At 33.9% G+C, this 72089-nt stretch overlaps 2 protein-coding genes and 1 non-coding gene across 10 annotated transcripts in view; 1 reads left to right on the top strand and 2 right to left on the bottom strand.

Moving 5' to 3' along the window:
• The first annotated feature begins 16008 nt into the window (after nucleotides 1–16008).
• LOC128039464 (small nucleolar RNA R71) lies at nucleotides 16009–16115 on the top strand. The gene has a single exon (XR_008193968.1). It is a non-coding gene; the product is annotated as a small nucleolar RNA R71 (small nucleolar RNA).
• A 15997-nt stretch (nucleotides 16116–32112) lies between these two features.
• Nucleotides 32113–37126, bottom strand: LOC105777743 (DNA-repair protein XRCC1). Of its 8 annotated transcripts, none has more exons than XM_052626065.1 (8): nucleotides 37001–37126; nucleotides 36293–36542; nucleotides 36016–36204; nucleotides 35301–35412; nucleotides 34341–34432; nucleotides 33851–33961; nucleotides 33643–33729; nucleotides 32113–32746 (listed from the first exon to the last, which is right to left on the bottom strand). In XM_052626065.1, exons 2-8 carry the CDS (start codon nucleotides 36473–36475, stop codon nucleotides 32417–32419), a joined length of 1104 nt encoding a protein of 367 aa, XP_052482025.1. In that variant the 5' UTR covers nucleotides 36476–36542; nucleotides 37001–37126; the 3' UTR covers nucleotides 32113–32416. The 8 variants fall into 8 exon arrangements, with proteins under 8 accessions (XP_052482025.1, XP_052482023.1, XP_012456623.1 ...); XM_052626063.1 differs by having other exon boundaries at nucleotides 36293–36497; nucleotides 37001–37120; XM_012601169.2 differs by lacking the exon at nucleotides 37001–37126 and adding an exon at nucleotides 36838–36994.
• A 33493-nt stretch (nucleotides 37127–70619) lies between these two features.
• LOC105786695 (uncharacterized) overlaps nucleotides 70620–72089 on the bottom strand; it is a 2023-nt gene continuing 553 nt past the window's right edge. Inside the window, exon 2 of the mRNA XM_012613195.1 lies at nucleotides 70620–71265. Coding sequence (XP_012468649.1) covers nucleotides 70620–71265 — 646 coding nt within the window. The remainder of the gene's footprint in view (nucleotides 71266–72089) is intronic.

Genomic DNA, 72089 nt, shown 5'->3' with positions numbered 1-72089 from the left:
CTCGATCCTTAAAATACCATCCAAAAAAATCCCTAAATCTTTAATAATCATAAAATATAGTTAAAATCAATTAAACAATAATTAATAGTTAAAATTTTTGTATAAATTGGTGTTTTATATTCTTATAAAAATTTATTCTATTTTTTATTCTTTACAACACAAATACAATTTAAGTTTTATGATATTTTATTTTACTCATAATTTAATATATATTTTTCTAGTAAAGTAGTTTAAATAAACTGTGATTGAAAAATAATAAAAATAGTTAGGAGTTAGGAAATTTCTTTAATAAAAACATTTTGTATTAAAAATATTATTTGTTATCATTTAAATGTAAATTTGACCACTATATAATAAATGCAACGAAATATTAATTTTTTCAACATATAATAAAAAAATATAATTGAAACATTACTTGAGAATATATCAAAGAATGACATAATTGAAATGGTTAGTAGATTTTTTTATTATTAGCGGCGCTTTCTCAAAAACACCGCTAAAGGCCTGAGCATTAGCGGCGCTATTTCAACAACGCCACTAAAGGCCCGAGCATTAGCGGCGCTTTTTCAAAAACGCCGCTAAAGGAACGAGCATTAGCGGCGCATTTTCAAAAACGCCGCTAAAGGCTTGAGCATTAGGGGCGCTTCTTCAAAAACGCCGCTAAAGGCCCGATCATTAGTGGTGCTTCTTCAAAAACGTCGCTAAAAGCCCCCAAAACTCAGAAAAAGGCGTCGTCGAACTTACATTTTTTGCGGCGCTTTTCAAAAATCGCCGCTAATGCTTGATTTTTAGTGGCGTTTTTTATCCAAATGCCACTAAAAATGCCGCTAAAAGCCTATTTTGGTGTAGTGAAATCATTATGTTGGTAAGGCGTTATGTGGTTTAGGAGTGAGTATAAATCTAGTGCCTATGTCTATTTTCAAAAAGCTAGGAATTGGGAATGCAAGACCGACTACGGTGACTTTGTAACTAACTGATCGATCCTATGCCCATTCGTAAGGTAAAATTGTGGACGTGCTGGTAAGAATAGATAAATTTATCTTCCTTACTGATTTCCTTATTTTAGAATTTGAAGCTGGTCAAAATGTCCCAATTATTTTTGGAAGACCTTTTCTTGCTACAAGCATAACTCTAATTGACTATAGAAAGGTGAACTGACCATGAGGGTAAAAGATCAATATGTTACTTTTAATGTTTTTTATGCTTTGAAATGTGTAGACAAAAATGAAGAATATCATGCCATTGGTTTGATTGAAACAATAGTAGAAGAATTCACTAGAATTTGCCACAACAATTCTAATAGTAACGAAGACTCATTAGAAAGGATTAACAAATACTCATTTGTCTATTAGCCCTGTATGGACTAACTAGTGTCACCTTGTTCTAGTCAACATTACTCTTCACTGTAGATTCTTGATAGACTACCAATTAGACCATTTGAGAAATCATTACTTCTGGGTGAACCTCAATGGACTTACCCACCTCAGGCTTCCTTTTTACCCATGGACCCTTTAAATTAGATTTCGTTCAATCATTTATTATAACCCCCGATTCAGGTTTATTTGCCAAATCCTACGGACTCATGGCCGTGGATTCTTCATAACTCACATAGTTAATCTTTGTTACGAGACTTACCTATAACTTAAGACTTTTCTACTCATTTTTCTTATCCTTATATTTTGGTGGATTCCTGAGCTACCCCTTTTATGCGCATTCTCAGACATGCCATATTCGTCCGATCATGCTACCTTCTGTGCGAGTTGTACCTTGACCTCTCTTGTCTTGCCTTGTGTTAGCTTTCAAGATCAATCATTTTGGCGGACTTTACCTGACGCCACAGCCAAACTATGGTCTTACTCAGTATGAACCCATGTTTATTGTCCAAGCAAACTCTTATTGGTTGCCATAGTTGACTTATGGTTTTACACCTTGTAATCCTTGTGTTTACTGTCCCAGTGGACTCTATTGATCGCCATAGCCAAACTATAGTCTTACACATTGTAATTCATGTGTTTACTGTCCCAACAAACTCTATTGGTCACCATAGTCGAACTATGGTCTTACACCTCTTAATTCTTGTGCTTTATGTCATGACGGACTCTATTGATCACCATAGCCAAGCTATGGTCTCACACTCTAAACCTCTTTGAGGTGTCGCCTTGAAAGACCTTACTGTAGTCGCGATGTCGCCTCGTAGAACCTACTGACCGCCATCATTGTGTTGTTCTATGGAACCTAATAACAGTCATCATGGTGTCAATCTAGCGAGCTAGTCGATATCATTCCGTCTCATATTTATCCTTGATGCTTGAACATCATAGTGTCTCCTCCACAAGGCACGGAGTTTTGCACACCATGATTTCACTCACCAACAGGTGGAATATTAACGAAAATTTCATTTCCCTATCCATCCGCCCATTCTTCCATACCACCTTACTTAAAACCTTGATGCTCGAACACCGTAGTGTCCCCATCACAAGGCCTGGAGCTTCGCACACCATAGTTTGCACTTAGCAACACCAGATGGTGGTATACGAAAACACCATTTCCTAAATCCTAACTTCATCTATCCCATAAAAAAATCCCTTCCGTATTCCATCGTTATAATAATATAATACATGCATTTCATGTAAAGTAGATACTTAGTACATGAAATAAAGTATGCCACATATTCCACACCATGCATTATTATCATTTTTACAAGTACTCACAAACTTGAACAAAATTATGCATTCACAGCATGCTCAGTCACAGCTTTGCACATAGTGACAGACTCAACAACCCAGAATAGTCACAACACAAAATCATTCAACTACTTAATCTCATCAAACATCTATAACTAAGTGCAAAACTCACATTGCTTCGTTATTGTTGACGGCTTAGCTTGTACAAACGCCATAACCTCCTTTGTCCTTACAGCAGTTTCTCAATTTCCTGTTCCCAAACTTAAATTCTCACAACAACTACAACATGCAAGTCTTTCTTCAGCTACCTCATCTTCTACTTCGAAGCGATAAAAGAATATGGTGTTACAACAAGGAAAATTGGTAAACAGAATTGAGAAAAATTCTATCTTTCACACACTTACATTTACATATATATAGCCAAAGTTGGCATAGTTTCCTCAGTCCTTTATAGCTAATCACCACTAATCATTTTGTCTACCACTATGGAACCAACCGGTTCCATCCCAACTAAACCAGAATTGAGATCCAACAAATCACAGTTCAACCACTAAAATTTTTGAATTTCCCTATGGAGTCCGACTTTGTTAATCCTTTCTATCTAATCCTAAATTTCTTTAAATTTTGGGTTAGTAAAGATAACTAGGTGTTACATAGGAAGGTACAGTTCAGTATCAAGGGTTATCCTGGTACTGTACCTGTGTTAATTACACCCTACCACATGGCACCGAAGGAACTCAGTGAGTTGAAAGTTCAATTGCAAGAACTATTAGATCGGGTGTTTATCCGACAGAGTGTGTCACCTTGGGGAGCATCAAATTTATTTGTAAAGAAGAAGGATGGCACCTTGAGGTTGTGTATTGATTATCGATAGCTAAACAAGTTGACCATCACGAATAAACACCCTTTGCCTAGGATAGATGATTTGTTTGATCAGTTTCGAGGAGCGACTATTTTTTCGAAGATAGATCTAAGATCTAGATATTAATTATTATCTTGAGGTGAAAGAGTCAGATATTTTGAAGACAACTTTCAGGACCCGATATTGTCATTACGAGTTTTTGGTTATGCCGTTCGGGTTGACTAATGTACCTGCAGCGTTTATGGATATGATGAATCGAGTCTTCCAGTTGTATTTGGACCAGTTTGTAGTTTTTTTATAGATGAAATTCTTGTGTATTTTCATTCTAAGCATGATCATGATGTACACCTACGGATTTTTCTTCAAATTTTGTGAGAGAAACAGTTATTTGCTAAGCTGAATAAGTGTGAGTTTTGACTGAAGGAGTTGATTTTTTTAGGTCATATTGTGACTCTTGATGGAATGCAGGTTCTCCATCATAGCTGTACCCTCAACGAAGCTACTTCAGAAAAATGTGGTTTTTGATTGGATGGATAGCAACAAAAGAGTTTCGAGAAGTTTAAGGCAGTTTTGACTAAAGCTTCGGTGTTGATTTAAACAGATTTTAGAAAAGAGTATATGGTATATAGTGATGCTTTGTATATGGGTCTTGGGTGTGTTTTGAAGTAAGACGGTAAGGTTGTGGCCTATTTCTTGAGACAATTGAAGCCGTATGAACGTAATTACCTAGATCATGATTTGGAGTTTGCAATAGTGGTCTTTGCCTCAAGATTTGGCTCCACCATCTGTATGTTGAGAGGTGTGTCTTCTACAACGATCATAAGTGTCTTAAGTATCTCGTTACCCAGAAGGAGTTGAACTTGAGATAGAGGCATTATGTTGAGTTGCTTAAGGATTATGATTGTGTGATTGAGTATCACCCCGAAAAAGCAAATGTTATTGTTGATGCTTTGAGCCAGAAATCAATGACTGAGCTGTGAACTATGTTTTTACATCTTAGTGTGATCGATGATGTGGTCTGTTGGCTGAAATTCAGGTAAAGCCGACTTTGTTACAGCAGATTAAGGAAAGGCAGATGGTTGATGATAGTTTGGTGAGGAAATCCGAAATGTTGAGGAAGGTGGTGGCGGAGATTTCGAGTTGAATTTAGATGGTATTCTGAGTTTTCGAAGGAAACTATGTGTGCTTGTTGATATAGAGCTTAGGCATACGATTCTGACTGAGGTACATAGTAGTACATATGCTATGCATCTTGGTAGTAATAAGATGTATAGAGATCTTCTAGAGATGTATTGGTGGCCTAGATCAAAGTGAGATGTGATGAAATTTGTATCGAGGTGATTAGTTTGTCAGCGAGTGAGGGTGGAGCATCAACACCCTTTAGGTTTGTTTCAATCAATTAAGATTCCGGACTGGAAATGAGAGAGGATTACTATGGAATTTGTCTTAGGTTTGCCTCTGACCCCGACAAAGAAGGATTCAATTTGGGTTATAGTTGACTGATTTTCAAGAGAGCACATTTCCTAGCAGTGCATACAGTCTTCAGGAAGAACTGTATATAGCAGAGATAATGTGACTTATTGGTGGGCTGATTTTTATGATTTCTGACAAGGATCCGCGATTTACTTCAAGGTTTTGGAGGAGTATTCAAGAAGCTTAGGGTTCGAAGCTTAATTTTAGTACGACTTATTATCCTTAGACAGATGGTCAGCCGGAAATGGTGATTCAGGTCTTGGAGGATATGTTGTGTAGCTGTGTCATCAAGTTAAATGGTAGTTGGGAGCAATATCTACCTTTAGCAGATTTCGCTTACAACAACATTTTTTAGATGAGTATTTAAATGACACCGTTTGAGGCGTTGCATGGGAGGGAGTGTAGGACTCCTTTGTGTTTAGCTAAGATATATGACAAACGAATTGTGGGTCCGGATATGAGTTGAGAGATTGAGGAGAAGGTGAAATTGATTTGTGAGAGACTGAAGGCTGGTTCAAATAGGTAGAAATCTTATGCAGATTTGAAATGTCGTGATATCGAGTTTCAAGTCAGAGATCGAGTGTAACAACTTGTTTTTCACTGGTGTCAGAAATAATGGTTTCGGGGCCACCAAATCCAACGAGTAAGTTCATAAATATTATTATTTAATATTTACGAGTCAAACATAGTTTTAAAAAGGTTTTTAAATTGATATTTTATGTTATTTAAGTGATTCATTAAGTCCGAGTGGTATGACCCTAAGGTCAAGTGGTTTTAGAAAATAAGGTATCGGGACCCCGTCTCTATAAACTGAGACATAAATATTTTTATAAATATTTATAGAGTGTCATTAAGGTGGTATTAAGGTTTTGTTAAAAACTTTAGCGTTTCGATAATTAATTAAGCAAAAGGAATAAATTGTAAAAGTTGAAAAAGTCAATTGATATTAGTTTAAAAGTGTTAATTGCTTAAAGAATTATAGTTGGATGACCTTAATGGATAATTTATCCATACCTAAAATAGTCGGATGGTTGGATGCTTTAAAATATTTTAATTTTATATGTTTTATAAGTTAATTTATTATTAATAAAGTAAAAAGGTTAATAAAGCAAGAATAATTCAAAAGTAGCCATCTTCAACATTAAGCTTTCTTTGTTTCAACCAAAAGCCATGGCTATGGTGAAGTGAGGTTCGGCCATGTTTCGTTTTGTGCATGTAAGTCCATTTTGCACCCGTTTTAAATGATTTTTATGTTTTTGAGATCGTTGTAACTAGGTCCAACTAGCCTATACCTTCGATTTTGAAACTATTAAAGATTTTGAATGTTGCCATTGATGAATCTAGTGTTTTTTATGTTAAATGATGAATTTGAAATATTAGTTGGAATTTAAAAGTATTTCGTTAAGTGATTTTTGATGAATTTATCTATTAGGGACTAAATTGTTAAAAGTATTAAAAATACAAGGATTTGTTGTGAAATTGTTGCATAAATTGGTTTTATTGGATGCCATAAGTATTTGAATAGGCTCAATCTTGGGTAAAAATGGTTAATTTGCATGTTTTAGGCTTAGGGACTAAATTCATTAAAAGTAAAACTTTAGGGGAAATTTTGTAAAAATGTTAAATGTGACTAAATTTTATAAAATAAATTTTATTACTGTCTAAATTAATAGATTGAATGAAATTATTAATTTAGATCAAGATCAGGTGGAAAATCGAGGAGAATGGAAAATTACCAAAATGCCCATGTACTTTGACATTTCTACAATTTAGCCAGGTAAGTTCGTACGTTTAAATAGCATTGTAAATTATGCTATCATTTTAAAATATAAAATTATGTCTCGGCAGAAAAATCCAATGGCGATCTTCGAATATGATAAGGGATAGCTTCGGCTATTGATTATGAAAAGGGATAGCTTCGACTATCGAATATGAAAAGGGATAGATTTGGCTATTGATTATGAAAAGGGATGGCGACAACCATCAACTATGGAAAGGGATGGTGATGACCATCGAATATGAAAATGGATAGCTTCGACTATCAAATATAAAAAGGGATAGCTTCGGCTATCGAATATGAAAAGGAATAGCTTCAGCTATCGATTATGAAAAGGGATGGTGACGACCATCAACTATGAAAAGGGATGGTGACAACCATCGATTAATGAAAAGGGATGGTTTCAACCATCAAGTATGAAAAGGGCCGGTTACAACCATCGTTTAGCACACTTTATGTGAGCTCTGGTAAGGATTCTGATTGACTTCACTACGACAAATATGGAAAGGTATGATGTACCAATGATCAAAGTATGAATATTCAAGTTTATGAAACGTATGATATAAGTGATGTTATGTTACATACCATATCTTACCATGTGATGATATTGCTAAGTTAGATGTTTAATCATTAGCTTGTGGCTATGGTTTTATGTCTTATGTGTATGCAAATGAAATGGTAAGTCTTCAATAAGAACTAAGACATGTTTATATGAAACTCAATAGAATGGCGATACATGGAAAAACATGATATGTTGTGATGGATGATAAATCCAATTAAATCATACTCAAGTATAATGTTTATACATGTCAAATTCATATGAATCATGTTTAAATGAACTAACATGTGTGGTTGATGTGTTAGGGCTTATGTCAAGCTTGTGGATATGATTGATGTTTATGATTATGCTTGTACTATGCATAGGGAACGGGTAAGAAAAGGGGATGGAACGGTAAGTATGTAATTGGGATGTATTATATGTGAGCAAATTGCTTATGCTTTGAATGAATACACTTATGTCATGGATAAATACATTGAATTGAGAGTTAATAATGTTGTTTAGGCTTGTGGTAAGCATTGGGGACGGAATGGAAATTAAGTAAATAGAAAGATATATAATCTTATAAAAGGTTGATCATTATATATTATGTCTCATGAAATCCTATCATGTTATGAATGGTCAATAAATATGCGACATTAATAAACTTACTCATTTGTGAGTTGATGATCATATCTATTTATGAATCTTATAGTATTGGTATAGATTTATGTTTATTCTATAAAGTTTATTATTGGAATGGAATATTATGCTTAAAATTTATACTAGCTTACTCAGCATTCATTGCTTACGTAGTTTCTCTTTTACTTTACAGATTATCAAAAGCTTGAATCGAGTTGGAAGCTAGTCAGAGATCCATCACACTATTCATTAGCTATATCGGTAGATTTTGATGATTTTGAGTCATGGTTATAATGACATGTATAGGTTTTTTGTGTTTGATAAAATGGTCATTATATATATTACTTGTAAATTTGGAACTTTGATTAATGAATAGGTTGTTATGTTGGCATGTAAATGTGATGTTATAATTGTTGACATTTAACATTTTGGTGCTTAAATGGTTAATGTTGGAATGATAAGTTAAATGCATGCTATAAAATGTTTTTTTATATGCTTAAAGGTTGTCATTGAGGTATGGTTTGATATGGAATTAAGTAGTGAGTATTTAGTAGATAAATGACTAATTTGCTAAGTTTGGATGTGGTTGGCATATGGCCAAGTTTACTAAGGTTTAGTTATGATAGTTGTTGAATGGTCAAATTGGTATATTTGAGTATGATTGGTATGTGAACATTGTGGTAAATGTTGGCATAGAATTAGTTCCAATGGTTGGTTAATTTATGGCTAAACTTATCAAATGTATAATCAAGTTTGATTGTTGTGATTGAGGTGCCTTTTAGGCATATTGATTGTATGATAAAATACTATGATGATCTAGCTTGAATATGCACGTGTTAGGTATAATTTGGATGCATGAAAATAGATACATTTGGCTTGTATAAGTGACCAAGTTTTGGGTGAGGAAAATGGCTTGAAAATGACCTATTTTTCATCCACACGGCCTAAGACATAAGCGTGTGTCTTAGCCATGTGCGACATGGCCGTATGTCCCCTGTAGGTTTTTATAGGTTACATTTCAAGAGTTACACGGCCTAGTACACAGGCATGTGGCTTGGCCGTGTGAACCAAGTTAGAGAGTTGCATAGGCACGGACATGGGCTGGGACACGATTGTGTGTCCCTACTTTGAATGCCCATACACCCTGAGACATGGGCGTGTGTCTCAGCCGTGTGAGTCACACGGCCTAGCCACATGGTTGTGTGACCCCTGTAGTATGATTTTTCTATCTTTTACCATGAAGTTCTAAATGTTTTCAATTTAGTCTTGAATTGTTTCTAAAGTGTTTTTAAGGCCTTGAGGACTCGAAAAAGGGATATTATGCATGTATTTGAATGGAATATGATGTGTTTTATAAATGATTGTAATAGAATATTTTTAGTTAAATGTTTTTGGTAATGCTCCGTAACCCTATTCTGGTGACAGATACGGGTTATGGGTGTTACATCGAGTATTTTTGAAAGTTTTACCTTGGAAGAAGGTTTTGAGATTCGGATGAAAGGGTAAGCTGAGTCTGAGGTTCATTGGACCTTGTGGGGTTACCGAGAGGATTGGGGCGGTAGCGTACCGACACAAATTTTTGGCAAAGCTTGAGTGGATACATGATGTGTTTCATGTGTCTATGTTACAAAATAATGATCTGATCCATCGCATATTGTTTCGATCAAGGAGGCCGAGGTTCGATCTAATCTTACATTACGTAAGAGTCAGTTATATGGCAAGTTTAGTAAGTGTGAGTTCTTGCTGAGAGAAGTTCTTTTTCTGGGCCATGTGATTTCTACTGAAGGTATTAAAGTAGATCCTGATAAGGTGAAAGCTGTACTTGAATGGAATCTGCCCAAAAATGTCACTAAAGTTTGCAACTTTTCAGTTTTAGTAGGTTACTATAGAAGATTTGTGAAAGGCTTTTCAATGTTAGCAACTCCTCTCACTCGTCTGTTGAAAAGGAAAGAAAAGTTTGAATGGATTGATGATTGTCAGCAAAGTTTTGAAAAGTTAAAAGCAGTCTTGACTGAAGCTCCAGTTTTAGCTCAACCAGAATCTGGCATAGAGTATACTATTTATACTGATGCTTATTGAATGAGCTTGGTTATGTGCTTATGCGGATAGGTAAAGTTGTGGCGAATGCATCGTACCAATTCAAGCCACATGAGAGAAATTATCAAACCCATGATTTGGAGATAGTAGTAGTGATTTTGGCATTGAAAATTTGGAGACACTATCTATATGGAGAAAAGTGCCGTGTGTTCTCAGATCATAAGAGATTGAAGTATTTGATGATGAAGAAAGACTTGAATCTAGGCCAAAACAATGGATGGAAATTCTAAAAGATTATGATCTAGCCATATAGTATCACCTTGGAAAAGCTAATGTTGTGGATGATGCTTTGAGCAAAAAAATAGTGGTAGCTCTAACATCTCTACGAGCAAGAGTAAGTATAGTTGATGATGGATCATTTTTGGTAGAGCTAACTGTTAGGCAAACTTTTCTCTTTTAAATTCTAGAGGAGTGGATAAAAGATATGTAGTGTGATATGTATAAGCAACGTATGATGTCTAGTAATGCAACAAACTTCAGTTAGGTAAATATGGTGAATTGTGATTCATAAGAAGAATGTATGTGCCAGGTGGGAGTGGCTTAAGCCAAAAACCGCTAAGAGAGGCTCATCAGAGACCCTTTCACTCCATCTAGGAGGTGTCGAGATGTATAGAGATTTAAAAAGTTCATACTAGTGGCCTGGGATGAAGAGAGAAATCATAGAATATGTTTCAACTTCTTTGACTTGCCAAAGAGTTAAAGTTGAGCAACAAGTTCCTTTGGGTAAGTTGTATCATTTGGATATACCAGAGTAGAAATGAGATAGAATCACCATGAATTTTGTATCAGGGTTACCTCTTATTCCTTAAAAGAAGAATTCAATTTGGGTGATAGTGAATCGGCCCACTAAATCAGCTCATTTTCTGCCAGTTCACACCACTTATGCACTAGAAAAGTTAGCCTAGCTTTATATCTTTCGGATAGTGCACCTTCATAGAATTCCATCTTCCATAGTCTCAGACAGAGATCCAAGGTTTATATTAAGATTTTGGAAATAATTACAAGGATCATTGGGAACCAAGCTGCAATTTTGTATTGTTTTTCACCCTCAGACAGATGGTTAATTTGAAAGAGTCATTCAAGTCCTGGAAGATATGCTAAAAAGTTGCGTGATTGAATTTGGGCTAAACTAGGAAAGGCATCTTTCTTTGGTTTGAATTTGGGCTAAACTAGGAAAGGTATCTTTCTTTGGTTGAATTTGTGTATAATAACATTAATCATGCCAATTTGGGTATGTCTTCGTTTGAAGCTCTGTATGCAAGAAAGTGTAGAACACTCACGTGCTGGATGGATCTTAATGAAAGCAAATTGGTAGGTCATGAGTTAGTTCGAGAAAGAGAAGAAGTTTCTGTCATTTGTAGTCATCTTAAAGCTGCCTAAGACCATCACAAAGCTTATGAGGATCTGAAGAGGAAAGAGGTTTTTTTTGAAGTTGGTGGTAAAGTGTTCTTAAAATTCTCTCATTGGAAGAATATTATTGTAACGCGTGGTTTGTGTAAGTGTAAACAGTCGTTATCAAGTAATAAGTAAGCATAAGAGTTATCGTCGCCATCGGGACTGTATATGTTAATCAATATTTTCTAAAATTAAAGTTAACAATTTGGTGAGAAAAACACAATAGTTTTGATTGGTTGATATTAAGTGAAAATATATGATGATTAATTAAAATGGATGAGGTGGATTTAGTAGCAAAATTCACAAGATTTCAACAACAATAACATGCATAGGCTAGAATAATCACATCAATTAACTTAGTTCATTTTCATCATGTTAATAATATTCCGAAAACATATTCCAGGGCTACTCAATCTTTCATGATTTTGGAACCAAAATTAAGTCCTTTCGAAATATTTTACTTAGAAAAAAATGCATTTTATTGATCATGTTCAACTAAGGGTTTCTTAGAATTCATGTGAAGTAATATGGACGAGTTATGTTTCAAACAATTTAATCACATAAACCTAAAACCTAGGCAAGATAATAGAGCTCTTTTGAGTTATTATGAACCTTCAATTTAGTCGAGTTAGGATCTAATTTAAGCATGCACTTTTCAATTATTGTGTCCATTTGCCGTCGTCTGGTTAGGATCGCTCAACTAATTCTAATGCATTCAATCACGTATGAATGAAATACATACTTGAGTTTAATTGAAAACATGAATGATTAAGGCACAAAACATCATAAACACAACTCAATGAACTTTATTAAATAAATGTAATCATTCTAGCTAAACAAAATTAAACTATCATCATTAATGAAAAAACAACAAAGCAATTTGAAAACATAATGAATAATCAAGGAAAAGCAAAAGGAAGAAATAACTCTTTGATAGTGTGATCACTAATCATGGAGGCTTTCTCCAATTCTTAAGGTTGTTCTTCCACAAACTGCTCTTCAAGGTGGCCGACCAATAGAGTGTTTTTCTTTTCCCTCAAGGAATTGCTAGCTAAATGAAAGGGGATGGCTATGCGTGAAAGGAAGAAATTGTGATAAGAATGATAAATGAAGAATGAATGTTAACTGAGGGATGATTGAATAGTGGAATGAGAGGGTCTATTTATACTAGAGGGATGGCTAGTAGGTTTGCTAAAAATAACATTTTGAATCCCATGATATGCTCTCATGCTTGGCCGGCCATATATTGTGGAAGGGAGTGGTTGTTGAATGCTTGATTCATGCATAAAATTATGCTTGAATCAAACAAAGGGTGGACGGTTTCTTGGGCAAACTTGGTGTGTTTATTTTCAATTGCTTTCTAAATATAGGGACCTCTAAATAATTATCCAAAAACTAATTTTTCGTTGCTCAAAACAACATTTCTAAATTGGGCTTCTCTTCCCTTGTTTGGACGGTTTTGTGACCCATTAAGCTGTCAGACTTGTAAATCATGTGATACTATTTTTAACTGGATCAAGGCAACATCTTCATTACCCAAATTACATGCTTTTGTCATCCACTAGGGTAGAAATAATCTCATGCCCATGTAACAATTAAAATCATATCAACTTCATGGTCCCACTGCATAATTAAATATAGCACATTAATATGTAGCATAAAATAATTAAATTATGTACAAAATTAATATGTAAAAGCATAAAATTACACACTTTATTAAATCAAGCCCATTATCATAATATGAACAAAATTCACCCAATTTACTATCATATTCTCGAGATTTCATAAATTTTCAAGTCAAAAGGTGCCAAAAACAACTATCAAAACTCTACATAAATTAGAATTTACAATTATAAGATTCAGTCAGAAAGGAAAATTAAGCCCACGATTTCTAGGACCATAAGAAATTTTAGAGCAAGTTGGACCAGTAGCATATACATTGGCTTTACCTTCAGAGTTATCAAATATTCTCAATGTGTTTCATGTATCTACGTTGAGAAGATATCGATCAAATCTAGATCATGTTATGAAGATTGAAGAGTTAGAGGTAGAATCAAATATGTTATATAAAGAAGAACCTATCCGTATCTTAGCAAGAGAAATGAAAGAGGATTTGATTGGTGAAAGTATTATGGAGAAATCATAATACTGAAGCAGCTATTTGGGAAAGAGAAAGTTTAATGAAAGATCAGTATCCTCAGCTTTTCATTGGTATAAATTTTGAGGATGAATTTTTCTAAGTGGGGGAGCATTGTAGCAGCCTGCCTGACGGAGTCTTCGTAATTGGTTACTGTTTGGCATATAAATGGTGAATTAATGATATATTTGAGTAAGTAAAGTATTTGTACTGACTGACTACAGAATTCTGTGTAATTTGCCATTCGATGAACTTCTAGTTTTGGCAAGCTCAAGGGTTTGGTGGACTCCTCTATTAAGTATCTACCCACCCTAAATGCTTTAGGCAAACTTGTTAAGTTCGTAATTTTTTAGATTTTATTATTATTATTTTAGTGTGTGATAATTTGGTTAGTCAAGTTGAGATTTAGTTAGAACAGAACTAGACTATTGTAGATGAAAATACTTAAATTTTATTAAGTGCAGTTAATCACGGGAATCAAAAGTGTTAGTGACATTATCTAATTTTTCCACTAATCCTTGTCTCCGTTGCTTATGTATATAAGGATAGCGGTAGTCTTTCTAAAAAACTTTACGTCTTCTTCTTCTTTCTTGATTTCCTCTGAAAGTTTCTAAAAACCTAAGTTTAGAAAACTTCATTAGAAAGAAGGTTGGCAGTATCTAGCTAACTTCTACGATAGTACCAGCTCACTAGTAATTACTAATGAACCCTTAGGTTATTATTGAAGTCACTTATGTGTTTTTATTACTGCATGCATAGATAGCAGAATGGTGTGAGAGGAAGGAAACTTCTTGTTTCTGGATTTTGTGCTATCGATCCTTGGATGCATGTTAAGATTTGATAGATTGATGATTTGATATGTACAATTATCTTTCTTTTAGTTCAAGAAGCTAACGAGGGTCCAAGCGATAAAGGCAAAGGACCTGCTTTGTAAACTTGTGCTAGAATTTCTGGTAAGTTCCTTCATACTCCCATATGTTGTAAAATTATTTTTTATATAATTCATGTAAGGTAAGTAACCCACCTCTATAATGTATGAATGGTTTATGTGTGGTTAATGGTAATTAAGTGTCATCAGTCTGAGTTCAGTCAGTCTATGATATGAAGTGATCATTATCCTTCATGCCTAAGCCACTACAATCTACTTCTGATATGAGAAATATGATCTAATCTGTGGTGATGGAGGAAAGGAGATATGTTTGTGTAGCCTCCGGTAGGACAACTATTTTTCAAATTGGATTGGCAGATCACGATAAAACATGCTAATCTAAATGAAAATGATAAGAGGAGTTAAGGGGGACTATGTATGTGAATGAGACTGTATGATATGCTTTTCATTCTGAATTATGGGTACATTGCTAGCATGAAGATGGGTTGTCTAAGTTGTGTTAAGTTAGCATATAGTATAGGCCCATGTGTTAAGCAAGTTGGCGTACTAAGTCTGTCTGTGTTCTTTATATGCCATTGGGCGTACTATGACTATCATGTGTAAGTCCCTCTGAAAGGTTCAATTGTATTGTAAGTAAAGATATGTATAATGTCTTTTTGGAACTCACTAAGTTCGTATGAACTTACTCTGTATCTTTTCCTTCTCAGGCTTGCTGACTAAAGGAAGATTGTTTGTTAGAAGGACTACGCCAGAGTGTTGCTGCTATTGTGAGCTGACTGTTTTGCTCTGTATCATGCATGACTCTTAGGGGTGGCGTATAATTGTATTTTCGAAATGATATTTATAAAGAACTATCATTTTTATAAGACACTATTTTTATAAGAACCTTATTAAATTTCAATATATGGATTTGACTTATCGTATTTTGTTTAATGAAGTTTACTTATTTAAAGCTTATACGCCAGATGATTTGAACATTATTTTGAACTTCCAATGTTGTCATGTAAATCTTTGTAATGTATTAAACTTGACATGTTTTATATTTAAAACTTTGTAAAATATTATAAAGCTTCTGCCAAATGTTTAAAGTTAGTCTGATTTTAAGTTTGGCACATCATACTCGGATTCAATTATCGAACCAGGTTTGGCATGTTACAGTTGCTCTCATTAGCATTTCCAACATAGCACCTTCACCATCATGCCTTGCATTATAATAGTTTAGAATTGGTTGATTTTGGACTTGTGCTTTGCCCGAATACATCTCCAATTCATTGAACCTTTCGAGGACTTGTAGATACTTGTACTCACTATCGACCACATTAATGGTAAATTGTTTGGCTATATATGTGAACCGCTCAGCTAGCCACATGTAAGAGTTTATTGCCATGTCCTCAGTGAGTTGGCAAGCTTCGGCATATGTCTTCAATGAACTCCCCTGCGGAAGCTCTGCAAAGACTAGAGCACAAATTTCCATCAAGCCCATTATAAAACCTTAAAGTTGCAGCCAATCTTGAAAGCCATGATATGGGCACTTACGTAACATGAGTTTAAACCGCTCCCATGCCTCGTATAATGACTCCCCATCCAAGTGCCAAAAATTTTTAATATCCATACGAAGCTTCATTATCTTACTCAGGGGAAAGTATTTCACCAAGAATTTGCTATCTAGCTCGTCCCATGTGTTGATGGAATCTACCGGATATGAATCTAACCACATAAATGTATCGTTAGTAAGAGAGAAAGGGAATAACTGAAGATGGATAGCGTCACCAGATACCCCATTATATTTAAAGGTATCACAAATAGCTAGAAATCTCTTAAGATGGTTGTTCCGATCCTCATTCATTAACCTTCAAAATTGAAGGTTTGCTTGTATCATTAGGATCATTGCCAATTTGATTTTGAAGTTATTAGGTGATTAATGCTACCTTGAAGAGCATCAAGATTCGGCATTGCGTAGTCGCACAAAGTACGTTGCTCCATGGGTGGGTGTGGTGGTGGTTTAATCTCTACTCGTGAATCTTCAATGGGCTAATCTTTTTACAGGGGTTGGGTGTCTCTCAAATGTGGTGCCCTCCTTGCATGTGTGATGATACGTTTTGGTTCCGATTCAAATGGTAAGACACCATTATCGGTCCCAGTCATACAATGCCTGTAAACACCCCTAACCTGTAACCGTCGCCGGCATAGGTTAAGAGGCATTACCTAACTTTCAACACAGTTCAGATCGGTAATTCATCAGACATTTAACAAATATAATTTCATTTCAATAATTATCAATCATTCATATTCATAACATGCTTAAATCGAGCATACAAAGCTTAATTCATACGTTTGGGACTGAACCGATAACATATAAAAGTTTTGAGAAAACTTATAAAAATTTTCCAATAAGGGTCACACGCCGGTGCGCTCAGGCCGTGTGGCATGAAATAGACTTGGTTTAAGCCACTTTTCACACTCCAAAGCACATGTACCTAAACCATTCATATAGTACCAAACTCACATACAATATGAGCAACTATAAACAACCATTTCAATGCACATATATGCCATTTCAAAACTAATCATTTACATACTCAAATCAATATCATTTGTGCATTTAAACACATATCAAACTAATATGATTCAACCTCATACCTATCCTAATATCAAATAACATTCAAACACTTTCCAATTCACCAACTCATCACATACCAATATTATCATATGCATCAAATCCTTCATAAGCAAACTTGCCAAAACATATCATTTTATACACATTTGACCTTTATAACAACTAAGCCAAATCTCATGGTTTAAGAACATCAAAACACATAAGCATACAATAAGCTAAAGTAACCAAAAACATATTCCCATAAACTAGCCTATACATGTCATATTTACACAATTTCCATGAGCTCAAAAGTACCAAGAAATCGACTGGATAGTGTGATTCTTATCTCCAACGTCGTCCAAATCAAGCTAGCTAACGAACCTCTATAAAACCCGAAGAAATAAACTGAGTAAGCATTAAAGCTTAGTAAGTTGATATGTAAATAATAAGCAATCTGTTAACATGCTTTTACCAATCCTCACAACATGTTCTCAAGATAATACAATCAAAATTTCACATAGTTCCACTATTTACTCATGTTCACATCAAGCTATCTACTCGAGTCATAGCCACTAAATTATTTATATCTTGCACTACAGAACTCCAAATTAAGATCCTCTAGATTTTCCCGAAACTAGACTAACATATCTTCTTACCATAAAATTTTCAGAATTTTTTGTTTAGCCAATAAGTATAGTTAATTCTTCAAAATCGTCCCTGTTCTACTGTCTGACAGTTCCGACCCTTATTCTCTAAAAATAAATTATCTCTTAGTACGGGATTTGGATGGTATTTTCGTTTGTTTTTCTTGAAAATAGACTCATTAAGAATTTTAATCATATAAATTCTAACCCATAATTCTTTTTATACAATTTTTAATAATTTTCTAAAGTCAGAACAAAGGATTCTGAAATCATTTTGATCTTATCTCGCAAAAATTCAAATATCTCATAATTCGAGATTCTTTTGCTTACATCATTTCTTCTATGTGAAACTAGACTCAATAAGATTTAATTTCATGTCTTATTCAACCTCTAATGCGATCCCCACAATTTTTAATGATTTTTCAAATTTATACAACTGCTGCTCTCCAAAACTATTTTATTGCAAATTTTACTCTTTCATGATTTCTTTCATACATTTCATAAAATTTCGTTTCCTGTTCCATACATCCTCATAACACATATCATATTTCATCTATACAATTCACATAGATCATATTCCATTTCATTCTCAATCATATAATTGGTAACAGTATAATGCCCGTTGAACCTAATGAAACATCAAAGGATACCCCGGTGATACAGACTATGTGCATTAATCGGTAATTCGTCAATTTATTATCATTTCTACTCTTTCGAGCCATGATCGGTAAGCTCATTCCAAGCTGAAGAACGGTAAGCTTTACTGAGCTGAAATGGTAAGCTCATAAGAGTTGATATATCGGTAAGCTCATATGAGCTGTGCTAAGTCCGCAACAAATGCAGGAGCTTGACCAAAACGGTAACCCTAGTGACATGTCACTCGTATCCTACGATTTTCTATAGTTCAAACGGGGCTCGGTATTACTCAATATATTTCAAATTAAGCAATTCAATATCGTTTATTTCAACCATTCAATTCACACACATATATATACATATTCATTTCAAACAATTGCAATTAAATGAAAGTTCAATTCTAAATATACGAACTTACCTCGAGTTGTTCGGATGGAAATTATCGACTATTCGTCCACTTTTCCTTTTCCCCGATCTAATCCCAATCTCGACTTATCTTGATCTATATATTATCAAAATCATATTATTTAATCAAATATTTATTCAATTTAGTCCAAAACACACATTAGGGCTATTTTACACATTTGCCCCTAAACTGACACATTTTTACAATTTAGTCCTTATCACATAAAATTGCAAATTCATGCAATTTAGTACAAACCCATGCTTAACCAAATTTAATACATGCTACTAGCAGCCTATATTTTCAATTTATTGACACTTTTAACCACCACATTTCACATTTTATCAATTTAATCCCTTTTTGACATTTTTGTCAAAAATTACTTTACAAAACTTGTATATATAACATTAAACCTTCATAATCTATCATTAAACACTTAAAAAACCAAGCATTCAACAATGGCATCATTTGAAATATATAACAGTTCCAAAAATAAAGGTACAGGCTAGCTAGAACACGAAGCAACGATCTCAAAAACATAGAAATCAATAAAAATTGGACAAAAATACACACCATGCACAAGGATTTAAGTTGGCCAAACCTAGCTTCTTCAATGGCTTATTTTTCTATTTACCATATAAGGACTAATAATTTAAAGTACTATAGCTATTTAATACCTTTAGCTATTAGAACTCAACTTTTACACTTTATGTGATTTAGTCTTTTTTATCAAATTGAGCATGTAAACGGTAAAATTTCTTTACGAAACTTTAACCTAATAATTATATCATGCTATAAAATTTAATATAATAATAAAATTAATATTTTAACTTTAGATTTGTGGTCCTGAAACTACTGTTTCGATTTAGCTAAAATCAGGCTATTACAATGCCTTCTACAAGCATAAGAGAGTGAAGTAAATTAACTAAAAATTACAAATGAAATAAAAAGAAACAAAAACAAAGTCATATCTATAAATCCTACTTTTACTACTTATCTCTATGTAAAGCTGCACAACTAAAAATCGCTCAACCTTGCACCGTCTAGCTAGCAATGGCGCCAACAATTTTGACCACCCATGCACGTGCGCGTTAAAACAAACGATTTTGGAAAAAATATTTTTGAAGAGTGCTTTTAACTAAAAACGTACAATATCAGTTGTAATATTAATAGTTTCGATGGAACACGAAGTATTCCAAGGGGTCGAACCTAAAGGAGATGGTGACTGAGTAATAAATAACATGCACTATAGAATCTAAGCGGCTACTGGTACAATTTTATAGTCCGATAGATCATAACAAGAAAATGTTGCAAGGAAATTAAATATGACTCTAGGAGCTAAACTGTAATAAGTATAAGACTATGAAATTAACCAATAAATGACTAACGGTGGTTAGTTAACTTCAATGTGGTTCGCCAATCTTTGGATGAGGGACTTAAATCGCTTAAATTATTAAAGTGGCTCAATTTTATCTCTCGATCTCAAATTTACCAAATTAGACAAATTAGTTCGGTTTATCTCTCAATCTCACCAGGTAATTTGGGACTAATGAATTGGTGCACAACAAGATTACCTCTCAGTCTCACTTGTCTAGATGTTCCCTTATGGGCGTTAATATTAAGTTTTTAGGTTCATTCTAATTATTTCAATTTATTACGATTTGATCCTTCATATAAAAATCAACTCACCACATCTCCATCAACCAACCCCTTTAAATATAAAAGTTGAGATAATCATTCAATAAAGTTTAAAGAAAATGAAACAAAAATCATTTAATAAGAAAATCTAAAGCAATAAACATAAAAGGAACACATTTTAATAGATTTAAAGTAAAAGAAACTAAAATACATCAAACTAAAGTTAGAAATGTCATTACAACCTAAGTACAGGGACCGAAAGTGTAAATAAACCTAGGTTATAGTAATAACTAACTTAATTAATTATAAGAACACTAAGAACAAGAAGAAAGTGCATTAAAATAAACTTTAAAACTAAGAAAGAAGAAGAGAAAATATAAACCCTAGAAAAAGTTGCAAAAAAGCTAAGAGAAAACCTAGAGAAACTAAGGCTAAAACTAAGCTAATGCGTATATCCCTCTCTCTTCAGCCAAAATTGGTTGTTTTCAGCAATGGCTAATGAATTTTTATTGCCAAAATTTCCCCTACATTAGCCTTGTGTGATTGGTGTGCCAGGTGAACAAAGACTACCCTTTTTGTCCAATCTTGTACCCTCACGATATCGGTATCGCGATACCCCGGTCAGTTTTGAACTTAGGGGGTCTTCTTAGAGGGCAGATTCGCAATGCCCAAAGTGGATATCATAATACCACTGAAAGGTGATCTCTAATTTTCAATTTTGTTGGAGGTATCGTGATTCTAAGGTTTGGATATCGTGATTCAACTTAGGGGGTCTTTTAGTGTCATTTTCACTCATTTTCAACCTCAAACACTTCCCTACACCACTCAGGCAGATGTTAGGACCCCCAATGACACTATTGACCACATCGGGTCTCAAAATGAGTAAAAACGAGGCATTTACACTTATTAACCTAAAATCTAAAAATTATGAAAAACTACAAAAAAATGCTACTTTGCTTGAGAATAAGTTTCTTAGGTAAACTGGGAAAGCCTAATTTACCATATCAAATTACGGTAGATAAGTATACAACTTTAAGAGTATCACATTTCTCCTTACTTCTTGCTTGGGTTGTTGTTTTTCCTCTTACCTTTCTTGTCGATAAGGATGGTGGTATGTCTATTTTTTTTTCACAGTTGGTTTCACTCCTTGATTTACTTCCTCTAAAGCTCCATGTACTTAGCTAATATGGTGTCTCCAATAAAACTCTTTGATGGTTTAAGAAATTGCCTAGTAGGGGTCATTGATACACCAACTTTGTGGCATAAGTTAGTCACTAAATGAGGAAAATAAATCCTTATTTGTCATATACACATTTGCGCATAGAACGATCGATCCACATCCTTAAGTTGTTTTTCTATTTCTGCAAAATGGAATATACTAAGACAACTCAAAAAGTATTGACGTTAGAGACATTTAAAGCATGAGAAATACGAGTATAGATGAATTACATCCATATTTTTGCAAGAGGAAACATAATTGTTTGAGATATATGGATCATGATAAAGAAATCATGTAAGTGAGTCATTTAAAAACGAGCCATGGGGATCAAAACGAGTACAAAAGAGTCAATAGACACCAGAAAGAGATTCGATTGTTAAGTTAAATGGTTAAATGATGTTAATTAAACATGAATTGGATGGCTTAATGTTAAAGGTATATTTGTGACCGCGCGCACTTGTCCGCAAAAAAAAAAACAAATGATTTTATAAAAAAATTCAAAAGTGCGGTTTTAACTGCAAGCGTATAGTGGCAGTTGTAATATTGTAGTGCCAATGGGACACTCGAGTATCCCAAGGTTCGAACCCAAAGGATTGCCAAGTGGGTAAATGTGTTTATCAATTTAATTACAAGTTAAGCAATTACTAATTTAATTGAGTCGGAAATTATTAGTGCAAGTTCAAATAAAAAATTGTTTATAAACTAAATTTAAATTATTAATTAAACTAACTAATCTAATTTTCTTCCTTGTTGTTTTAGTAAATTTAAATGATAAACTAATGGTCGATTGATTTATTAATCGTTAACTAAACTAATAAATCTATACCGATTATATTGATTGTCACACTCATTAGAAATCTTCTCCCAGTCTCATCTTAAAATAAAAGATACCACCTAGGTTCTCTTCTCGGTCTCGCCTAAGCATATAGATCTCCACTTGGTCTCACTACTCGATACAATTATATCAAACTAAGGATAAACTCTCCTCTTAGTCTCGTTTATCTAGATTTTCCACTAGAGGCATCAATTCTAGTGTATTAAACATTTTGATATAATTAAACAATCAATACATCAAACATAAACATTAACTTAACTAAAAATTAACTAATCAACCAATCATCAACAAATTTAGCACATAAGCAAACTTAAATTCGTAACAAGCATTTTATCAAACACATGGTAAGCATAAAATAAGAGTAAAGAGTTTGAGAAATGCTCATTTGATTGATGAAAATCCAATGAAGCCTAAGAGATTGATCATTTCCCTTTTACATAATCTTCAACAATTAGGAAGAAAGGAAACAACAAAAAGAAAATCTAATCTAAAAAGATAATATAAAACCTACTCTAAATATGAAAAGAAAAGAAAACCTAACCCTAAAACTATGGAAAACTAAAGGAAACTATCAGCCAACAAAATCTAAATTCAAAAGCTTATAAAGTAGTATTTATAGCCTACTAAAATTTAACCAAACATTGACCATTTTACCTTTAAGTCAAAAATATACTTAAGCTTGTTGGACATAAAATTGACCCTACAGTTTTTTCACCCGTCAGATAGCGATATCGCGATAGGCTTGGATATTGCAATACCCATAATAGTCTTAAAATAGGTGGTCCTGGGATGTCTCAGTATCACAATACTCATTACTCAGTATCACGATATCATTGTATATGTCCTTGATTATCTTCATTTAGCCACTATTAGGGGTACCATGACATCTATGCTTCGATATCATGATACCCTCCTTGTAGGTGATGTTTTTTTTCATGTTCCGGCCATTGTCGACTCTTTACAATACTGGATCAACTTGTTAGGTTCCCATGGCACGATTGGACAAATTGGGTCTCAAAAAATGACTTAAAACTAATAATAACAAATTATTAATAACAAAACTAAAAATCGACAAAAAAAAACATATGAAAGACACTTAAATTACTTGAGAATAAGCTTCTCAAGTGTATTAGAGAGCCTAATTTGACATATAAAATTAAAGAAGATCAATATGTTTTATTCATAAATGGTATTGAATTTTAAATGGCATAAAGATTGGCACTTGACAGATAGTATGAATTAGTCAATTCTATTGCAATGTTGAATGGATTGATTTGTCATTTACCATATGTATACTCATATACGTATGTAATAATGGAATTGCTTGCCATGATAGGATATAATTTGGATAAAAATTGAAATTGTACTCATTATGATCAATTGCTAATGTTAATGTAGTATTATCTTGAATCATGAAAGTACCACTAAGCTTTATCACTCATCGTACGCTTTGTTTACTCCTTGTGTATGTATAGTTATTACTTGAAGTCTCGATACTTGAATTCAGCATCCAAATTGCAGCTCTCGACTCAAAAAAGTTTGTATAACACTTTTCATTTTGTTAAATGACATGCACCTAGGATTGAGCTAGTTCTAAGATAAAAATGGTCAAATTTGAGTATTTGATTTGTGGATGAATGAAAATGATAATGGTTCTTGCATGAAAAAGTTTTTGTTGATTTGGAGTTGTATATTGAACTTGTTAAATATGTTGAATGGTCATTTTGGGTCTTAAGGCCAACTATTTATTGTTATATGTTAGGTTGAGACCAAAGGGAATTTGATTGTAGCATATTGCTGAGGGAGTTGCAACACCACCCTTTCGATGTCGCGACACCAGCCATCATTGTTGCGACATCCCCTATTTGATGTCGTGAAGCCAACTCGATGAATTTTTAGAAACTTTAATTTTTAGTCCTCAATTTGGGAAGCTAGACTACAATTTTGGAGGTCGCGACACCAACTTGAAAAGTTTTGAAAACTTTGCAGTTTGGCCCAATTTGTCCCCGAGATAGCGAGTGAGATTTCGTAAGTTCGTATGTGACTCGAAAATGATTATATATAATATTATACGTGTGTAATATTCATATATTAATTTCTACGAATTAAACTTGTGTATAATCTATTGTGGTTGCTCCAATAATGAATGTGGTATCCTGTAGCTTAGACTCAGCGATCGGATTGGGTATGGGGTGCTATAAGCGGTCTAATGTAAAGACGTACAAATATGATTTTTTGTTAGTATGTATTTACTAAATGAGGAATTGATGTTAATTCTGTAATCGAATTTGTCGCACATAGCTAACGACAAGGTCGAAACACTAAGGGCCAGGGCGAACGAGGGCAACCGATAGCAACATCGTTTTGTGCTCTCATAATTTTATTTTAAATTCATCATTAGTTATTTAAATATACTCAAATAAAAATGGAATCAAACATGATTACAAGGTATGTTGAAACTTGACTACTCAATTTCGGTTGAGATATGTTGAACATGAATATATTTTGATTGTGGAATTGTTTTGTGATAATATTATGCTATCTTGGTTATAATGTCTTTTAATGATTGATGTGAGGTGAAATATACTTAGTTAAATACAATTGATGAGTTACCAAGTATGTGTTTGTGATTTAGATATGTATATAACTATGTTTGTAATTTCTAAGATCTATGTTTTATATGAATTGATATGGCGATAAATTTGCATGAAATTTATTGTTAGGTTTTGATAATTAGAAAGATGAGATACACCTAAGTTTTGATGATTAAATATAATTCGTATAAATTAGCTATCTATGTATGTAAGTAATTATGCTATTATGATAAGTTATAAAGATTCATATGATATTAAGGTAAAATTGGTAATTTTAGCGAGTTTGTGTGATGAAAATTAGAAATAATACATTTTATGGTGGTCTTCAATCTTGATTTTAAGGTGTATTAATAATTGAATATAATTTATATGATATTAGTAAATGATATGGTTATCAGAAAATGTTATTCTCTTTGTAATTTGATTTAATTATAAACGAAAAAAGAAAATGTCCTATTAATAGTGTCGGATAAAGTTAGGCGTATAGTTGGCATGCCATAGGGTTCATTTTCATAGGTGGGAGATCTAGCGATGGTCGCATATTATATTGTAATGGTTCTCAAATCTAAGTGCATTCTGGTATGGTTGGTGGGATTGGTGCATTTATGCCCGACTAGCACTTCGATGCGTATACTGGTGTGTTGGTAGATTGATCTGTGTATCCATTCTCAAATTCGATTCAATTAATAAGGGCAGTATTGATAATCAAATGCATGTGTAATGTAATGGTTAATGTTAATGGTTAATGTGTAATCGTGAATATCAAGATCGAATTGAATTATGCAAAACGAGACACTAATACCCTGAAGGTGTGCCGATATATCAGACAACCAAATGTATTTAAAGAATACCCTAAGGGTGATTTACAAGTTGGTTAGCATCAAAACTTATGTCATTTATAGTTTTATTAGCTTGCTTATTATTATGTAATAAGATGATTTCTAAATATGTTATTAAACTTGATTTCATAGTTTTATTGTTTTCAAATTATTTTAGCACCACTGAGTATACATTACTCGGCATACGATTTGTTTATTTCCATGCACATGTTCAATAGATTAAAGTTAGAAGGATCCAAGACTTAGCGGCTCAGCTTGGACCAAGTTTGTGCTCAATTTGTATGTATTTATGACATGTACCTAGGTTGGGTCTTGAGTTTTAATGCATAATTGGATGGTTTTTGGCCACAAGAAGGTGAAAAAAATAATCAAGACGAGCCCTAGCAACAAGAGAATGAGAAACACATTCTGGAGGAGCACAAGCATGTCATAAATGCATCGGCGTTGGCTCCACTGCTTTCCCCTTGCACGTTAGCACTTTTTGTTGGATCTCATGCCCTACATCTAGTATTTTTGTCTATATACATTTGTATTTTTTTCGAACAAATTGGTTTAATAAAATTATTCATTAATTACATTAATACCCTTTTGTATATTGTCCTCAATGGTTTTTGCATGCAAAGGAAAATGGAAGCAAATATTAGCTCACTAGTTGTCTAATGTTTAACTAATACTAAGTGTTATTACGTGGTCGGATTGTATTACGAAAATGAGCAAACCAATTGAAAGACTAATATGTCATCTATCAAGTCCAATTGAGGAGATGTTTTGTCTTGAGCATCGGATCGGATGACTCCTAGAAGATAGATATATATATATGATTGACTAGACTGACAGTATATTGGACAGGACCCAAGTAGAATAGATCTTGAATTCGTTTATGAATATATTCACTTGTGACATTCATAGTGTGTCATACCTTAATCTTGAGTGGATGATGAACTATGTATGCATGATTCGTATACTTTGTTGTAAGTAAAAGTCTGAGTTCGAATAAATAATGAACTAAAATTTGGTGCGTTGGGTATACGACTTCTGTAGTGACCGCTGCCAAACGTGTGAATGTTTAGACTGAAAATACTGTGACAAAAAGATATGAAATTAAAGCAGTAGTGTCCGCAAGTATACAGGTCAAATTGTAATATAATTTGTTTACAACGAAACACTTGGTAAGTATTCTGAGGATCATACCCAAGGGATTGTCGATTGGATAAAATCACTATTAAATCAATTACATAAAATAAATAATAATCTAGTCGAGTTAAAAATTAGTAGTGTAAATCCAAAACAATAATAAATTTAATTAATTACTTTAACCTAAACTAAAACTAACCCTAAGTTAATTATTGGTTTCTCTCCTATTCCTAGTTTCTATTACGCGAGCCTCTTGAGCCAAGAATAAATTATAACCCTAATTATTAATTAAGTTAATAATTACCCTCAATTAAATATTTACCACCCTTAGCTAGGAATACTCGCTCGATCTCATCTTTACTAAGGATTACCACCTAAGATACCCTCTTAGTCTCATCTAGGCATACAAATACCCTCTCGGTCTCACTGCTTGGTACGATTTCTACTTAACAAGATATACTTTTGGTCTCACCTGTTTAGATCTTCCACTAGAGGTGTCACTCTCTAGTATACTAAGCACTCTCGAATAAATTCTCAATTTCAAGTTATTATTTACTTAATCAATTAATTAACAAAACAATCAAATCATGCGAGATAAGTATGAAGCACAAAATATATTCAATTATTTATACAAACATTCAATTAATAAAATTAACAAACGAAATATAAATAGAAGAATAAGGGGAAGAGAATGATCATGAATTAATCAACGAAGTACAGTTCTAGAACATCCTCCGCTCGCGATTGTCTAACTTTGGAATAGAAAGATTTTAATTAAGCAAACATAAAAGAAAACTAAGTAAGAAAAATTAAGAACGAAAGAAAATTTGAAAACCTAAATTAAAAGTATGAAAGATTGTACGGCAGCTCCTTAACGCGATTCCCTAGGTCTAGGTTTTCGCAGCGTCGTCGCGACATCAATACACCCTCGTCATGGCGTCAAGTTTGTTTTAGCCTTGGTAGCTTCGATGTTCAATGTTGCGATGTTGCATGCTAGTGTTGCGACACTATAGTCGTCTTTTGTGTTCTTTGGCCTAAAATGACACCCTGCACATTCAAGTAGCCCATTAGTCATTCCTGAGGCTCGACTTGGCCTAATAGGTCGTCGAAGCACTAGAAAATGCATAAAAATGCTTATTTTTCTAATAATTAAGTCTAAGCTACTAAAACAGGAAAAAAAATAACACAAAATGGCTAGAAAATAAACTCATTAAGTGCCGAAAAGCACCTAATTTGTCACAACAAATTGTGGTATGTCATGCAGTATGTAGCATCATTCACAATAGTAGAATTCGTAGCTCAAGAAATGAGTAAATGATATCCTCTCATTGGCATTAAATGATAGATAAAAAGTAAATGTGGTCACGAGTCTTTTGTCTTTGTGCTGAATGACTTAATTACTATATGATAGTAATTTACTTTTCATGAAGGAAGATATAATGGTTACCATGAGACAAATAGGAACATATTGAGAGAATAGATTTATCCCAAAGAGATTAAGGATATACTATGAAGGTAACACACTTATGATAAGGCCATTGGACGAGCATTGACCGAGTAGCTTTAGTAATGGTATGTTGTTAGGGAGAACTCAGTCACGATACTATAGTAGAATGATTTCGTGACTAAATTAGTTTATAATTAATAAGTAAAAAGTTGGAACTTAATTATAAAACATTTGATTCCTAATTACATATATCAAATCGGTCCTCCACTAGCTCGTTCAAACAAAAATGAATTACATGTTGAATCAAATTAACAAAAATAAATAGAAATGATAAAGTTAGAGAAATGAGTTACATTCGAAATGAATGTGTTTTCTCACTAAATATAGAAAGCACTTGAGAATTAATTTAAGTTTTTTAATTATTATTTAATTAAATAATTGAAATTGAAAAAAATTAAATTAATTGGTCATTGTGAATTCATTGAATGTAGAAATTAAATATATTTTCTCATAGATCCTTTTACTATAAAGTTGTCATGATTTTAACGAATTAGAATTGGCTCGAGAAATTTATTTAATTTAAAAATTAATTAATTAAAATTAATTTAATAAATAATATTTATTTTTGGAAATAGAAAAACATATATTGGGTTGGATTAAATTATAAAGTGTCGTCTTAAAAGTTTAGGAATCACATAAAATTGGACCTAATACAAGAGGCACAAAACCTCACCATAATACATATGAGGGGAGACACACCCTATTAACTGCCCCTCTCTTCTAGTTCAACTAGGGGATGTGATTTTTCTATTAAATAAGTATTATTTGTGTTCTACTAATTCAACTAGTGTTTCACTTTTTCTCCATATAAATAGATGGCATTGGTAGGGCCGAAAACACAACTTTTGAAATATTGTTATTTTGTTCGAAAATAGTCAGAATTTATTTCTAAGTATAAATTCTAATTTTCGACAATAACAATTCTATCAGTTTCTATAGGAGAGATTTACTTTCCTACCGAAAGTAAAAAAAAATTATTTTTGGTTCCATGTTTAATTCGTAATTGTTCGAGTCTACACTTGAAGTTATTTGTAGTACGAGAATAGCGGAGAAGGTCGTTTGGTTGAAAGCCAAGAACATCTAGAATCTATCTTGCTCAAAGCACAGGTAATTTTTGGAAAAAAAAGTTTATTTCTATAAATATCACAAACCGGCTCGGTTTTCAAATTTTTATTTTTCAACTGTACAAGAAAACTGTTTTTGTACCGAATTTTTCCAACATTTCTCACCTCTATTCATGGGGTTTCGAATCGAGTTGATTCTCTTGTCGAATGAGACGTTTGATTTGCGCTTCACCGGACTGGAGGATCAAATGACCTCCCTCAGGTCTCGATTTCCTCTTCCGCCTCTACCTCCTTCCGGCTTAGGACTTCGTTATCTTGAATGCTGTTTTGGATGGTTTTAGACTTATTTTTTATGCTTTCGCTTTCTCATTTATGTTTATATTTTAGATGGATTAGACCTTCGTTCTTTATATTTAGCTTTCCATTTGTTTTTACAGTTAATATTTGGTTGCCTTTATCTATGCATATCCTATGCTTCATTTACATATTTTTTGGTTTGACATATATATTTTTCCTTAAGTATTGATTTTCAAATGTTTTTCATTTGGTATTTTGTGCCTAAATATACCTCTAATGTTTTTGATATACTAAAAGAGGAGAAGTACACGGTAAATATTTATAAGCAATGACATTATAAAACAAATTCAAATTTATAACATTGCTAATAAGTATTAGTAATTTAATGTTGAATTTCAAAGCTTCAAAAATTCTCTATCTTTGTGAAATTCAAGAAAATCATTCTTTAAAAGAAAGTCTTCATAAAGTGTTTCAAAAAAAAAAGTATAACTTGAAAATAATATTTTTCAAAAGTTTTATTATATAAAAAGGCTGATTTTCTAATATTTTGATATAATAAAATTAATTTTAAAATTTCCTCAATTAAATATGATCAATTTATTTCTAAGTGTTTAAAACTCAAAAATATTATTTTGAAATGACTCCAACACCCTTCAAAATAGTTTTGAAGTCTTAAAATTCATCTTCTAGCCCAAGTATCGAGACTTACCATCTAAGTTTTGAGACCTATGAAAATATTAAGCTCAAACTAAATGAGAGCAATACAGTCTCGATACGTACTGGACTAAGTATCAAGACTTACCATAAGTCTCGAGACTTGCTTGTCCAGTCAAGTCTCGAGACGTCAAGACTTAAAACAGTTAGTTTTTATCCAAGTCTCGATACATGTTCATAAAGTATCGAAACTTGACCTTGCAGACTGCATTTAATGCTCGAGGTTAATTCTTCCAACGGCTAAAAACTCCTTCCAACGGCTCCAAACGTCCAAAAATCAGTTAGAGGGTACATATTCAAATCAATATCACTTGAAGACATAAGAAAAGAACATTCAAGCAAAGAAATCAAGAGAAAAACTTCAAATTCTTTATTCCTTCTTTTTCTCTTGTGCATAACTCTTAGGTGCTTATTGTTAAATATTATTATTATTCTCATATTCATTCTATACACATCTTTGAGAGGTCTTTATTGTTTGCATCTTTCTTTGTATTGCAAAAACCTTCTTGAAATTTTTGAGGTATAAAACCTTTAGTGAATTGTAAAAGGTTTTAGTTGTGCCTTCTAAAAACTAGAAGGTCAGAGTTAAGCCATAAAAATTAATGAGAAGGTTCTATCGTAGTCTTGTGAAAAAGATAGGGATTGTAAATGTTATACCGTCTCTTTGAAAGGTATTAATTCAAGTATAATGAATTGGAAAAATCCTTAGTTGGGGTATACCAAAGTAGTGGAGGTAAACAATTGGGGTCAAATCACTGTAAATCGAATTGTCCAAACTTTTATTCTCCCTCCTCTTCATTTAGAAAAGTTTGCGGAAATTTTAAAATACCAATTCACACCTTGTTAGTGCTTTCGAGCCTAACAATTTTAAATTACACTAACTTGAAAACATTTTTGCTAGTGATTGGTTAGTGTTACCTTCTTAAATTATTACAGTAAGATATTTATCTAATTATTATAACTAATGAATAAAAATTTTAATTGTTGATTATGTATAATGTATTATTATGGTAATTAAATATGGGATTTGTCATCTGAGTTTTCTATTAAGGTGGAGTTCGGCTAAAGATTATGGGTCTTTTTTTTAATTGAACAAATGATTTTTTTATGTTTATTTTATGAAAACATATTAGTGTAGAATAAAAAATAATTAATTACTTTTTTTTCAAAAATATATTTTACATTTTCTAAGGCGTGAAAAATTATATTTTAAATTTCAATTTAGAACATTTGACTGCTATCACATTAAAGCAGTAGCCATGCACATACTAAACTTCTTTTTGAACCCAAAATTTGGTTTATTGGTCAACGACATTTACTCTATATCAATGTCTTGGGGTTAAACTGCAAGAATCGCATGTTAGTAGCGTATGTGCGCACGTATGGCAATGATTTGCCTCTACCCATAATGTGAGTTGTAAAAAAAAACACATTAAAAAAAAAAAAAAGAAAAGAAAAGGTGTACTCCGTGCATGACATTTGACAATGGTGCTAGAAATAGATAATAATAGAGTGAAAAACATCCTATTAATTTCTGCTAAAAATTTTTCCGTTGAACATTCCATGTCTGTTCACGAACATGTTCAGAATTTCGAGGACAGATGTAAGACTAACACAAAATAAATAAAGCAAAATCATGCTTGCCTGAGTTAGTTGTAAACTTAGAGAACAAGCATCCTATAGTTTCCTAAAAGCTCAGAGGAAATGGCAATGACAACTTTGTACTGTAATGCATAGGCCTAAAGTCAAACTAGCTTATATCATAAAACCAGTGTTTTCAGCCCATCGTCATAAAACTCAAGTTACAAAGTTCCAGAACTGAAATTTTTATAAGCAAGCTCGATTTCTTCCTCCGTCATCTTGATTGTTTCATCACTGTCATAACCTGATGCAAAAATGGCTTTGGTTTCAACCTTGTTGCCTTCTTCACCTCCATCAGTCTTTGGCCTTTTTCTTTTCAAAGAACCACTGTTTATCCGGCTTAGTTCATCCTCGTATATTTGCTTGCATACCTTGGCCTCTCTCAAAAGATCTTCCTTGGTGAGTGAGCCATGGTTACTGCCATCAAAGATGGCAAGCTCCTTGACCACACGAGGGATGAAGCTCCACTGCTCGGTAATTTGCTGCACATCCTGAACAACAAACGAAATGATAATTGTTTGGGGCAAGGTAATGGTACAAATAAATAAATTTTATCCATAATATACTGGATGCATTGTCAGCTATAAACATTCATTTGAATAGTTTTTTGTTTTATTGATGGAGGATATCATCCATTTTAACAGGATGATATTACAAGAAGTTCCAACTTCACGGTTACTATCACCACTGCATAGGTTTTAATGTGCATCGCAAGAGGTGCCAGATGAAGGAGCAAAAAGAGGTTGCACCATTACAGGTAACTAATATGTATAACTTCAACACTGCTAAGCCAACTAAGTCTTAGCTCGGCTGACATTATTGCTGTTGCAACAACCTGGAGGACATAAGTTTGATGTGCTTAAGCATGCATTAACCTCCAGTTTAGGGTTTTTTCTTTTTTTTGGGGGGGGTGATTATGGGTGCTTTGAGCATTATATCAAAAAACTTCAACACTGCTGAAAGTGTAAGAAAATCATGAAGAAACAACTCATCAATAACTGAAAATAAGAGGGAAAATTTTCCAAGACTCCATCTGTAGAATAGCGAGCTGCAAAGAGAAGGTAAATGATATAAGAGAACATAACGACTCTTGTCGTCTCCCCACTTTTGGTACAATGGAGACCACAACCTAGGAAAATATGGGAATAGATTGCAGAAGTCAGGGATTTGAACCCTAAACCTACTAAACACTACCTCTTAAAGGTAGTTACCCGAACCATCTGTGCTAATCTCTGGATGTTCTATAACACTTCTGTAATATGCTTAAATCATCAAAGATAAGAAATGTAGCAAAGTTGAGGCTCATAGCATGCAGTCAAATAAAACAGTAAGGAATTAAGATCCCTTCTTTCAGGAGAATAAATGCAGCTTCCTGAGCACAGCAAACCTGCTTTTGCGCAAGACAATCTATGGCATCTTGCAAACAAGTTAAGATCCCTTCTCCAGCTACTTGCTTTATCTCCTGCGGTTCTGGCTGTCAAAAGACAAGATAGAAATCAGGCTAGCACAATAGATATTGGAAGCCTACACGAACAAGATAGGAGAGGATAGATCAAACATATCAGCTGAAAATGAAATCAATAAATGCCATTTGCCTTTTCCTCTTGACTCTCCAGCCATGAAATAGTTTCATTAAAATCATCCATTACCCACTTCTTCACTTTAGGAGGAGAAAATCTGTCCTGTGCAAGCTGAGATACTTTATTCTGAAAAATATATAATCACTGATAAATGGAGGAAATATATAGTCATATTTTAAACTCAGGGATAATGGAATTTGTAAACAGGCAGAATTGTAGAGAAAAGATTATTGTTGTGTGCTATTCATCTCAGAAGTGAAGAATTTATACATGTTACAGAGGATAGAAAAAGGAACGAAATCAGAAAAACAAGTCCCTACAAATCAATTCTATGATCCCTACAAATCAGCTCTATGAATCAGCAAAAGATCATGTACAAACTGTTACATAGAAGAAAAGGGGATGTCAATCTTAAAGTAGGTAATTAATAGATATGGAAAGACAACTAAAAGAATAAAAACGAAAGTGCAAATCAAATTCTATCTTTATAACAAGAAAATGATACCTTGGAGGGACCAGAAGTTGTCTTTGATTGTGTTTCTTCAACCTTCTTGTAAGATTTTGTTAATGACGATCCTTGTTTTTCTGCAAGCACCCCTAAATTAAGAACATAGGCTTCTTATATATGCTAAAAAATAGAAATACAGATAACATTAAAGGAAAGCATGGTGTGCAGGGAAGACAAATATAATTACATTAGATGAACACATTGCATTAGTCTCCAATGATGCACAAACATTTTTTGGTTAGAAATTGAATGCAATCTGACTTATTCCAGCCACTGGAATGATTAATCACAGTTGGAAAATTTCATAGTTATCAAGAAGTCATGTACGGCTCGTAGAGTCATTCTTCTCGATCTCTCAATTCGCACACAATTAGTGAAATATTGGCTCACTTCTGTAGCCTAACTCCCTGATGGAAGATCTAAAAGAGTAGGGGCCAACGGTTCTATACTTCAATCGGACAACTCAATCAGTTCCAAAAGAGTTCCCTCCTTAAGCAAAGAAAGAAGGCCATGCTTGTTACGATGGATGAAAAGAAGTGAGGATGAATAATTTGTTAATCTAATGGTTAAGCTACAAAGTAGGAAAGTAGTTATGAGCCTTAACCATTGGATTAACGAATTTTCCATTTGTACCAAGCTCAATTTTAACTTGTAAATGTCCTTACATTCTTTTGCAAAGCTCAATTTTCACAAAAGGTATCTTAAAACTCACCTGCTAAAGCTTTTTACATGTATGTTCAATAATAAGCAACTAATAATTCAAATAAGCGAGAGAAAACAAGTTCGAAAATGTTGCCTTGGGTGGTTATGACGAGGAACAAGGCTAAAAAAGGTACTAACACAGTTTCATGAGAATAAATAGTCTTTAGTCAACGAAGGCTCTAATGTATAATAATTTAATAACTAGTCTTTACTCAAAAGGCAAGAGAAAAAAAACAGGTACTATCGCAGCATTACCTTCACTAGTTTCATGAGAAATGCTACTTCTTCGCCAAGGTTTCCCAGCATGCATGAGGTAAGGATCAATATCGACAAGCTTTTTCTGTGCATAACATTCTAATATCCATTCCTAAGGCAAGGCAAAGTAGATGCCATCAGACTAACAGGTAAAAGTTTAAACAAACAAGAGAAAATAGCTTGTGGTGAATATCATATATTATAAACACAAAATGTGCTCTCCTTCATTATAATTCTAATACGAGAAACAACCATGGAAACTCCTCTGCTAACAAATCCCTTGCAATTGCTTTCAGCATTGAAAAAAATTCCTGTTCCCATATCACACCATACACAAATTCTATCATCCACGTAATAAATAATAGCTTAAGAGGAAATAGGAATAACCAGGCACCATTCAAAAAATCAGAAATTCCTACAGTCAGAATTTAATATTTCAGCTGAATAGTAGATTAGATACCTCAACAAAAAATTGGGGACCATCAACCTCAGATTCTCCTAATGTAGGAATTTAAGATCTCGGATAAATAGAAGATTGGATAGTTTAAACCAAAGATTGGAGGCTATCAACGTCAGATCCTCCTATTGTTGGAATTAAAGGTTTCAACTAAATAGAAGATTGAATAGCTCAACTAGAAATCAGAGACTATATCAACTTAGTCATAGATGATACACTGGACGTGGTAAATGAGTATAGCTCAGCAGTTTATATTACCTTTGATATAATTGTTCCACAATCAGCTTCAACTTGTCGAAACTTCGGGGTATTTTGAAAAGCACATACCAAAAGCGTGCAATTTGAATTCCAGTCAGGCAGATATTCAGCTCCCATTGCCAAAGCCTGGGAACGCAATGTACTACGTTCCGGATTAACAAATCCTGACAATACAAAGACCACCCCTTCCTGCACAGAAAGAAACAAATCAAATACAAATCCATTAGCTTGATCATAGAAAATAAGAACATCAATTCACATCATTACAATTCAGTACCAAAAGTTTGGAAAAGTTGGTGTTGTTAGAACTAGAAGCATGCCCCTTATCATGTCCTTTAGCATCATTGGACTTGTTTCCATGGGATTTACTTTCATTCTCTCTTGAACTCATCCATGATGGAAGATTTCGAGTCTGGGTCTTTCCAGCACCGCCACCTTGGCTTGTTTTTGAATCAGACATATCAAATAGACCACCTTAACAACTGTAATAAATTCAGCTGGATTATTTTTGATACCATGAAAGCAAGCTGTTTCAGAAAGCAACAATTAAAGCAAGCTGTTTCAGAAAGCAATAATTAATCAGAAACAAGTGGAGAAAGCTTTCACTTCAAAGTTGAAACCATGTCTAAGAAGGCTAAAGCGACTGCGAAGAAAAGGGGTTCTGAAATAATTACATTATATTAGCATTACATGTCAAATCAATAGTCGAAAAAAGATCAATTCATAAGATGATTGAAAAAATTTCTGTAAACCAAAAAGAACAAATTGAATGAGTAATTAAGGCTGGAACACAAAATTCAAAAGGGGAAGAGGAAATTCAACCTGTTTTTCTTCAGTTTGAAATTGAAAACTGAAAGGAATTGTGCGTTAGAAAGAAGGTTATGGCTGTGCTTTGCTGTGATTTTTAAATAGGAATAGCTACAGGATGACCTTCAAGAGTCGAGGAATACTCGTCGTTGAAACTAATTTTAAATATGCTACTCACCGAGAATGCCCTGCTGCACCCAATGTTTCTTGCGTTTAACTTGACGGAGTAATGTGTCGGGTTCGAATACTGCCCTTCACTCTTTTTTAGAAAAGTAAAAAGAGATTAACTTGTTTTTGTTTTTAAAGGATGGATTTGTTTTATGATAATATTAATTCTTCCGCCATGCTTTAATGAAACTAAATTGGTGCATGTGTCACGGGTCGTGGATTAAAATTCGTAATTATTGTGTACAAAACGTTCCTTGGAAGTTAATCTATTAAATGAGGCTTATTTAACCCGCTTGAATTGGCTCGACTCATGAAACATGGAGAAATTCATCTCAGTGAAACACTCCAGTAAAACTAGAGTTACCAGGATAATTAATGTAAATTATAAGGGATAAAGATGTATAGAGTTTAAACCTTAAGACTTTCATTTTCATTTTGTAGATAGACACTAATCTCAGTCATTGATATAATTTAATTTGTACCATTAGATTTAGGGGAGCTCAACTATAAATTGAGGTCTCCCTTTTCATTTGTAATCATCCCATTGTATTTTATTATTGAGTTAAAGAATATATATTGAGAGCATTTACTCAAACCATTGGTGTGCATTGCTTCCTTGTGACTTTTCAATTCTCTTGTTGCTCTTTCATTTCGAGTTGCTTCTGCTTTATTTTCAGTGCTTGAAGAGAATTTCTATTGAGAATTCTCACTTTGTGAGAATTAAAGAATATATATTGAGAACATTTACTTAAACACTTGGTGTGCATTGCTTCTTTGTGACTTTTCAGTTCTCTCATTTCTTTTTCATTTCGAGTTGCTTCTGCTTTATTTTCTGTGCTTGAAGAGAATTTCTATTGAGAATTCTCACTTTGTAAGAATTAAAGAATATATATCGAAAGCATTTACTCAAACACTTGGTGTGCTTTGCTTCCTTGTGGCTTTTCAGTTCTCTCGTTGCTCTTTCATTTCGAGTTGATCCCTCTTTATTTTCAGTGCTTGAAGAGAATTTCTATTGAGAATTCTCACTTTGTGAGAATTAAAGAAAATATATTGAGAATATTTACTTAAACACTTGGTGTGGATTGCTTCCTTATGGCTTTTCAGTTCTCTCGTTACTTTTTCATTTCGAGTTGCTTCCGCTTTATTTTCTGTGCTTGAAGAGAATTTCTATTGAGAATTCTCACTTTGCGAGAATTAAAGAATATATATTGAGAGTATTTACTCAAACACTTGGTGTGCATTGCTTCCTTGTGGCTTTTTAGTTCTCTCGTTTCTCTTTCATTTTGAGTTGCTCCCGCTTTATTTTCAGTGCGTGAAGAGAATTTCTATTGAGAATTCTCACTTTGCGAGAGCTAGATCGACTTAAACAAATTTGAATCCAAGAAACCACTTAAGGCCGCACGGATTGCGAGACGAAAGTTCTAGCCTCGTGATAGTTGGTATCCGAGTTAGTGTTCAAAAGTGTTAGTTGAGATGTCAAAAGGAGACGATGAGCAGGTTGAGCCAATGGAGACTCGTGGAGGGCAGGAAAGGTAGCCAATCGAGGGATATGCTATCAAATTTAGATGTCAGGGTGGTCAAACTTGAGGTCTCCATGGGTGATGTGAAGGAGACACTTAAGGAAGTTGATGAGTGTACCACAGAGTTGTAATCGGGGCAAGGTGTAACAACCCAGAAGTTAGTGGTGTCGGAAAGTGTGGTTTCAAAACCCCGATTTCATAAACCAGACTTGTAAATATTTTTATTAAATATTTATGGAGCTATAATTGAAGTGAATTGAATTAGGGTCGGGTAATTTTACTAAAATAGGACTTAATTAGCATACAGGGGTTAAATCGCATAAGTGATAAAAGTGTGAATTGTTAATAAATTATAAGGTAGAACATAGCTAAGGGACTTATAAAGTAATTAAACCAATGTTAAATGGTAGTCGACAGTAGTATGGCTTTATATGGTTAAATTTTGTGATAAAATTAAATTATAAAATAAAAATTAATTTAATTTAATTTAATAAAACATGAAAACATTAGTGGATTGAAAGAGAAACATTCATTCTCTTTTCAATTCTCAATATTTTGAAATCAAAAGAAGAGAATAAGAAGACGAAACTACAAGGGCTTAAAAGTTTCAAGCCTGATTTGGTTAGTTCAATTTAGTCATTTTTTCGTAATTTTTCTGTTTTTAGAATCCCGATAGTTCGAGCTAGCTAACCTATGTTATAATGTTTAATATTGTTAAAGATTGTGAATTTTACCCTTTGTTGGATAGTTAAAGTTTTTAGTGGTATTTAGATAGATTTTAAGTTTAGTATTGAAGAATGACTAAACTGTGAAGCCAATTGATGATTTTGTGCATTAAGGATTAAAATGCACAAATTGTGAAATTTGGGGTATAATTGAGAAATAGGAAGTCCTATAGGGACTTTATAGAAGTCGGCATTAGGTTTGGGGGGTTAAACGTGAAAATTTTGTTAGTCCTGGTTTTAAGGATTAAATTGAATAATATGCAAAAGTTGCATAATTTAGATATTGAATGTGAAAATGGTTGTACATTGGTGATTTTATGTGTTATTTTTAATCCGTAGCTAACATTGACCCGAATTCCTCGAAAAAGAACGGAAAAGATAAAGTTGTTGCCAAATAGCTCAAAGTTTACGGTTTGTGTTTCTATAATTCGAACTCTTTATAAATTGTTGCATTTAGAATTGTTTGTGTATGGTAAGAATATGAGGTGAGTCACTTGTGATAATGAAATGATTTAAGCTAAATTAAATTGATTGATATATTTGGGAACTAAATTGAATGTTTATGAAAAATGTATATATATATTGTTCAAATGTGAAATTGAGTATGTAATGTGATGATATAATGTTGTTATATGTAAGTTTAAATGTTTATGATGAAAACAAAGGTGAAATGAGATATTTGATACTAATGAAATATGAAATGGGAACCCTATTAACTATTTGGGCAAAGTTGGATATAGTTGACATGTCATAAGATAGGAAGAGTTCAGGGTTACTTCAACTACGAGTCGATGAGGCATTGAGTGTCAATTTACTTCGGTTTAACTGATGAGACACTAGGTGTCAACTTACTTATAGCACTGGGCGCAATTATTTGCTTCGGATTTATCCGATAAGGCACTGGGTGCCAAACTGGTATATTGGTTGGATTCGTGTATCCGTCAGAGTCCAAGTCGTGTTAATAGGGAAATAAATAGTAAAATCGAAATAACGACATTGAAATAAGAAATGATATTGAAATGAAAAATGATATGGAATGGAATTAAAATGTGAAATAGAAAACGATATGGTGGATGGAAATGTGAATAATGAATAGTGATGATCAATGAATGTATAAGAAATTGAAATGTTAGGTGGGATATGTCTATATATGAATTGAGTTACCATATGTAAAATGAGATATACTTGTCATGTAATAAATTAAAGTATGTTTTATAATAAATTAAACTTGGTGGCCATAAAATTTGAAAGGATATGTTATAATTCACCTTAACAAAAACGTTGAATTATGTATGCTATTTTTGACATGCACGGTGTTTGAAATGCATAGTTATAGTCCGATGACCCATTTGATAAAAGGTTGTAATTTTATAAATACGGCTTGCGTGTCGTGCCTTACTACTATTCTCTTGTATTTCTCTTCTCATCTTACTCCCTCGTATGTAAAACGAGTTTCTGCATATTGTAATTTGCAAGAGTTGCTGTGGGCTAGACGAGAAGGAAGATGGGCCAACTAGTGTGGTGCAATAGCTTGTGAAATGGCTTACACCTTTAGGTTTCCTTTTGGTTCTCCCATTGGCTTGGGTTGCACCACCTTAGTTTATGGGCTATAACTATTGCATTTATTTATTGCTTTATCTATTCATGTATGAGATGCTATGGATGTCTAAAGCATGCCAAATTTTAAATATGTTAAAATTTGATAATAATGAACCACATTAATTGATGAGATCAATTAAATCGCTAAATGGACTAAAGTAAACCATAATTGGTGAGATGAAACAACCTTAACAAAATCCCTCTATTAAAATATTAAGTCAATATAGCCTTCCAATTTTGCCCTCGTTAAGGCCTCGATCAATACTGTGTAGGTTCTACTAAAGCGAAGTACTAGTATTTATCTTGGTTAAACGCGAAGAATAAACAAGTGATATTCGCTGGTTAAAATTGGTTAATGACTTAACTAGGTTATTCTAATAGGATTACAAACCTAGAGGCAAGTAATTTGGATAAATCATAAGATGATTAGAACAAGAGTTGTTCACCAAACTTTCGGAGTTACATATGATGTAATTAGCAAGTGTTGCTTACCTAGATAACCATAATCTTCAGAGTAAAGCCAAAGCTGACTTAAGAGGAGGTGAGATATGGATCCTTAACCCACTTGAAATACTTTTCGAGAAAGTCTTTTCGAAACTAATCTATGAAGGTTATTAATTTTGTAATAAAATAATGGGAACATCATTTAATAAAGTCCTTTTAATGATTGATATAAACTTGGTAAATTTACACACGCATATTTTATTGTTGTAGATATATTATGGCTGCAAACACTAATACACTCTCATTGCGATCGGTCCTTGAGAAGGACAAATTGAATGGTTTGAATTTTCTTGAATGGTTCTGTAACTTGAGGATTGTCCTCAAACAAGAACAGAAGATATATGTCATTGAACAACCGCTTCCTAATGGACCAACCGCTAATGCCTCGATGGCTGATAGAGATGCTTACAAGAAGCATCTCGATGACATGGTAGACGTTGGATGTCTTATGCTTTCCACTATGAATCCTGACTTTCAGAAGCAACATGAGGACATGGATGCTTATGAAATGATTGAGCACCTGAAAGAACTTTATCAGGGGCAAGCACGGGTAGAGAGGTTCGATATCTCTAAGGCCCTATTCCAGTGTAAGCTGGCTGAAGGAAGCCCACTAGGGCCTCATGTCTTTAAGATGATTGGCTATATTGAAAGCTTGTCTAAGCTTGGGTTTCCATTGAGCCAAGAGTTGGCCACTGATGTTATTTTGCAATCGTTGCCGGATAGATACATCCAGTTTGTCCTCAATTTCAATATGAATGAAATTGACAAGACTCTGCCACAGTTGCTCAGTATGTTGTGAACTGCTAAAGGCAACATGAAAAAGGTTGGACCCAAGCCCATACTGATGGTCCGTAATAGCAAGGGCAAGGGAAAGGCCAAAGTTCAGACAAAGCCCAAGGGCAAAGGTAGGCCCAAGCCTGGAAAAGTAAAGGCTGCATTGAAACCTAAAGGTGGGGTGGCTAAGGAAGGAAATTGCTTTCATTGTGGTGTGACTGGACATTGGAAGCGCAACTGCCCTATCTATCTTGAGGAAGTCAAGAAGTCCAAAATAAGCGGAATGTCTGCTTCAGGTATTTATGTTATTGATATTAATTTATCATCTACTACTTCATGGGTATTAGATACTGGTTGTGGTTCTCACATTTGTACTTCTGTACAGGGACTACAAAGGAGTAGGACTTTGGCTAGAGGAGATGTGGACCTATGAGTTGGAAATGGAGCAAAAGTTCTTGCATTAGTGGGGAACATATAATTTATCTTTGCCTAGTGGACTTGGTTTATGTTTAGAGGATTGTTATTATGTGCCCAGTTTGACTAAAAACATTATTTCAATTTCTTGTTTAGACAAAATTGGTTTTGAGATAATTATTAAGAATAATTGTTGTTCCTTTTATCTCAATAATGTTTTCTATGGTTCGGCACAATTGATTAATGGCCACTATATTTTAAATCAAATGAATCTCATTTACAACATAAATACTAAAAGATCGAAAATAAATGACTCAAATCAAACTTATCTATGGCATTGTCATTTGGGACACATAAGTGAGGAACGCATATCCAAGCTCCATAAAGATGGTCTATTGGATTCTTTTTTTTTTTTGAACAATTTGAAGTATGTGAATCTTACTTATTGGGAAAAATGACTAAATCTCCTTTTACTGGAAAAAGTGGGGAAGCTCAACTATAAATAGGGGCCTCTCTTTTCATTTGTAATCATCCCATTCTATTCTATTCTTGAGTTAAAGAATATATATTGAGAGCATTTAATCAAACATTTCGTGTGCATTACTTCCTTATGGCTTTTCAGTTCTCTCATTTCGAGTTACTTTTACTTTATTTTCGGTGCCTGAAGATAATTTCTATAGAGATTCCCACTTTGCAAGAGTTAGGTTGACTCAAGCGGATTTGAACCCAAGAAATTGCCTAAGGCAACATGGATTACGAGATAAAAGTTCTAACCCTATGACATATGGGTTGGCATATTAGATTTTTTTAATGTTGTTGGAACCAAATTCAACCATTTTCCCTAGTTAGATTGAAATTTGGAAAGCCACATATGAACTGATCTGAATAGAAATAATGAGTTGGAAGTGCTCCAAATCGCCATTAGACTAGGTAGGAATCCGAACTAGTGAAACTGGATTTTTTATGTTTATTATTCCAATAACATAAATATTTACCAAAAGCCATTATATTTTTGGCCCAAATCGGATTAGACGCAACAAATAAATAAAACTTGAAAATAATGTGGCCCAAAAAATATCAAATCCAACTTAAAAATAAATAAATAAATAAATTTAAATTGAAAACAAAAATAAAAACTAATGTCTAAAATCTAGCGAGTAAAAAAAGACCCTAATGAATAGTTTGAAGATGATGTCGGTATTTGAAGAGAGAAAGATAAAGACAAAAGAGTAAGATATTAAGGTTAGGTGAAAGAAATAAATGTCTTCAAAGCACATTTCGCCAGCTAGTGACATCCTTCTTTATATGCTGGTTTTCATTATTGTATTGGATAAATTTAAAACTTTTGAGGAGCTCTTACACGTCATGGAATGTCGGTTTGAGTCACCATTTTGTGCTAGTTTTACCTAGGATAATGTTGATAAATTTATGATCTTTTGACAGAAACCTACAAAATGTAATATTGTAAGATTTTAGAAGCACAAGAGAACACAAAGTGAGGATATTTGCTTAAAGTTGAGAAGTATTATTGTGGCTTTTGACTGCAAATAGTTGGTCACCATATTCATTATGAACTATGGCTACACCCTTGGTGATATTAAGTCTAGGATTGTTGCAAATGTCTAGATGAAATATCCAATGAGTGTATGTAACACCTTCTTCAAGATTTATTTGAACTTGATGGGGAGTGCTAATCCTCGATGGAGTGAAATTAAAATAGTACAGAATAGAGAGTTGTATCTCAGAAAGTCTCCTTATAGTTCATATCCCATGGTACTAGGAGTGATTCCTTTGAAGATGAATTCATTTCTTACTTTCCATATTGACTACAATGTGCTGGTGAAGGCCATATAAAAAGGTATCTTCATTTCGCGGAATTGATTTCATTTTCTTAGAGCCATTTGAAAATCTAATAGGGAAATATGGAGAAATTAATAGTAGCAACACACACCCAGAGAGACAGAGAGAGATCCAAATCATACTGCTTTAGCAAAATCTTATTGAACAAAAAAATATTCCAAGGATTCTTAGTATGTGTAGCATAGAGGATAGTTGCTATTTGCACCAAGATTAGGTTGATGGAGGATTTCTTTAGTAGGGAGGCAATTATTGCATATTTTCCATTAAAAATTATTAGCATGGAACGAACCAATTTTTGGTCGGTGTTGAAAAGTCTGATTAAAAGTTGAATTCTTTAAACTGAGCAATCAGGAAAGATGCTAATTAAAGAGTTTATAAGACGAACATGAAATTAAAATTGGTAGTTAAATTGATTAAGCTATTGAGTATATAGTACATGGACTAAATTGTGAGGTGAGTAAAATATGATATTTTGAATAGAGATTTGTTAGGCTTTTAAGATTGAACAAACCAAGGACTTGATAATAATTATCCCTAAATCAAAATTTAGGTTAATGGTTGACTTTGATCCAAACCATTCATATTCATTAATCTTTGCAGATGAAATACCAACTATTTATTTTATATTAAGGTAAATTAATTAAGTTAAAATATTAGTGTAAGTGGGTGAGAGAATAGCAAAACCAATTGGTTTCATCTTCATTCTACTCTATTGAACCTAGAAAGGAAGAAAGAAATTGCATGTTCTTCTTTTCATTTCCATAAGCTACCCACAAGTTTAGAGGTAATTTCCATTAAAATTATTGTTAGTATATTAACTTAATATGTTAGATTAATATAACCCATGTGTTAGATTATGAAATTGTTAAATAAAGTAAATGTTATATTAATTAGTTTAACTAAGGTTAATGAAAGATTAAGTATGATATATATTTAACAACTTAGTGGAATAAAAGATGATATTCTCATTGTCGAAACCATTTTTTTGAAGAAAACAAAAAATTTTAGGTTGTCGACTTTAAAAAAATGAAAATTTGGGAGTCGCCACCAATCTTTTATTGAGGTGTGATTGGATCACCTAAAAAAACGGCTTTGGTCTACGAGTTTCAGAAAAACGGATTCGGGAGTCGGTTACGTACGAGGAAGGATTAGCACCCTCGTAACGCCCAAAATTGGTACCTAGTTAATTAATTAATGTCTTAATGTCAAAAATTTGAAAAATATAACACTTAGCAAAAAACTCTTAAACGTTACGTATTAAGTCCCTTATCATTTCAGAGAAAGAAAATGCCACACCCAATGCGTTAGGGCACGACATTCTAATTTCCTCAAAAATGAATTAGGCCAGAATACTCGTGTAATAAAAATTTAACAGAATATCCATTTATTCAAGATTTAAGAAATCGCGGCCCAATACGTTAGGGCACAATTCCTCCAAAATCCCAAACTCGGAATATTTCCTTTATTATTTTTTAGAAAAAAATTTCATTTCGAGAAATCAATGCGTCACATCCAATACATTAGGACACAACGTGTTGAATTCCCAATAATGAGTTCTTATTTTTTGATTAAAGAGAAATGCTCGATTGTTAGATTTAACAAAGAAAATCGGAACCCAATACGTTAGGGCTCAATTTCCTTGAAAATCCTAAATACAAGCATTATCTTAATTTTGAAAAGTTTGAAATCGAGTAAAAAATGATGTGATGCTACATTAAATGCGTGTATAAATGTTGCAAACAATAATAAATACGACAATTGTATAGAAATAAGATAAACAAATAAATAAAAAATGACATGCAAAGTACAAATAAATTAGCAAAATAAAAAATATGAAAGCATAAATCAACAAACGGAAAAAAAATAAAGAAAAGAAAGTACATAATATATACATTGAAATTATGGAAAAATATAAAATTTATATAAAAATATATTTATATATATAATACATTCATGAGAATAAAGAAAATATATATATAAATTATAAAATAAAGGTAAAAAGTATAATATATATTAAAAAAATTTGTATGTTCATAAAAATAATAATTAAACAATAATAATAATGAGGAGAAAATAATTTAAGAAAAAAACAGCGAATTGCAAAAAAAAAAAACCAAATAGTTAAAAAACTACAATAACAAGAAATAAATGAAATTTAATCAAAATAATGGGCCAAATCGCAACATGCGAATTACATGGAGGACCAAATTGGAAATAATCCGCCTCCCCAAAACGGTGTGCAGCGATATGGGCTAAAATGAACAAAGCAGAAACATTTGGGCTAAATTAAAAAGGAACAATAGGTTTAATCAAAACATGTCGCAAAAGAGGAGGTCTAAATGTGCAAATTTCCCACTTAGAGTGGAAATGCGTGGACCCCACTGGATGGCACCGTTCTGCTTCTTCTTTAAGTTTAAAAAAACAAATTTAAGGAAACAATTTTGTTTCCCCTTTCTCTGAAGCAGCATATGAAATGGCTTCTTTAGGTTTCATCAACCCTTGAGTGCCACTGCTCGACCTTGTGCCAAAGCTCTGATTCTGACGGAGATGGCAACAACTCGATGGTTCCGTGAGAAAAGGTAAGTTTCCGTTCTCTTCCTCTTTATTATTTTATCAAACTATAAAATAAAAGAAAAAGAAAAATATAGATAGATAGTAAAAGAATGATGAACGCCAATAATGTAGAACGAAAATAAAAAGAAACCTTTGTATTCAAAAGATTTTCGTATTTATTCTTGTATCTATTTTCTCTTTTTCTTTGTATCCCTTCACTTTTTTTCTTTCATACAGAGATCTCAATGGCTTTTATAGCCATAATAAAATAAAAACAAAGAAACAAATATGTTGCAATTTTCTTGATTTTCTTGCCATTGTTGTTTATTTCCTTTCTTGCTGTGCAGGTGGAGATCGCGTGGAGGTGGCTTGCGGCGCTGTTGATCCTCAGAAACCCTAGGGTTTCCTCATCTGTTTTGGACCACTGTATTTGGGCCATATTTGAAATTGGGCCACTATTTTAAATCGGTTTGGGCCTTTTGCTAGGGCCAAAATCAGGTATTACACTCATCTTTTTCCACCGTCTATTGAAAAGAAAAGAAAGAAAAACACCAAGCTTTCATCCAAGCATTTGGCCACCAAAATTACAAAGCTAAACACAATGTTGGGCCGTCGTGAGGGAAAGGAAAGACGAGAGTCGTAGACGAGTGATGAAAGCTTCAGTTTGTAGTTTTATGATTCGAGATCATTCCATTTATATACATACATTTACATTTTTTTGTATGTTAACTATTAAGGTAAGAATATCACTTGTCTTGAATTGAATTATGTGACGATATTGAATGTTGAGATTGTGAATTGGTCTGAGCATAGTAAAAACGAGTATGATATCTAATGTTAAATCACATGTGATATGAATTGTTGAAGGAAATGGTATGGAATTATGACATTGAATTGATTTATAATATGTAATTAAAACATTGGTTACCCTGTTAGTTGTTTGGACAGAGTTAGATATTATTGACATGCCATAGGGTGAAGTATAATGATTAGAAGCCACCATTGCAGGACAACCTAGAGTGGAAAAATGTAAATATTCTAGTAGTCATCGTTGTTAGGCAACCCGGGATAAAAAAAAGTAAATAGATTATGAAAACCATCATTCTCGAGCAACCCAGGGTGGTAATATGTACATGTTCTAGAAGTCATCGTTGTTGAGCAACCCGTGATGATAGAGGAATAGATTCGTGTATCCATCCTAAGTCTGTTTTGGGTTAACAAGGCTTACAAAATATGAATTGATTTTATGATAATTGACATGAAGTGTGATTGAAATTGGTATACTTTGTATATATATGAAACATGGCAAAATGACAGCATGTGAAATATCATGCAAACTGGTTTATTCGAGCCATGAGGGTCGATATGAAAATGAGACGAATCAATAGATTTAGAAATGAATGATGTTAGCTCAAAAGGATCAACTCGAGATTGATGATAGGGAGTTTGAATCAGCCTTTTAGAAGTTGCGGTGGAAGAAACAAAAATTGTGCAATAAATAACACAAGGATTTATAGTGGTTGGCTCTAATTGCCTACTCCACTACCTTAGCTTTCCACACCTAAGGATTTCCCCAATTCAATAATTTGGCAACCTTTGAGGACAAGGTTTAACCTTATAATCTCTCTTAAGAATTAAACCCTAAAATCTTAAAATACAACTCCCTTAAGGTTTCTACCCAAACCTTAAGAATAAATCCTCCCTCAAAGAGAAACAAATAAGCAAACAAAGAAAAAAATCCTCACAAGATCAAGATGTTTGCAATTTAAGCATAAATACAAAGAAAAACACTTGAGCTAAATGAATACAATGAAAACTCACAAGTGTTTACAAGAAAATGTATGAAATAACTAAGCTTTAGGTTGTTTTGATTTATTTTTAAGCTTTGCACATTGCTGTTCTTCTAACTAGACCTTTGAAAGATGGTATTTATACCCTCTAATTGATTTCCAACGGTTGTGATGGTTGTAGAAGTGAATATAGCCATTGGGGATGAAATACCAGGTTACTAATTGCACTTGTAGCTACGAGTATCGATACCTACTAAAAGGGTATTGATATTTTTATAATTAATATGGATTTCTGTGACCATTGGAGTAGAAATATTGATATCTTAGGAAAATATATCGATACCTTAAGAAAAGTATCGATACCGGATCGATACTTACTAGGGTTTGAAAGAAAGAGAATGTCAATTTGGTATTGATTATCAGAGAAGTATCGATATCTTATAAAATATCAATAGTTAGACAAAACTATCAATACTATTTGTCCCGGAGCAATTCTAACTTGTTTGAAAATGGTTAAAACATATTTGAAAATGTTTAACTCAATTGAAACTATTTCAACTTAATTTTATCAAATTGCTCAACTTTACTTTTATTCAAAAACATTTTAATTTGTTATATCAAAACATAGTATTCAATAAGGCTTATTTTGACAATTAATTTGTAGATATTTGTGCATTAGTTGATTTAAAATCTAAGACATGAGAGAGTCAAACATGACAAGTTGTTTTTTAGAAACTAATATTTTAGGTTGTTTCTTTGAATTGAGGTATTATCTTGAAGTTTTGAATTTGCAAGTTTGATATGAAAACCATGATTTTTTGTGAGATTTTGAGCCTATAGAGAATACATCTTTCATGCTCATTTTATTTTTGTTTATGAGTGTGTCAACTTGATTTGTTATTCTAGATATTACTTTGATTATGCATGTCGAAGCCACACTATTGATTTGATATACTGAGATGATGGAGGCACTTAGGTTTTAGCCACTTAACCTATAAAAAAGCTTACGTATTGAATTAACCTGTAGTGAACCCCGGTAAGCCTAACTCTCCTTTTCTTGATGAACCCGTGAATGTTAACCCATGGCCCATTTATTCGTTGTGACTTTGTCCTATTTTCTTAACTCCTTTCTTGTCGAGATTTGATTTGGTTAGTTGCCTAACTATGTTCTTTTTTTTTTTTTGAATTGTTGAATTTCTTCTTGTTCTCAGTATAAAAAAAGTTAGTTTACTTTTGTTCTTATTATTCAGTAAAAAAATTGAATTTTTTTTATTGAGCTTGAATAATTAGTTTCATTTTGTGTTGAAACGCTCGTTTTTGTTGTTGATTATTCTTGATTGATGTTTTCTCTTTTAATTTAGCATTTGATTATTTTTCTAGTTTGGTAACGTATCAACTCGATCTCGATTATAACCAACTTTTCTGGCCTTTTACCACACCCTTAACCTAAGCCTCATTACAACCTTATAAAGACCTCTTGATTGGTGTGTCATATCATTTTATGGTGGTGGAGATTTGATTTTTAAGAAAGCCTATGGTAATAACATTTCTTGTTTGACTATTGAGTACATATTTCTTGAACCTTAGACACTTTGAGTGCTTTGAGTGAATCTTTAGTGAGGATGTCAATTCTTGTTGATTTTAAATTAAAGGTAATTACTTAAATAAGGGGAGACACGTATGTTTTCATACTTTAAACATTTCGGCTTGGATTGTTTGAACCTTTAATGCCCTTTTACTTGAATTGTCAATGTATAATTGTTTGCGAATTATCTTGATATATTATTGATGGAAATAACAATTTAGAGAGACTAACTTTAATGTGGGTTGAGGATTTTTCTTGAGAACAAGCAAATGCTTAAGTGTGGGGATATTTGGTAAGTGATAAAAGTAACATTTTTTAATCTCGTTCTTAAAGCATTTTTGGATGATTATTTTTGCAAATTGGTGAATTTAATGCTCCTAATTCTTTAAATTCATGTTTCTATATTTTTGAGAGCATTTTGGAGCAAAAAGAGAAAAAAACAAGCGAAAATCAAACATTTGGAGTAGATTTTAGGAGCCACACAAGCTGCCACACGGCCATGTGCCAGACCGTGTCAATTTCGCGATTCGCATTCGAAACCCACAGAAAAATGCAATCTTTAAGCTTTTGGGCATTCTAAGACTTATAAATACCAAACAGAAGAACAGAAGCATAGCCATCAGAGAGTATTGAAGAAAACAACTCAAAGAAAATCATTGAAGCCAACTCTAAAGAAGGCTTCCATCAAGATTGGAGACCTCCTTTTAATTTCTTTAAAGTTTTTATGAGTTTCTTTATTTCTTGTGGTTATTCTGACTTATAGATTTTTTATTTAAAATTATGAACTAATTCTCTAGATACTTAAGGGAGATGAACCCTATGATGAATTATGTTATTTGATTTTTATTTTACATGATAAATACTTGAATATTTTTCTGAGTTATATGTGCTTATTTCTTGTTTTAATATTCTCGGGGTATTAATTCATGTTTAATGTGCTTAAATCAGAGGAGGAAAAGTCCCTGTTTAAGAGTAGATCTAGCATAATTGAGTAGAATTGCATGCAATCCTAGAAATAGGACGACATAAATCTATCAGATTAGAGTCAAATCTAATAGGAGAATCTATAGATCAAGTTAATGCAATAATATGGGTTTTAATTAGAAAGAAGTTTCAATTAATCAACCTAGAGTCAGTTTTTCTTAGTCTTGAAAGGGATATTAGCATAATTTAAGGATTTTTACGGATCAAGATACCAAGTGAACAATCGTTTAATTCAGATTCAAAATGATAGATGAAGTCTAGGAGAATTCTTTCCTAGGTATTGTTTAGCTTATTGGTTATTATTAAATTATTTTCCTGATTTATTCTTTGCTGAGTTCTTTAGTTAATTGATTAGTAAATTTTAGTTTATACCAATCACTCCAATTTGTCGGTTAAATAATAGGAAAATGGTAATTACTAGTACTTTTAGTCCTTGTGTATACGATATCTTTACTCACAGTAACTATACTATTTATCGATAGGTGCACTTGCCTTTGTCGTATTTTTAGTTAGTTTCGTGATTATCATTTTCCTCATATTGATTTGATGACCATAGTATCCATAAAAATTTTCCAAGATCTCCTTAATAATCTTAGCTTGTTACATCACTGCATGGCCAAAAATAATGAGATCATCTGCAAAAAAGAGATAAGACAAACTTGGTCCTAACTGAGATAAACGTAAAGGCATCCACTTTCCCGATTTGATAGCAGAATGAATTCTATGACTTAGCCACTCCATGTGTAGCACCTCATTCTCGACCTTTAATGAGGATCCAGAAATGGTGTGTTATAGCCTAAAGGCTTTTCCTTTCAAAAATTTAATTGGCGAAACCTTATGTTTACAAAAACAGTTAGGTATGTGCTATAGCAATAATATATATAAAAAAAAAGCTTAAGGACCCAAACACTTTTAAAACATAAAATTTCATTGTAAAGATTTAAAGAAAGAGAACAATTTGACAAATACATTTTTAGTTACAAAATATTGTTCTTCAAATTTCAAGCCTTAACGCAACCCTCATTTGTCATGCATAATACAAAATCACTAGAAGCCTCACACAGTTTGTATCCTTTAGCGTAGTCCTTGAAGGTTCATTTACTTCTTTGGTGGTCTTGAGAAGGGAAGATAAACGGAGTAAGTTCATAGAACCTAGTAAATTCCAGAGCGAACATTAGGATATCTATACATCACACAGACAGGAGGACTCTTCCCAACTCAATAGAACATACAGTTCACCCATTGATGAATACACCACACAAACTGACTTCATGTAACTCACCTATTGGTAAATATAGAACTTACACAGACTTTAACAGAATAGCACACATTTTTTGTGCATACACTATGCCCATACATTCATGTAGACAACCTCCTTCGTGCTAACCAAAAACCCTAGTCCGTGTTCAGAGGTTGTATCATTCGTTCATTTCTTTTTCCTTTTTTATGTTTTGCTAATCTGGTTTGCATTACACTTGCCTTACCAGAGGCTACATAACATCATTTATGTATTGCGATCTGTCAATTCAATGTTCTTTTAAATGAAAGCAATGCCATGAAATCACTTTCTTTTTTCTGACCATATGGTTCCTTTTTCAGAGTAAGGTGGGTAATGACTTAGGCATGAAGTAAGGCCCTTTCATTTCTTACACAGACATGCACAGCCAGAATTTTCACCAAACAGGAAAACTTACCTTGAACTAAATATGTACAACACATACATAGGGTATGAAGGAACTCACTAGAAGATGTAGCAGAGACTACACAACTGGTCCCTTACCCTCGTCTCGTAAGCTTTTAGGAGTTTCTTGAGCTATAACATAAATAGTTAACTTATCAGATCATGTTTTCCAGAAGAACTAAACAAGCTTTCAAGAACACTTAATCAAGAAACCGAGAATCTAGAAGTTTCCTTCCCTTAATCTTTAGTCTATCCCTAAAGCATGAAACCTTAGGGTCCCATAAATAATCACGAAAATAGCTAGAGTTTCATCGTTATTTACCAGGTTCCATGATAGTAAAGTTAGTTGATTACAATAAACTCTAATCCTTCAAACAAACCTTGGCTCTAACGCTTTTTCAGAAAATGCAAAGAGAATTTTGAAAAGAAGTATGAATTGCCAAAGAAATTATAGAACTTGTTTAGGAAGCTAAGTTTGGCCACACGAAAGGAAAACTTAGTGGACAAACTTATTTCCCTCCACTAACTTTCCTTCAGTACCCGCGAGTAATAGTTTTCTCTCTCATCTTAAATGCATGTCCTTTCGTTTTTAGAAACTTTGTCCAATCCTAACTATTCCTCATTAGGCCAACTAAATGGTTTAATAAGAGAATAAGATAACAATATATTTATCATTCCCATCAAATTAGGAGTTTAACAATAGGTCTCACTATTTTTATCTATCTACTAGGGCGACGTATACTCTATCGAAGAGTCCACCAAACCTCAAAGCTTGCCTTAATCAGGGCTTCGCCCAAGGGTGCATTCGTAGACCTTAAGTACTTAATAAATTTCTAACATTTTCCTTACTCAGGGGTTACATTGTAAGCCTTATTTCAATTCACAATACTCTAATAATAAAATTCACAAGGCGGGATGTTACACCATGCACAACATGAAAAGGTATGGGGATAGCAAACACCCCTGTCGAATACCTTTTGTAGGTCAAAATTTCTAAGTTTGGAATCCATTCCACAAGATCTGCATAGAAGAAGACATGATAGCAGACATAATAACATTACGAAGAAAGTCAAGTACACCTGCAGCATGGAGAGATGCATCAATCAATTCCCATCAAACTTGGTCATAAACCTGTTCTAGATCAATTTCGATATCCATCCAATTTCTATTTTTCCGCTTACTTTTCATGGAATGAATAACCTCCTGAGCTATAAGAACATTATATGTGATATTTCTTCTTGCTACGACACCAGCTTGTCCTGTGCAATTATCCTTGGAAAAACTACTTTAAACCAATTGGCGATAAGTTTCATCACCAGTTTATAAAGGACAGTGCTTACACTTATAGGTCGAAATTGAGAAAAACTTTTAGGGTTGTGAACCTTGGGAATAATAACGATTAAATTGTTGTTCAAATCTGGATCAATAGGTTTCCTGAAAAAAACCATCTTGACCCAATTATAACTAATGCTACAAGTATGATCCCACTGATTTTGAAAGAATAAAGCGTGAAAACCATCATTACCCAACGCTTTTAATAGAGACATATCAAAAAGGGCTTTCTTAATTTCCTCACAGTGACCTCCTTTCTCAGGAGTTGAATATCATCATATCCCATATTAGAAAAAATAACTGGAAGGAAGCCTTAGCATAGGACTCAGCAACTCACCATATAACTTCTAAAAAAAAGAAACTGCCCAGATTGAAAGGTCTCCTCATCGAATATGTAATGCCCTGGACCCGATCTGATTTATCGGATCCGGATCTCAGGTGTTACCACATGAATACAAACATAAATCTAAACTATTATTATAAACCATAATTATTTACAAATTTGTTTGATCACATTAACAACAATAACATATACAAAAATAAGTAAAGTAATTTAATTACAAAAGTTATTATCTACTATCATAACTTATTACATTTATCCTAAGGATAGACTTCTGTGTAATACTACTAGTTTTTAATACGCCACTGAGCGTGCTCTATATGGACAATAACTCGATACGCCACTCTATTGGCCCAGTCCTAGCATTCCCTCCTGGCGCGGAGTCACATTAATAATCTTGAAATATAACATTAAACAAAAATAAGTTCACTAGAACTCAGTGAGAGAAATACCCCATTTTCCTTAGTTGATGCTTGAATAATGTAGTTGATATCTTTTTGTTCATAGACACTTGATCATACCTTTGGCTAGTACTTTCCAGCCTCAGACCTTTACATACAACTTAACTACCTTGCCTTGATCTATACCCATTCCCATTTCTCAAATATTAACTTCAAACCTCCACTTATATCTTTCAATCTTAACATTAATATATATGTGCCAATTCTATTTCGAAGATCAATGCAACCAGAATATCATTTCATACTCGTACTTAACCTAGAATCATCGTACAATCACAATTCATAATGAGCACATACACAATTGAAACATACCTTCTTTGAACAAACAAATTCAAACCTTTATTAAAGACAAATTCAAATACTATCCCATTACTTCTCTATATCTCTTCAATTTATCATCTTTAGATTAATCTTACCTTATATAATACTTACCATGAAACTGATAGATGTTTTACACCATACTGATTTTACTAAGTATTTTTAAAGAATCATATAGAACACGCCCCAGAACTCTTTACAGAACACACCAAAAGAGCATTGCAATCATAATACACCACAAAATTTATTCTTTCAGAGTCTGCCACAAGGCTATTCTTTCAAAGTTCGCCACAAAGGCTATTTCTTAGCTGTCGTGTTTAAGATATAGATTTACCTAAACTCACATTTTGTGAGGTTTTCCCATCATCGTCCTAGGACACGCAGAGAACCCTATTGGGTAATCACTATTCATTAATTCCTTTCAGGGGGTGTTAAGGTCATGGACTTTTCCTTTAAAGATTCATATCAGAGTTCACGTTTTTGTCTCGATAGCTACATCAGATACCACCACGGTGACCAAACTCAGACCCACTTTACAAACTCTTTATACACTAACACAATCTAAGCCCAAAACTTTAATTCCCTAACTTACACCCTAAAGAACACACATCTCATAGCATACATTCTAGACAAACATATACAACTATACTTCAACCTCACAGTACTCATACACTACTCATCTCATACTAGAACTCATCAGATTTCATACCAAACATACATACTATCCTCAGCAAACATTCATACACTCTTAGATTTTCTTTAGAAATCATTCATGTAGTCACATATATATCATTCTCATACTATACCTTTCATGGTTTTGAATACATAGTTTGATCAACTTTTCCTAAAGATATGCTTCTATAAATAATAAATATGCATGAGTCAGCATAGGAACTCACCTGATTCTCATGTACTATAGTTCAAAGTTCTAGATCCAGAAATCTATCATGAATCCAGCAGCAACCACTGCTTAGAAACATAATTTCACCATTACTACTCTTGTACATACAATTTACTTATCATTTCAATCGCTAACAATCCCATGCAAAAACCTTATACTTACAGTCTCATTGTTCAATTAACCAATGCAGATTTACTAATTCAATACTTAACATGTAGAGCTAAAATACTTACCTTGATGCGAAGTAGCCATTGATCATAAAAGAACCATGGCCTCTTGATCATTGTTGTAGGATACATTTAGACTTAAAGAAGGTTTCAATAAATACCACTTAAGGAAAAGGAAGAAGAAGGAAGAACCCCTTTAAAACTCATCTCTCACATATATATATAACTTAACTTACATAGTGGAATATAACAAGTGTCAAGTGTTTCAGACTTGCCTTCTTGATTGGCCAACAGTTTCTGAGAGAATTATTAATAAATATCTTAAAATCACAATTATCCAGCTTGGCTAACTTGTTTATTTCTAACCAAGTTACTTAAAATCTAACTAGCAAAGTATTCCAGATACATCAGACGTACTATACCTTTGACGAATACTCATTCCATACTTACCCTTTAATCTCTTAACACGGACTTCTTATTAATATAGTAGAATATCATAAAGTCAAGTTTTTTACTTTCTTAAGTGGCAGATACTATACACCCACATGTATACGCCAAAATAATCATTCGGGCAGTTAATACTACACCAGACCAACTATTTACAACTTTAAGCCAAAACCTTTGACTCTTCAAATCTAGGGCGTTACAAAATACCCATTCTCTATTGTCAATTCTTAGAGCAATAATCCTATTATATTTCCTCCTCTGAAGTGTACGCCTATAAAAGAATATGGTATTCCAGTCACCCAAGAAATTCTAATCACACATTGCTTTTTGTCTCAAGAGAAGTTCCTCATGATGAAGAACACTCTCCAAGTCCTCTTATATCTCCATTTATAGTTGGTCCAAGAAATCAGAACCTGATCGCTCCATCTCCCTCTAAATATTAGAAAGTTTCTGTAGTAGCTTTCTTTTACGATTACCAATGTGCCCATATATTGACTTGTCCCAATTTTTAATACTGAAAGTAAATTGAGAAAGTGAGGCAATCATGTCCCCATTATAGTTTTAATTACCTTTAACAAACTCCGATAAATTTGGATGTTCAACCCATCTAGATAAAAGGTTTTCCCTTAGGCAAGTTAGCCTCAGGTCTAATAAGGAGTAGAGGCCTATGATCAAACTTGATTCACGGGAGATGGGTCACCAAACTATGAGGAAACATTGTAAGCCACATATTATTACCAATAGCCCTGTCAAGTCAGCCGTTGACCCCACCTCTATGCCATGTAAAAGAGGGACCATGAAAACCCAAATCATTAAGATAAGTTGAATCCATAAAATCCCAAAAAAAAAAGAACACCTCTTTCCAGGATGTCGTCTACCTATCTTTTCACAAGAAGAAAGAATAGCGTTAAAATCTCTGATTGCCATCCAAGAAACAAAAACATCAGGAATAACCGACTTTAAATCCTCCCAAAGAATCATTTTTCTTTGTCTGTTTGGACTTTCATAAACAAAGGTGATAAAAATAGGACGAGACTTAGGGTTAACAAAGACTTGAGCCAAGATAAATTGAGGATGATTCTGAATAAACTCAACTTGTACCAAATCCTTCCAACCAACCCAAAAACCTCCAGAAAAACTAATTGCCTCCACACGATGTGAGAACTGGAAACCAACTTAGCAATGATCAAGTCTACTCTACTCCAACTAACTCTAGTTCCTAATAAACCCACAAAATCTAACTTGTAATCTTGGTTATATTCATGAAAAATTGGAGGGAACTTACACCTCGCACACCCTTGACAATTCTAAGAAAAACTAATAAATTCATAAAATTAGAAGGAATAGGGTAGAAACCATACCTATACTTCTTAAGGGTTATCTGGTTATTTCTAGATATCCCTAACAGTACATAGAGCAATTGTACTAGAACTAATCTCAAGTTGGTCACTAATCATATAACCCCCTAAACCCGGACTAGACGTTATGGCCAAATCTCGAAGGTCACATTGGCCATGATGATGACATAGAAAATCATTTAAGTACTTTCTCTCGTCAATCGTCATTATTTAAAATCATCATTTTGATTTGCTTAAGAAAAACCAAGTAGTGCCTTTAAATTTTCTTTTTTAAAGAAATTTTCAAATTTGATTATCTTTAGAAAAACTTGAGTTTTGAATGTTTAAGAAAACATAATATTTCAAAAGAAATGTCACAGCAAAAAAGAACTAAATTTCACTTATCGATTAGAAATCATAACTTTGACATGTTTTGTAAAATCTCAAATAAATGGGCAGATAGTGTTGAGTTTCAAAAAAATGATGTCTTGAGTTTGAAATAACAATCATTGAGTTGAGTTCGTCATTAGGTTGAAAATTCTAGTTTTTCTTGCCATATCTGTAAACCACCTTAAAATTTAGTTTAAAAAAATCATGAAAAACATCCAAAATTAGAAAATAGTGTCCCATGCAACAACCTGCAAAAAATAAACAGATTGTCTCAAAATACCAAAACATATAGTTTATCAATTTATTGAGATAGATATCCGAGAGCACCTCCGTAAGCTCAGCCCATGTCTTAACCTCGATAATTATCTAAAAAATCAAAATTTGAAGGGTTGAGATTTTAAAGCCTAGTGTGGGTCAATTTTGGTATAGCAATATAACACATCACATATACATAAATATATAATCACAGAATCACATTTATTAGTAAGCATAGCGATGATGTCGATACACCACTTGTTCAGAAACAGTGCAGATTTTTAGAAAATATTTCCTACCCTTCTCCGCTACACACCATAAAGAGTTCCCCAGAACTCATTCATCCAATAACACACCAATAATGTGGAAAAGCTACCAGTTAATGCAGTCAATTTGCCAGATAAAAATTATTATGGTCAAGCCATCAGATAATGCAGATATACTGCCAGATAATGTGGTTAAACCACCAAAATTACGCAGATTATTAAACTATCAGAATCTCCTTCCGTACAATCATATCTCAACCCCATGCATGTGATATGGAATACATAACATAATTTCAGTAGGCATGTTTTAAATGTGATTTAGAATCAGTACAGTGGCATACTTAACATGCGAATCAAAATCAATATAACGCCATGCTTAACATGCGAACAAAAATAAGTAATAATGGCATGCTTAACATGAGAATTAGAATATCAACAGAAACAGTGGCATGATTAGTTTTCTTTCATAACCAATAACACAATAAGTCACAATACATGAGTACCAAGAAATTATATAACATCTCATTTAACAGAATATCGCACAAACACATACTTATTATCACAGATCAGAAAGTACAGAATCACTTACTTGGGATCCTCCTTTTTAACGGATTTTTAATCCATTGGAATACATAATGTATTCCAATCGTATCAACTCCTTATCCAACTCTAATGGAGAAGATCGATCCTTGAATCTTTATTTTAAAAAAAAATTTTGCATCGTATCAAAATTATGATATTTTGATGAATATCTCTCATTCAAGTGATTAAGTAAAATACTTACTGAATCAGTTGCCTAAAACACATGCTTCTAAAATATGGAGTATAGATTCAGGATTTACGAATATCACTTCAAGAATGCACAGTAAAACTTAATGTTAGAATCGTCTTAATCGAGAATAAAAGTAAAAGAATTAATCGTGATCAAAGGGTCTTTAATAATTACACAATATCGAGAGTAATGAGGCTCAATGATTCCTACGATGATTCGTTTAGATAGGAGGGTCATCTACTAAAAAATAAAATTAAGATGAAGAATTAGAAAGGTTATCAATAAATCCTTCCAAAAAAATAAAAATATAATGTTTGTACATATAGAAAAAAATTACGAGAGAGAGGAGGAGAAGATGATGAAAAATGGAGAAGAAAGGTGAAGGATGAAGGCGATGGTGGTGTGGTTGTGAAATGACAGTTCAGTTGGCTAAAAGTGGTGAAGGAGTGGAAGAAATATGAAGAAAATGGGTTATTTATGTGGTAAAATGTAAGAAAAATGAAATAAAGGGGAGAAGCATCGAGGAGGGGCAGAAAAAAGAATGGATAAAAGTAAAATAAAAGTGTTTCATGTGTCTAGGTGCATTGGACGGTTAAGGTGTAGTAAGGGAGGTAAAATGGCATTTTGAGGGTACAATGGCATGGAAAAGGGATCATGGAAGTGAAAAGGGGGCTATTGAGGGAAAGTTTTCCATGTAAACAAGGGAGGAATCTGACCAAGCATGGCAATAGTGGGTTGGAAAGCAAAGGGGTTGACCAACCCTTTTTTAAAAGCCAAAAATTCTATAAAATAATATGTGTAAGGGGAATTGAACTTAGGATCTCTAAGAATTTAATTAGGCATTTAACCACTTGACTGCTCACTAGCTTATTTATGAATTGACAAATTAATACATAAAAATATAGCGTATGACAACTCTACCCCTTAAAATAAATTTCATCCTCAAAATTTACCTGGTTCGAAAATATGGGGAAATTGACGTCACATCGAATCTTCAAGTTCCCAAGTGGCTTCCTTAACTCCATGATTTTCCATAAGACTTTTACTAAAGGAATTTTCTTTTTCTTTAATACTTTAGCCTCACGGTCCAAAATTTGAATAGGCTCTTCCTCGTAAGATAAATTGGGTCTCACCTTGACCTCATTAACCGAAATCACATTAGATAGATTAGAACGATATTTCCTCAACATAGAAACATGGAACACGTCATGAAAACGGTCCAATTTCGAAAGTAACTCTAACTGGTAAGCCACTGGTCCAACCCTCTTAAGTATCTTATAAGGTCCAATGAATCTCAGGCTTAGCTTGCCCTTGCATCCAAACCTCAGTACTTTCTTTCACGGTAATACCTTAAGGAAAACTCAATCCCCAACATTGAACTCTACATCCTTCCGCCTCAAGTTGGGGTAAGATTTTTTACGCTTAGATGCTGCTCTCAATTAATCCCGAATCAATTTCACCACATTCTTAGTCTCTTATACCAAAATCGAACCCAATACCTTGTTTTACCCCAACTTAGTCCAACACTGAGGTGTACAACATTTGTGACCATATAGTGTTTCATAAGGAGCCATTTTAATACTCGACTGAAAACTATTGTTATACGTAAACTCTGCTAATGGAAATTGCTATTACCAATTGCCACTAAAGTTGATCACACAACCCTTCAACATGTCCTCAAGAATCTAAATGACTCACTCAGACTGCCCATCAGAATGTAGGTGAAAAGGTGTCCTAAAGTTCAACCGAGTCCCAAAGGCCTCATGTAACTTCTTCCAGAATCATAATGTAAACTAATGATCCCGATCAGAAATGATGGACAACGGTACACCGTGAAGTCTCACAATTTCTAAAATATACAACCTCGCCAACTTATGTATTGAATAGTTAGTATGGATAGGCAGAAAATGTGCTGACTTGGTCAATCTATCAATAATTACCCAAATGGAATCTTTTTTAGTAGGTGTCAAAGGCAACCCACTAACAAAGTCCATGGTCACACGTTCCCACTTCCACTGAGACATCTGAATAGGTTGTGATAAACTAAAGAGGAACTGTTATTCAAACTTAACTTGCTGGCACATCAAGCACTTACATACATACTCAGTTGCATCACGCTTAAGCCCTAGCCACCAATATTTTTCCCTCAAATATTGGTACATCTTATTCCATAAAAATGTAGTAAAGTATACATGTTTAGGTAAATTTGAATAATTACAATTGAGATGCCTTGAATGGCATTTTGGTTTATTGGTTTAGGACTATTGAATTGGTCATTATATACAAGTTTTGATAAGGTTTGATGTCTTGATTATGTGCGCAAAAATGTTGTTAGGTGTATATATGGTTTAGAGTTGTAAATGACTTAATTTTCTAGCAAATTCATGTTTACACGGCCCGAGACACGGGTGTGTGACTCAGTCGTGTGTGACACACGGTACATGCAATTCAGGCTGTTACACAGCCTAGCACATGGCCTAGTACACGAGAGTGTGGGGCTATTTTGAATGTTACATGGCCTGGTCATACAGCCGTGTCACCCCTGTAGTTAAAATTTTACAATTTTGCAATTTTGCAATTTTTTCCTGTACTTTCCAAATGTTTCCAATTTAGTCCCGAATTATTTCTAATGTATTTCTAAGGCCTCGAAGGCTTGATTTAGGGAGTATATGTATGTGAATGATTGATTCATGTTATGATTATAATTATGTATGAAAAGTATATTTAAGTGTTTTGTTTGTTCAGTAATGCTCCGTAAGCCTAATCCGACATCAGATACGGATTAGAGGTGTTACACCTACTGCTCCTTAGTCCACTTGAAAGGTGTACCCTTTCTCAACAACTTGGTCATAGGAGCTGCAATTAAGGAAAACCCTTTGACAAACCTCTTATAATAGCTAGCTAATCCAAGGAAACTCTAAATTTCACTAATGTTCCAAGGCTATTTCAAGTCCAAAATAGCCTCAATTTTCTTTGGATCGACATGGATACCCTTAGCTAATATCACATGTCCCAAAAACATCACTTCATGGAGCCAGAACTCACACTTACTTAATTTAGCATAAAGTTGTTTCTCATGGAGAATCTGTAAGACAACTCTCAAGTGTTCATCATTTTTTATTTCAGACTTGGAGTAGATCAAGATGTCGTCAATAAAGATTACAACAAATTGATCAAGACTGGGATAAAAAACTTGATTCATTGGGTCCATAAAAGTTGTTGGAGCATTAGTAAGACCAAAGGGCATCACATGGAACTCGTAGTAACTATACCGAGTCCTAAATGCAATCTTAGAAACACCTGCCTCCTTAACTTTCAATTAATAGCATCCGCACCTTAGGTTGATCTTAGAGAACACCTTTGCACCCATAAATTGATCAAATAAGTCATCTATCATCGGTAATGGATATCTATTTTTTGTGGTCAACTTGTTTAGTTGTTGATAATTGATGCAAAGTTTCATGGATCCATCCTTCTTCTTCACAAATAAAATTGGGGCTCCCCATGGTGACACACTAGGTCTAATGAATCCATGATCCAGAACTTCCTCTAATTGTGCCTTAAGTTTCACCAGCTCTTTAAGTGTAATGAGATAAGGAGCAATGGACATCGGAGCTATTCCAAGCAATAGATCAATTCCAAATTCAACCTCGTGCTACGGAGGTAATCAAAGTAACTCTTTTGGAAAGACGTCGGGAAAATCTTTCACTATAGGAATATTCTCTACAGTTGATCCACTAACATTCGTATCCAGAATATAAACAAAATAGGCTTCGCATCATTTACGCACCTCCAACCATCACTATCTCCTTCCCAACGAGAGTTACCCTCTTTGAAATGCAATCCAAATTGACTTGGTGTTCGACCAACCAGTCTATTCCCAAAATAAGGACAAATTCACCGAAGGGTAATTCCACCAAATCTGCTAAAAATACCTCTCCTTGAATTTCTAACGGGCACCTTTTTATAGATCTTGTTCATAGAAATAGACTCTTTTAAGGGACTAAGTACAGTTACATTGCTAATAGTTTCCTCTACTTTAATTCTCAAATTATCAACCATCAAACAAGATACATACGAATGGGTCGAACCAATATCAATCAAAGCGAATTAAGGTATAAAGTTAATGGTAAAAGTATCTGTTATGACGTCAGCTGCGTAATGGTCTTCTCTACGCCTAGCTGTATAGACTAGTGCAGGTTGTCTTACATTTACTCTGTTAGCACCCTAACCCTAAGCTCTTTGTCTTTGACCAACATTACCACCCCTATTCGGACCTTGACCTCTTTGAGGCTGGTATCCAACTCTTTAGTTCTAAGCTTGATTTCATTCTGAAGCTTGCATCTGCTTATTACGAAATGGACAATCCTTGATCTTATAGTCCAAGGATCCACATATAATACATGTACCCAAGCTCCTCCAACATTCACCAGGATACCTCTTGCCACAAGTAGTACAGTTTTGGGCTCTCCCACCATCAGTAACCATGGCAATATTCTTTCGTGGTCTGTCATCTCAAGCCCGCTTATTATTTCGTAGGGCCTAGACAGTAGGATCGACATCTCTCTTAGATGAGACTCTAGTTTTTCCACTACTTTCACATTCTAAACGCTTCACTTCCTTAACAATTTTGTTTTTCTCCATAAAAGTTTCAAAAACTCTTTCCTAATGATGGGCTACCAGTACCATCAGCTTATATCTTAGTTCGTTATCAAACCTGACGCACTTATCCTATTCTGTTGCGATCATTCCCTGAGCGTAGCGGATCGTACTTAAAAATTTTACCTCATATTCAACCACAAATATGTCCCTCTGTTTAAGCTCAATGAACTCCAATCTACGGGCCTCGACATACCGGGTACCCACATATTTATTCTGGAAAGCATCTAGAAAATATTCCCATGTCAATCTCTTAGCTTAAGTACCTCCCATAACGACCTACAACCAATGGTAAATCTCATCCCTTAGTAATGATACCGTACCCTTCAATTTCTGCTCGAAAGTATATACCATATGATCGAGAATTCTCTTTGTAGCCTCTAACCAGTATTATGCTCCGAAGGGGTCGTCCCAGCAATGCCCCTGGACAACTCAGCTCCGCTTGATCGAAGCCTCTCAGCGATAGTCTTTCGACTTTTAGCTACATTTTGGGTTTCCGCTACACGCTACAGCACCCCTAAACATGACCTGTGACACAGCATCGCCAGTAGGCTCTTGATGTTCCTCCTCAACAGTGTGTGTGTACTAGACCTGATCAACTACTAGCTCAGGTTCAACCACAGGTTCGGAAGTGCACACTTGTGACACAGATGAATCAGTTTGGGTTCCCTAACCCTGATCTCTATGAGCTATCACACCCCATGTTCGAACACCTTGAGTATTCATCTTGTTATCGGATTTCTTAAGTTTTATGAAGTTTATCTGATAATTTAGAAATGAGTTTTCGTAATTATTTCTAAATTTTCAGTCTAAAAGTTTCATCACAGTTTCACTATAGTTTCAAAATTTATGGTTTTCAGAATCTTAAAGTTTTCACAGTTTATAGTTTCACAATCTAAAGTTTCAGTGCGTAACGAATACTTATCTTGGGCCAACTTCAGAGTCTCGAATTTTTAATAGAATCACATTTTTGTTCAAAATAAGTATTTAGTCGTGGCATAGATTTTTTCGAAAATACCCCCATTTATCAGATATGCATCAAAATTTTAAAAATAAACTACAGTCCAAGTTTTGAACCAGGCTCCGATACCACTAAATGTAACCCCCTAAACTCGACCTAAACGTTATGGCCGAATCTCGAAGGTAACATTAGCCATAATGATGGCATAGAAAATCATTTAACTATTTTCTCTCCACAATCGTCATTATTTATAATCGTCATTTTGATTTGCTTAAGAAAAGTCAAGTAGTGTTTATACATTTTATTTTGGAAAGAAATTGTCAAAACCGATTATATTTAGAAAAACTCAAGTTTCGAATGTTTATAGAAAACATCATATTTCAAAAAAAAATGTCGCAGCAAAAAATAACTAAATTTCACTTGTTGATTGAAATCATAACATTGACATGTTTTGTAAAATCTCAATTAAATAAGCAGAAAGTTTTGAGTTTCAAAAAAGATGAAGTCTTGAATTTGAAAAAACAATCATTGAGTTGAGTTTGTCATTAGGTTGAAAATTCTAGTTTTTCTTTCCATATCTATAAACCGTCTTAAATTTTAGTTTTAAAAAAACCAAATCATGCAAAACGTCCAAAAATCCAAAATAATGTCCCATGCCACAGTCCGTAGAAAATAAACAGGTAGTCCAAAAATACCAAAACATATAGTTTAACAGTTTATTCAAGTAGATATCTGAAAGCACCTCCGTAAACTAAGCCTATGTTCTAACCTCGATCATTATCTAAAAAATAAAACTATAAAGGGGTGAGCTTTTAAAGCCCAATGTGGGTCAATTTGCATAGAAATAAAAATTAAAATAGAATCTCAACAATATAACAGATCACATATACATAAATATACAATCACAAAATCACATTTATCAGTAAGCATGGCAATGATGTCAATGCAATGTTTTTCAGAAATAGTGTAGATTTTCAAAAAAACAATTCCTACCCATCTCCGCTACATGCCATAAAGAGTTTCCTAGAACTTGTCCATCCAATAACACACCAATAATATGGACAAGCCACCAGATAATGCAGTCAAGTTACCAAATACAGAATATTACGCAAATTATTAAACTGCCAGAATCTTCCTCAGTACAATCATATCCCAACCCCATGCATGTGATATGGCACACAAAACATAATTTCAGTGGGCATGCTTTACATGCGATTTAGAATCAGTATAGTGGCATGCTTAACATACGAATCAGAATTAGTATAATGACATGCTTAACATGTGAATCAGAATACCAACAAAAACAGTGGCATGATTATTTTTCATGCATATCCAATAATGCCATAAGTCACAATACATGAGTATCAAGAAATCATATAACATCACATTTAACAGAAAATCGTACAAACATATACTTATTATCACAGATCCGAAAGTTCAGAATCACTTACTTGAGACCCTCCTTTTTAACGGATTTTTAATCCATTTAAATACATAATGTATTCGTCCATTTTTGCGTTACATAATTTATTAAGTAAATAGTTAATATTATTTCACTTATTTAATTAACAATAATTTCACGCATTTTAAGATAAATAAATCCTCACACCTGATTTCACGAATTCCAATGGTATCAACTCCTTATCCCACTCTAAGGGAGGAGATCGACCATTGAATCATTAGTTTTTGAAAAAAAAAATCATATCGTATCAGAATAATGATATTTTGATGAATATCTCTCATTTAAGTGATTAAGTAAAATACTTACTTAATCGGCTGCCCAAAACGAACGCTTCCAAAATATGGAGTATAGATCCGGGATTTACGAATATCACTTCTCGAATGCACAATAAAACTTAATGTTAGAATCATCTTAATAGAGAATAAAAGTAAAAGAATTAATTGTGATTGGAGGATCGTCAATACTTACACAATATCGAGAGTAAGAAGGCTTATGTATTCCTACGATGATTCATTTAGAGAGGAGGGTCTTCTACTAACAAATAAAATAAAGATGAATTAGAAAGGTTATCAATAAATCCTTTTAAAAAAATCAAAATATAATGTTTGTACATATGAAAAAATAATTACGAGATAGAGAAGGAGAAGAGGATGAAAAACGGAGAAGAAAGGTGAAGGATGATGGTGGTACGGTGGCAACAGTTCGGCGGTGGTGGTGTGGTGGTGAGATGGTGGTTCAATTGGCTAAAAGTGGTGGATGAGTGGAAGAAATATGAAGAAAAGAAGTGATTTAAGTGGTGAAATGGGAGAAAAATGAGAGAAAGGGGAGAAGCAAGGAGGAGGGGCGGCAAAAAGAGAGGTGAAGAATAGAATGAAGCGGCTAAAAGAGAGATGGAGAATAAAATGAACAAAAAAATAAAAGTGTTTCATGTGTCTAGGTGCATTGGACGATTAAGGTACGGTAAGGGAGGTAAAATGGCATGGAAAGAGAATCTTGGGAGTGAAAAGGAGGTTATTGAAGGAATGTTGACCATGTAAACAAGGGAAGATTCTTCCCGAGCATGGCAACAATGGGTTGGATGGCAAGGGGGTTGACCAACCCCTTTTTAAATGCCAAAAATTCTAAAAAAATATGTAAGGGAAATTGAACCTAGGATCTCTAGAAATTAAATTTGGCACTTAACCACTTAATTACTCACTAACTTGTTTATGGATTGACAATTAATAAATAAAAATATGGGATGTGACAATTTAGTTTGAGGAACCTAAGAATTGTCAGCAACTTTAACATGACCACCATGACCCTTTAAGGCTCCTTCCGCTCTAGACAAAAACCCCGAACCTCGTCCTTTAAGGCCCAGATATCCTTCTCCCAATTCACCAATGCCACTACCCTCCGATAGATTTTTAATTTTAGGGTCCGAATTTTCTTTAAAATGGATAGCAGAATGCTTAACGGGATCCAACATTCCGTCATTAATTGGCACCACAATTTCAACCGAACCCTAGTAGGAATGATTAATATGCGAAGCCGTGATCGACCAAGGACTAAATGGGAGATTCGAAACCTTACCATTCTCCATCATGGAACCAATATTGGGAGAATTTTAAAAAATATTACCAGCAATTTCGGAATCCAAATGAACTTTATTATTCTGACCTGAAACAGGGAAATTATTATACACCATATTAAAGGTAGATTGGCCTTCCTGATGAAGCACAGAATCTCCCAAAACAAGCCCAAGCTCCACCCCAACAGAAGAGCCGCCCAAACCTGAAGTGGCAACAACACCCTCCAGCCTAGGTCCATGCTTAGCCACGTCAGTTTCTCCAATTCTTTTGTTCTGCCCAGAAACGCCATTTACACCTGCTTTATGTGTCGAACCCTTATCCTGCCTAACCGACCCACTCTCCAAGACTTTTTTGTCATTAAAATCTGCCTTACACTTGTTTCTAATGAAGCCCTCTTTTTGAAATTTGAAACCCTAAAAATCTATCAAAATCTCAACATCCAACTCTCCTTCCAGAATATTAAATCTAGATCCAAAAAGATCTGCTTCCGGATTTTTTGCTTTTATATTTCATTTCTCGTTGGGAGCTCTCCATGATTTCTGATTCACAACCATCCATGGCCCAAACGCCTCCTCTTCTTTCCCCTCGATGTTACCAACCGACACCACCTCCTTCTCCCTTGGGTGATCCAGATTATCAACGGAATGAGGACATAGAGCCTTCATATGGCCATTCCTGCCACAACCAAAACAAATCAACGGTAAGGCCACATATTCTACTCGTTGAACTGTTCTATTTACCAGAATCTGAGGGATCAGTGGTTTGTCAAGGTCAACATAAATCGCCATTTGAGCAAATCTCCCCCTCGACCTACTATTTCTATTGTAGTCGAGTTTTTCCACTCTACCAATGAAACCGCCAATCTCTTCTAAAATCTTTCTCTTATATAGAAACCCCAGCAAACCTGGCAATCTAATCCACGTCATAACAACATTTGGAAATAGTTGCAAGGGATTAAAATCTGGCATCCACGGTTGAACGGTTAAATATTGTCCGAACACAACACATGGCTCTTGTGTAAGCTCTTTTTCAGAATCATCGTTGCTTTGGAATTTCACCAAAAAGTACCCATGTTCCACATCTATAAGTTTAAACGGCATGGATGGCTGCCATAAATTATAAATCTTGTTTTGTAGGGTGGTATAGCCAATGTTCCTCCCCCAAAAGCTTAACAACCACCATGGTAGCCATCTCCTTTACCAGGATTCGCTGAACCCGATTAGAGAACATTATTGACAGAACTCCATTAACAGTGGATCTCATGACATCTCTATCCAATAGTTCAAAATATTCCTCAAACCCCCATCCGAATCAACAGATGAGTTTTTAGACCCAAGAGCTCCCCTACCCAGAAGCCTATCCTTCCAAGAAAGCATTGGCTCAGGAGACATATCTACGATCATATCAACGCCTTCCTCCCCATCTGTTCCCTTAAAGCGCACTTTTTTGGTGGCCCGATCTTCCGACGAGCGAAACCCACCACTATCTTCTATTGACATTCTCAAAAGTTAAATGTAAGTGTTTATTGAAACTTATTATATGTTTTGATTTCCAAAACCAATAAGTTTTCTTAATTGAACTTAATCCAAAGCAAATATTTAGGTAGCATTTTAATGGGGGACTGTTTTGTTCATATGTATTTAATTTACTTATTTTTCCAATAAAAAAATTAAAATGCAATCTAAAATATCTGTAAAGCTGCACATAAAACAAGTGTACATGCAGACTTAACGTATTCGTGTACGCTTTGATATGGATATGGATGTAGAAATTTAATTCTTCAAAAGCTCTCAAATATTAAAAAGGGTGTGAAATGTCAAATATAAACTGAGTAAAGTAACATAGTGCGAGTTCCCTGTTTTACTTTTGAAGGTTTCTTAGTATTTTTTTCTTTTTTACTTACGAAGAAAAGGCCACAAAATCAAATTAACTTGCATCAATAATTATAAGTTATGGATTTCACTAGAATAATCCATATCAAAATCTAAGTTACAACAATTTTTAAGTGACCAATACTCTATTACAGCACTTGTCGATCCATCTAATATCAACCTCATTAAAAGAATCAAGCATGCTCTGAGTCTCCTTAATCCGGTGCCCAAAAATTGTAATTTCAGCCCGTGCCTTTCGAACTCTATGGACAATACTTGCGCAGTCCATCTCCAAATTACCCTTGTTGAGATTAAGGCATCGAGCAAGGCCAATACCTTCAAATAGTGCATTCAACTCAGCCCATTCCGAGTTAACTGCTCTTTCTTTAAAAATACCTCTACCCTTTAAGACAAAACCATCCGAGTCTCTAATAATAATGCCCGACCCCGTCCCGAAATTATTCACTGCAACATCGACATTGATTTTAAAGAAACCTTCCTGCGCTTTTTCCCAAAAAGTGCGAGCCTCCTCTTCTTTACCTCTAAAAACAAAATTATTGCGAGAGTTCCATATGTTCCACAGCACAACGAAGAGATCTTCAAGAGCTTTTTTATCCAAGGTGCGCATGGGATCTTCAAGCCGATCAATGCAGGAATTAAACTGTTTCACCATCATCCTATTGTCAAAACCCCAACCAACGAGGACTTCCCACGCTCTTGGGCAGTCTCTCAAAGCATGGAGCACAGTTTCATTCTCAACCTTACAGCGGGGGCACCTGCAACTAAAATCTATTTTAATGGATGATATTTTCACATTAGTGGGGATAAGCTCATGCCCAATTCTCCAGGCAAAGACAAGGATTTTTGGAAGAATTTTTAGTTTCCAAATTAATCTCCAGAAAAAGTGATGTGGCCTAAATCCAACATCCTTGAGCAACAACCAGGAGTAAGCAAACTTCGTTGAATAAAGCCCATGAGTATTGTAGAAACAGACCAAACAGTCATCTGGTCGGTTTGGAAAAAATGGAATTTTACAAATGAAATCACCCACATAGTCTCCATACAACTCACACACGCAATCCTCATTCCAACCTTCATGATTAGGAAGCCAAAGATCATGAACCAAACTTTCTCAAATAGAAGCAGCAGGAAAACGCAACACCTCGCCATCGAGACCCTCGAAGCCCCACTTATCCGTGCCTACGAAGCCCCACTTATCCGTGCCTATTCGAGCGCCACGATCATTACGAATTCACATGCCGAAACCCTAATCCAGTGCTTTCACCGCAGTCAGAATACTGGACCATGTAAAAGAAGGCTTATCGCATTGGGTGAAAAAGATCATCGTCCGGGAAATACTTCAAACAAAGGACGTACAAACACAGGGTATTTTTATTTGTGATGAGCCTCCAAACTTGACGAGCCAGCAGCGCCAAATTAAAAAGCCGCAAATCTCTGATCCCTCCTATCCTTTCCGGAAAGCATAAATTTTCCCAAGCAATCATGGCCCAACCCCGGCCTTATTCCTTGCTTGCCCACCACCATCTGCGCGTTTTAGAAATTATTTCATCCAGTGTCTCCCTAGAAGCAAGGAAAACAG

This window comes from Gossypium raimondii, chromosome 2, assembly GCF_025698545.1.
Source record: "Gossypium raimondii isolate GPD5lz chromosome 2, ASM2569854v1, whole genome shotgun sequence".
Classification (NCBI taxonomy): domain Eukaryota; kingdom Viridiplantae; phylum Streptophyta; class Magnoliopsida; order Malvales; family Malvaceae; genus Gossypium; species Gossypium raimondii.
The sequence above is the reverse complement of the archived record's forward strand: the minus strand, read 5'-3'. Positions and strand labels throughout refer to the sequence as shown.

What these genes read in the sequence shown, in the direction of transcription:
- LOC105777743 (XM_052626065.1), bottom strand. Translation starts at nt 36,475, where the DNA reads ATGTCTGATTCAAAAACAAGCCAAGGTGGCGGTGCTGGAAAGACCCAG. An exon ending in GTGGAACAATTATATCAAAG is followed by an intron (nt 35,413 to 36,015) that starts GTAATATAAACT and finishes GCCTTGCCTTAG; the next exon opens with GAATGGATATTAGAATGTTA. An exon ending in CAACTTCTGGTCCCTCCAAG is followed by an intron (nt 33,962 to 34,340) that starts GTATCATTTTCT and finishes TATATTTTTCAG; the next exon opens with AATAAAGTATCTCAGCTTGC.